A 72,089-nucleotide genomic window follows, 5' to 3' on the forward strand; every position below is an offset into this window, starting at 1 on the left:
CGCCTTCTTTAATGCTACAGTGTATTCTGCCCTAAAATGGAAGACTGCAGTATCTGCAAAAACGCAAAACTGAGAAAAATGGTAGATAATCCCTTGCCTTAATGCTGGTTTTGCAGATACTGGAAATGGGACCCCCTGAATACTCGTGGAAAGCATCGTAGAATCATTCTGAAACTGCAATAACTTGTGTATCAGTGTTTCACGAGGCCAACAGGTGGCATATCTCAATTTCGAAAATTTTGCAAATACTGCTGTTTACCATTTCAGGGCAGTATTGTTGTCTTAGGTTATAGGTGACTTCTAGAGCAGTTACGCCATCTAACAGCGCTTCAAAAGTGTCACGCTATCCATAGATTTGTGCAAGTTATACATGAACCTTGGATTTGTGCGAATCGAAAAAAAGGTACTCGGCTAGCAAACTGCCCCAAAATAGAATTTCCGTAGAAATTATAAAGAAATAATTACAAGCTGAAAGATTAAAAGAGGAACCGTCAATCATACATTATCCGTGTTGGGTGTTTGGGCACCCCAAAACAATCCAAAAGGGTTGGAATTTCTTAACTGGTAGTTGAGCTATTCCTGTCCGTTCCAGCACTTGTTTGAATTAATGAGGGAGTGAGCAAGAAGACAGTAGAAATTTGACTCTTGTGGGAATTAGACCACATTTTGTACCCTGGGGTGTTCAGAATTAGACCACATTTTATACCCCGGGGTGTTCATTCACCCTGCAGGAGTGCTCAAGGTATGTAAATTTTGTCATTTGTTGGTGTAAAATGACTTGTTTTATCTTTTTGATGAAAGGATAATCATTATTTAAGAGTGTAAAATACTCAAAGTAGGTAGGTGATAAAAGAAAGTATCTTTTTCAGATGGATGATGCTGAAAGAGAGTATTCAGAGATTGTTGAATTTATTTTCAGAAGTGATGGTCTGAAGACAGCATTCATTTATTTTCCTATTTTTTACTCTTTAAAACAGGTCAGAATGGGCTTGAATGAAATCGGACAGTTCATGTGAGAGTTGAAGAATATACTGCAAGAAATATATCAATATATTTGGAAAACCAGTGGTCTGACATAGTATTCTGCACTGGGGTGTCCAAGCACCCCGGAGTATGAACGATCTTATTTTTCCCCGGAGGAGTAACATAGGGTTAAATAGGTAAGATGAAAATTAATTGAAAAAAGCGATGGTTAGCCGCAGAATTAAGTATGAATAAACTGACACTGGAGAGCAGCACTTTCAAGTTACACGGCAGCCAGGAGGGTCCTTAGTTTAGATTCTACAGCCAAACAAACAAAACGCATCTTGAAACACTGCATCATCGTGACATCTCAACAAAATAACTGCTATTTTCGGTGTGAGTACCTCAGACATCATCGAGGATAATATTAGAGCCTGGGTGGCTGGTTTAAATTATGCTGGTCTTATGCCAGCACGATCTTTAGCCGAAGCGTGGTACGGCGTGAAAGGTAGTAAGGGCTTATGGTGGTCCCTCTGGGCTCTCCAATCAAAGGAGACGTTAAGAGCTAATTGAAGGTGGTCAACCAGGATATCTGCAAATGGTGGTCCATCATATAATTACCACTGCTAAGAAAACCACCATTTCGAACATTTTCCTCCAGAGGATAAATGTCGCAGTTTTCTGCTGGTATGCAGACGGAAGTAAGAAATAGGGTGCTGCTGTCTGGCTTCGCAATACCCAGACAGAAGTGAGTAAGTAACAGTGTTGTCTGGCGTCGCCGTATCCAGATAGAAGAACGATATATTCCAACAATGGTATGACGAAAAAGATCCGAAGCACTTGCCTTAGACGATCAAGAGAGCCTTAAAAATAATGCTCAGTTTCCTGGCCGCAAGAAACGTTTTTGTCTATACTCTCTAGGCGTTAGTTTTTAGTACAGCAGAAATGTAATCCCGGAGTCGATGGTATAAAAAAAACATAGGATATTTCGTATCATTAAATACAAAGCTACCAGCAAGGTCTATAGACCTTAGTTACCCAGTACACGGGGAATTATGACTGAGATACTTGGTTCGACGGAGGCAGACTGTTAGAATCCAAACCCCGCTAAATCGCCAACCTTCGACATCAAAGCCGCGAGCTTAATTAATGAAGCTGCAGTTTCAACGGGTAATGGAAGGATGAAAGAAACCGTTTATGAGAAATCACTGAAACTAATTGAAGACTCGAGATGCACGAGATAATTAATGGACATATAAACGTACCAGAGGACAGCAACGAAAAAGTTGCAATTCCTCCGTTCATATCTCTTTCTTCCATCTTACTTTCCTCAATCCTCTCCTAACAATTGCTTCACAGTGCAACTGCGAAGTTTTCTTCCTGTTACAGCTTTAGATCCTTTTTACAGTCAATTTCCGTTTCAGCGCAGAATGACCTCATAGCTCCCAGTGCTTCGCCTCTGGCCTCAATCCTGTACGCTAATCTGATCTGATCTAGCAGCGAAAAGTTTCCAAAATTATGGAGAAATGAAAATCGAATAACTAACGCCTTAGACCTTTCCAACGTCAAGACAGGAACATAAATAGATAAACACCACAGGGAACCCATTACTAACAGAATATCAGTTCTAAGATTTTCTAAAAAAAAAAAAAAAAACTCATTCTCCCACAACTCAACATTGAGTTGTTCCCCGTAGTGGGGTTTTGCTGTCAGTGCACCTCACGCTGTGCACTGTAGGCGTTACTTAACGTTCATTGCAGCGTTCTTTCGGTCCCCAGCTGCTACCCCTTTCATTCCTTTTACTGTACCTCCGTTCTTATTCACTTACTTCCAGCTGGTTATCCAACCTCTCTTAACATTTGTTTCATAGTGCAACTGCGAGGTTTTCCTCCTGTTACACCTTTCAAACCTTTCTACTCCCAATTTCCCTTTCAACGCTGAATGACCTCAAGGTCCCAGCTCTTGGCTTTTGACCTAAATTCTATATTCCATTCCAACATTGAGTTATTCGACTTCTTCTGACTCTTAACTTTGTAAATCAGATAAAGCACACACAAACATTCAATCAATCCTCTCTCTCTCTCTCTTGAAGCATTTCCTCTGAAGATTGAGGGTAATGGAAGGGAACTTGGGCTTCCTTCCCACCTTCTACCTCTCCTTTCCTGCCATCTCCGTAACGTAAAAGAAAATTATCTCCTTTTCAAAGATTTAAATTTCTTCACTCGGGAAAGCCGGGGCATTTTTCAAAATCTGTTTTCGCTTCGTGTCCCACACTTTCAGAAGCACATCAGTAAATGTTTTGAAATTGACAAGAATTTGCGCTCTAAGTTGGCTGAAAATGTAAGCAGAAAAACTTTCAAGAGACAAAGCAACATGTTCGCAAGAAAGACAACTTCCTAAGCTTTTTAAGCAGCCATCAACGATAATGTTATGCAAATTGCGGTTGCTATTCAAGAAAAAACGAGTAAAAAATGCGCCGAAGTTTCTTCGGCGCAATCGACTTTTCTGTACAGCGTATAATGCTCTATGAAACTCAGCCACGGCCCATGAAACTCTCAGCCGGCCGTGGTGGCCTGTGTTGTTGAGGTGCCAGACGCACGGTCATGGCTAACTTCAATTTGAAATAAAATTTTAAAAACCTACTGAGGCTAGAGGGCTGAAATTTGGTATGTTTCGTGATTGGAGGGTGGAAGATCAACATACCAATTTGCAGCCCCCTAGCCTCAGTAGTTTTTAAGATTTGAGGGCTCATTCTCAGCCAAGTCCTTTCGTCGCAATTATTAAATGAAGTTTCTGACCTTGTCACTCCTCTATCAACGTCTAAACAATGTTTTTCTTCAAGACTTAAATCAGTCTTTATTTGCTTCCTCCGTCTAGCTCAAAATCTCTATGTATGACTGAGGTTTCCTCTCCCCTTTTTCTGATTACCTGATATGTTACTGTTTTGTCCCCAAATGTTTTGTAATTCAGTATTTATTTACAAGCACTTTGGGTGTTCATGTTAACCGCCTTTGATTCTTTTCTCTTATCAAAGAAATCCACTGATTATAATGATTATTATATAGACAAATGGCATTTCATATTATACATTTTCAAGGAAACAAAATAAATCAAAGCAAAAATGTACTATTCAAATGGAATCCCAATAACCACAATACTGACAATGTAATTACGCTAATGGCCTTCTTTCTTAACAAGCGGATTGCGCTCAGTGGCTGCATAAAATTCGTATGCCCGAAGTCCATTTCGGAATATACGCGCAGTTCAGGATTCTTTGTTTAGCTCAGTTTTCGAAATCAGTCGTTAGCCGAAGACCTCTCTCACTAATAGGTAGGGCCATTCAACTGTCCGCTGTGTTTCTTGTAATGTATATTTTGTGGTAAATGCTTTTTGGAACAGAATTGAGATACCGAGAGACTTTATACAGGAAAAAGATGCATCTCAAGACATGGAGTGTCGTTTTAAGACAGAGGGTGTTCTAGTTATACAGTATATATATATATATATATATATATATATACTATATACATACATACATATATACACGCATAGACATTTGGAGTTTTATGTAGGATTTCTAGTTCATATGAATATATTATGTTTTCTCTGTTTTCAGAACCAATAGATTACCGTATGTCCGAAACATTTTTATTTATAAGTATGGTGTGTGAAGGAATGAAGAAGATAAATGCTGGGGTAGATCTGTTCCTCGACCAACGTAGACTTCCTCCACGTGAGTATTGTGAGTTCTTTGAAATTGGGCATATTTTTCGAAAGGTCTGATTAGGTAGTGAATGTGGAGGTCAGGTTGCTTTTACTTTGCAGCTTCAAAGTTCTTGTGACAGTAACGATTTTTGTTTACTCTGGTTATTACCGGGAATGAAAATACCTCAGCCACAAATTGACTTAAAGTAATATGAATCTTCAAATTAGAAACAAGGGTGGCGTGGGTGACCAAATGCTGAGCACGGACCCGTGACTACGGGTGTAAGAGGCCAGGCTTGGGCCAGGCGTTTACCTTTCTATTCGTCCAGTCAGCCGAGCCGATGGTTCCAGAGGGATAAACAAGTTTTAGTTGTCAAAATCCGTAAGTGAGAGAGGCGGGTAGTAGGCCTCATGATAAAAGAGAGCCAACATCAAACACCCAGTAAAGAGACGAAGGGAGAGTTCAGCTCACAACAGAAGCTATCTGACATCTGGAATCTTGTCGCCAAAAAACCGCGAGAGAAGCCAAACAAGTCGAAAGGCCTCAAACGCCAGGTATTGTTAGACCTATTTTTGTAGTGTCCTTAAAATACTGGAAAACTGATTACGTGACAATTAAAAGTAACAAGAAAACAATCAAGAGCGTTTGAAAGGTGAACGTTGAGTATAGGTCAGAAACAGTGACGTACAAAGATTGTGAACTAAAGCTTAAGTATAATTCGCTATTATCATTTGTATATGATTTTGACATGTGTCTAAAACGCGAGTCCCTACTCCAGGAACGTTACTTACCGTCCCGAAACTCTGACCGAAGTATCCTCATCCGGCATGAAAAAAGTCACCATTTTGGCTAGGAAAAAAGTCACATTAATTTATAGTGGCCGGTAATAAAGTCACGTGGGGAAAATTTCTTGGTGGTCATTACCTTTATGATATTTACAGTCATTTGTTTATGTTCCTACGGTAATCCCCACCGGGTTTGTACTAAACACGCCGCAAAAGTGGATACATACCGGGTTAAAGCCCTTGGGGGGTCACTATCTAGGAAAGATTATGCGACTAAGGTGGGGCCCATTAACTTACAAAACTACAGTAAGCTTCCCCAGAATAAAATACACATTTGTCTACAAAACACATAATGATTAACAGCGTTTCATTCAATGGTCCTTTTAAGCGTTGTCGTGGATAAGATATAATGGCGAAATTGTGTCGTTTTGCTGATACACAACACAACCCTTGCGTTTTCTAGCAATCTTCCCAAATGTCAAGGAATTCTTAACGAAAAAAGGTATCTGTATGATACTATAGGAAAGCATAAACGTAAGGAAGAAGACTATGGAAAAAAAAAAGCTTATGTTCATGTATGCAGCAAATTCAGAATTGTAATGCAGCTTCAGCTATAATTACTGAAGATCTCAGTGATGCAATAAAACGTATATTTAGCGATACTCCTATTTTCTGTTTTGCGATACCATAATTGGTAAAATGCCCCGTAAAATTTTTAGATCAGGATTGGAAAAATACTGAAAGCTTCTCAGGAGCAATTTGGAAACATTCATACTCGAAGAATAAAGGTTTGCCTTACAAAGAAAAAACGTTTCACCAGAACATCACCTGAAATACTCTTTCTTATATCCTTTTTAGTTTTCTGTAAAAGAAAACTATTGTGCCGGCTTTGTCTGTCCGTCCGCACTTTTTCTGTCCGCCCTCAGATCTTAAAAACTACTTGGACTAGAGGGCTACAAATTGGTATGTTGATCATCCACCTTCCAGTCATCAAACATACCAAATTGCAGCCCTCTAATCTCAGTCATTTTTATTTTATTTAAGGTTAAAGTTAGCCATAATCGCGCTTCTGGCAACTATATAGGATATGCCACCACGGGGCCTTGATTGAAGTTACATGGGCCGCGGCTCATACAGCATTATACCGAGACCAGCGAAAGATAGGTCTATTTTCCGTGGCTTTGATTATACGCTGTAGCGGCTGTGCAGAAAACTCGACATTCTTCACTTATTTTTCAAAATCGTTCGATGTGCGAATACGCAGTTCAAAATAAGTACCCGTATCCACGGTCTAGGCTTATACCTTCACCATTATTCAGGCATCGTCACGTTTGAGATGACAATCCCGATAGTCTGCAGCCTATGAAACTTTTATTTAAAACCGTAAGGTATCTTTTTATTTCCAGAATTAGGGATACCCTTTGGTATACTCTTATAACAGTAGTGGGGTTGGGGGAATCTTGGTCCAGATTGGGGAATATTATCCTGGGACGAAATTCCCGCAGGGGGAAATACATCCTGGGCCATATATCCCCCGGGGGGAATTTCGGACAGGGGTAAATACAGACTGTTACACCGGTAATAAAGTCACAGGGGAAAAATTCACAATATTTCTTGGGAGTCATTATCTTTTTGATATCTACATTCTTTTGTTTATATTTATACTGAAATCCCCAACGGGCTTATACTAAACACGCCGCAAAAGTGGATACATACCGGGTTAAAACCCTTGGGGGCCACTATCTAGGAAACATTATTGTGACTTTGTTCCTCTGAATTTTTTTCTGTGACTTTTTCTCCCTTGACATTTTTACTTGGATTCGTTCAGGTTAGGATGGAAAGCCTGGAATTGAAATAACTGGCAAGGAGACCTGTTCAAGGAGACTGAAAAGCTGAGAAGTTAATTTGGTTAGCTAAAGATGGATCTCTTTCTATTTCTGACGTAGTTCCGCATTAGGTAACAGAATTCTGCAGCTTATTTTAAATGTCAGTCTGACAGGAGAGCCATAATTATGATTTGCAGCAGATGAGTTTTTTTTTTTTTTTCACGGAAAAAGCCAGAACTAACTCGTAGTTGGAAAGAAGGTACAAAAAGGCATTGTATTTTTCAGTATTAATGAAGTTATATTTTTGATCGTCCTAATTTCTCGTTTTCAGATAGATCTTTTCTAGGTTCCCAGTTATATGGTTCAAGTTATTTAGCGGTAGTTTTTTGCGGTCCTGGTCATTTAAGCCGTAACATCCGAAACAACGTAAAACGTTATGTTTATGTTATTTACCGACATTATTTTATGTTCTACGTACATCCCCAAGGGGCTGATACTAAACACACCGTCTATTTTGCACGTAGACGTGCTTACGGCCTAAATGACTCTAGGCCGAAACGACCCGAACTCGTTTTTTGTGCTGTAGCTGTTAGCTGCCTCTAACTAAATATGAACGTATTTTCACAGCACTTACTTCCTTGTGATGTTTGATTGAACAATCTTATAGATTTTTCAAAGGCCTAAAGAACATTTGAAAGTTGCATCCTGTACAGCTGTGCACCAAACAGGGGTACAGCTGTTCTCGGCTGAAAGGCCTTTATCATCTCCTTTTCTTTGTTTTCCATACTTAATCGCTTCAAACAAAGGTGTTATTTGCAATGGGATAGTCGAGTTTTACTGATGGTAGTTCCTTCATTCCGTCAGTCTTTCCTCTTGTCAGTTTATTTATTCAGATAAGTAAAGGCCTCAGTCTTAATGCGGTTCTTCGCGCAAATTCATGCCGTTATTATGTTGAAACTTTTCAGGAGGATGACAAATCTGGCTCCTGTATATTGCTTGTTCATTTACTTCTGGGTTTGAGGATACACAGGCGCCATTGATAGATGGGTCATATAAGCTATCCATTCATGGCACTCTTGGTATTGTTAAGGAATCATAGACAACCGTCTAGACTTCGTTAGCGTGAGTATTGTATCTTACAGGTCTAGCTGGTTGCCATATCCTTCTTAAAATCCTAACAACTTCTTAATTGTACACTGAATCCTGATGCTGTATTTAGCAGATTTTCGGATGTATTTGATTCTAGACCTAGTCTTAGTTATTGCGCTTTTTTAAATGCTGCGCTGAATCTAACAACTTTGATCACACTCGGGGTTTTGGCTGTTGCACCTGTTTTATATTTAGGTTTACCAAAGTAATTCCATAACGTCAACACATGTAACATGCATTATATCACTTGCCAGTTATTTCTTTTCGCGATTAGACGACTGATGATCATTTCTTATACTCAACCCATAGAGGTTGAAGAGGTATGGTTCAAGTTACTGGGCTTGCCTGATTTTTATGTTAAGTCTCAGAGAAAGACCTTTGGTTTGCGGTATAATTATATCAATGTAGTTTCTGTTTCTTATGGTGTCATTGATAGGTCCCTTATCACCTATAAATATATTATTCCAGACTGTACAAATAAAGATTATTCTTCTGGGTCTGTTATCACTTCTTATGTGCTTCGGGACTATTTATGGTCTGCGTTCAGCAGTTGCATGCTAAGCAAGATGAGAAGACAGGGAGCGCTTGCCTCCTTCTTGGACTTTAACACCAGATTTTTACTGGTTAACTGTACTGGGCGGATTTTGGTTGTGTTTAACGCCAGATTTTCACTGGTTAACTGTACAGGGCGGAAGTTGGTTGAAGGATATAGTCACCCCTTCTGTCATTAGCTCTCTGCCGTGTCAAAGATGTCATGAAGTGAAGCATTCGTGATTTGATAGGAGAGGCTTTAAGATTCTTTATGGTGTACAAGTCCTACATATTCAGCAAGATAATTTCTTTATTATTTGATAATTGTAGTTTATGTGGCATTTACTTGGTATTATAGCTTGGGTAATTGTTGTTAACTATTTTTGTACCAAGGTCTGTAATATGTGCCAGTTAGTTAGGTCTGTGTTTAAATGACTACGGTTACTTTTGCGTTTCATAATGTGTGTGTGTCAGTTGCTATAGCGTAATTGACTAACAATACCCAGCTCTGAATGTTATGTGTGCTTCAAGCTGCGTGTATTTTTCAAAAAGGTTTTAGTCATTTCCTAACAAGCAAAAACAATTGTAAAAATAAAGGCCTTGATACTCCGAGTTTAAATATATTCTACCACCAAAGAGAAAAGCTGTTATCTGAAGAGTTCGTGTGTTGGCCAATCGCTAAGTGTATATTGCCAGCGTAAAATGTCTTCGACTTGCCACTGGGTGGAGTCTATAAATCATTACGAAATAATGTTATCAACATCCTCGCCGAGAGGGAGAGAGAGAGTCTAAGTGACCGATGAATTCGACAAGCAGCCTTGAAAAGATGATAATGAAGAAGCAATAAAGTCTGCAAACACAGTTAACGTGCAAGGGCCAACTACATTAGTATGCAAAGAACGCGACCAGCAGGTGGTTGTTAAACGAAGCGTCGACTTGACGTTTTTAACGAAAGTCGCTAACGGAATTGTTCGCTTTCTGGTTCCCTCTCGCTTCGAGGGAGACGACGAGTTGTGTGCACACGCCACGGGGACATTAAGCAGAAGACTTGACTTTGGCTTTTTAATGCCACTAAAATATTTTAAGAAAGAAATTCCTTTACCTTTTTTTTCCACTGAAGGAAATATAGGGATCAGAGTAGGTTCGTTGAACAGATATGATAGATACACAAGTAACTTGCAGCTTTGCAGCGCGTGAAAGTTTTCTTAGTGGGAATGAATGATAGACTTTTTACTTGTTTGGACGAATACAAACTGCAAAGGAAGGAGCATTTTTAATATAAAAGCCATCAGTTTATTTTAATGTACCCATTCGCAAACCTGTAAGTAGAATCATGTCACCCGTACTCTTAATACACATATTAGTCCATGACAGATTGAAAAAGAAATGGCGCATTGCAAAAATTTCAGCGCGTGCGTTCATGTACGTAATGTCGTCAGATGGTTAATTCCAATACACGAAGGTTCGTTAACTCTGTTAATGTGCGCTGTGTAGTTGACATAGACAGGGCACATTATTGCTGATTGAACTCAAATGTTCTCGGAATTAGAGAGGCGTGGAACACTGTTAATGAAATGTCAGTGCCATTTGTTTTTTGGCGGATTTTTTTCCTTCGGTTGTTTGTTGTGAAATCTCTGGACTCGTGTTCACACTGGAGGTGACTTACTTATCGGAATGGAGTGGAAATTGGAAAGGAAATTGATAGTAGGGTAAGTTTGAAAGGTGTAACAAGAGGAAAACCTCCCAGTTGCACTGTGAAGTAAGTGTTAGGAGAGGGTGGATAGCAATATGGAAGAAAGATATGAGTGGAGGTACAGTAACAGGAATGAAAGAGGTTGCAGCTAGGGTACGAAGGGACGCTGCAAAGAACGTTTAGTAATGCCTACAAGGGGTGCACTGACGGCACTGCCTCCCTACGGAGGATTTGGCGTTCGACCTTCAAGTTCGCATGCGGCGAACTTGTTGCTGGTGGGTTAAGTTCGAGGGTCCAAACCAGTCATTCCTCTCCAGGCACACCTTACCAATATTTACAGGATGCCTTCAGGGCAAGGGTCCGTGCTGACCATAAGGCCTGCTTAATCCTAACTCAACAAACCGTCTGTTTGCAAACTTTACGTCTTCGCTTGAGAATGAAAGGAATTGTCACTGGTTGGAAAAAAAAATCGATAATTGAGGAATAATTTGAAAGAAGGCTGTTCACCATCGCCTTCGTTTTCCTGTCTTGTAACGTTGCTTATGAATGCATTCTACCGTTGTATTTTTTCATTCTCTCTCTCTCTCTCTCTCTCTCTCTCTCTCTCTCTCTCTCTCTCTCTCTCTCGTTATATATTCGTCTCGCTTTATCGACTGTTTTCTTATACGTTCTGTTGCATGGAAGCTTGATTATAGCATGAATGTACCTTTAGACTAATCACATTTCACAAAGTAAAAAATAATCTTTAGTATAATACTAATGTTTTGCAAAGGATGCAAAACTTACATGCACATCTTTGCCCTCTTCATGTTCTTGCTTGCTTGGAAATGAGAACTTTTTTTTTTTTTTATCAAGCTCTAGTTGCCGAAGTGTAGTAACGGTTATGGGTAACTGTGAATAATCACAGCCATTTGCTCGTTGAGTGTGACCAGGCAGCCATCCGACATGAATTTCCTCCCACCCTATGAGACACAAAGTTCAGAATTCATTACAGAATTAATGTACGAAGCAAACGCATCTACGATTACTAAAAAATATAATATATATACATATGTATATTTATATATATATAAATATACATTTTCATATATACTGTAATATATAGGCCTATATATGTGTGCAACGTATGTATGTATATATATATATATATATATATATATATATATATATATATATATATATATATATATATATATATATATATATATATATATATATATATATATATATATATATATATATATATATATATATATATATATATATATATAATTTCCTTAATTGTCCTGGCTGAGTAATGCTTAACCCAAAGGAAAGCACAGAAAATAAAAGAGAGAGCAAGTGATACCTCAGGGGGAGCCAGGCGGTACAATATTCTACAGCTCTGCACCAAACCCAGGGGAACATTTCACCGAATTTCCCTGAAGTATTTCGGTAAATCGCGGAGAAGACCAACTTATCTAAATTGCCACAGAGAGAAAACTCGGCCAAAAGTAATATGAGGTATTTACGTCATGCAGAATAGAAATATATAGAATTTAGGCCATAGGCCAAGCACTGGGACCTATGAGGCCATTCAGCGCTGAAATAGAAATAGTAATAAGGTTTGAAAGGTGTAACAGGAGGAAAACCTCACAGTTGCAACCGCTCTCATTCTTTTTACTGTACCTCCATTCTTATTATCTTTCTTCCATCTTGCTAGGCCTATCCACCCTCTCCTAACAATTATTTCATAGTGCAACTGCGAGGGTTTCCCTCCTGGTACACCTTTCAAACCTTTTACTGTCAGTTCCCGTTTCGGTGCTGAATGGCCTCGTAGGTCCCAGTGCTTGGCCTCTGGCCTGAATTCTATATTCAATTCAATTCAACAACGCGCACTTACATCTGAACATATTTATCCTGTGCGATGTCTGCTACGCTAGAAGAAGGTTAATCACTCTAAATTTCATCAAGCAAGTACAAGGAAGGGAATTGTTTATGACCAACTTAATTTTCATGATTTTATAATGGTGCATAAATGTACAGTTCTTGCTTTGTAATGATGTTTATACATACGGTATTCAGAGATGCATACATATTATATATTCTGACTTTGGTGGGGTTTTAGCTTCAATAACATTGCAGGGAACGAATCCCGAGGGTATTGCTGGTTACATGTGTGCGTGTATGTTAGCTATCCCCCAGAAAATGTAAACAGCCGAGCATAAATGCAGGATCTTTCCTAGATAGTGACCCCCAAGGGTTTTCGGGGTCGTTATCTAGGACTAATATTTCTTGGGGGTCATTATCTTTAAAGATATTCACAGTCTTTCGTTTAAGTTTTGACGGTCATCCCCAACGAGCTCGTACTAAACACGCCGCAAAGGTGGATACATACCGGGTTAAAACCCTTGGGGGTCACTATCCAGGAAAGATCCGTGAATTCGATATCAAACTATATTTGCAACTCAACAATTGTGAGTGCGAAAAAAGTCACGTTCGTACGAGTGACAAAAATGTGTGGGCGCCTGTCTGTCCCGCTCCGTATGCGGCAGTCCTCAAGTTAAGGTCAAACATTTTGAGAGCAACTGATATTAATATCTTTTACGATAGACTTCAAACCTCATAAGTATTTTGGACCTTGATATGCATCATCTATGGGTGACTGGGATTCGACGTTTTATGTTGTGGATTGAAGGTCCAGGTCATACTCAAAGGTCCCAGGTCAAATAGGAATTGGCCGCCGATGGGACCAGTGCGTTTCACAAACAAATCTTGTTTCTAATAACCTTTTTAGTGAGTGCCATATTAGTCGTTCAGTAAGACTATGACAAGCATAAAAGGAACGTATCCGCAGTCTGTTTTCTTACCGGTCTCATAGATATTTCTCCAAAGGGAGTTCGTTTATTACCTACGGCCTTCAAAACGCAATGTTAATTCTAATAAAAGATTACACATTACCAGTACTGAGAGCTGTGAAATCAAATGTTTCCATCGACAACGAGCTAAAAATGCAACGACGCATTTCATTATTTTCTGCTGTGGCTGTTTAGCGGGACAGTTTATTATATGTTAGTACCATTAAGCTCATCGATTTAGTCCCGTAGGGTGGTAGTGCCGTCAGTGCGCCTCAAGGGGTGCACTGTAGGCATCACTAAAGGTTTTTTTGCAGCGTTCCTTCGGCCCCTAGCTGCAACCCCTTTCACTCCTTTTACTGTACCTCCATTCATATTATCTTTCTTCCATCTTGCTATCCACTCTCTCCTAACAATTATTTCATAGTGCAACTGCTTTGAGGTTTTCCTCCCGTTACACCTTGCGAACCTACCTACTCACAATATCCTTTCCAGCGCTGAATGACCTCACAGGTCCCAGTGATTGGTCTTTGGCCTCAACTGTATATTCCATTCCATTCCCATCGATTTAGAAATCTCTCTCTCGAATTCTTATGGTTTCATCACGTGGTATGCAGCTTCTTATCTCAACTGTTATTGCTTATTGTGTTACCAGATCATCTTGTTGAAAGCTCTGCCTGCATTTTCAAATACCCCTTTTTTTATCATGTACGTATATTTTTTGATGGTGGGTAAAATTGCTTCACCATTTGTAAACAGCTTGTTGTTCAAGAACGTCGGAATAACTTTTCTGTACATCATTCCTGTAGGAGTTATTTCTGAAAATGATTTCTCTTTCTGTTCAGTTTTGAGATTCATGAAACCAGTTTCCCGAAACGCGTTACCCCTGCTGTGATGATTTGCTGCTGTAAGAGAATACGCTCCAAATTAACTCCTGTATGCTTTTGTTCTAAACTCTGGAGCCGGGGTTCCCAACCTTTTTGTTCTTCTGTACCTCTTGGGCATTTTTATAGATTCCTGTGTACCCCTAAAAATTGAGGATGAAAAAGAAAAACAATGAAATTGATATTGTGATATAATTTTAGTATGAAATCTGTTTGTGTAGAGTAAAGCTTTGCTTACTAAAATAAGGAAATAAAAAAAAAGACTGCAATCTCAATGCAGATTACATCATGTACTGCACATTCTCTCCTATCCAATGTACCCCCTGAAGAGTACAAATGTACCACTGGGGGTACATGTACCCCAGGCTGGGAACCTCTGCTCTAGAGCAACAACAGCCTTTGAAACTGCCCTTACTATAGTGTTGAAAACCCTTCCTCTGCGCTGAATGAAGCGTTCTACTTCCCCGCCACTGCACCTCACGTGGGGTGCACTGTAGGTATTACTTAAGGTTCTTTGCAGCGTCCCTTCGGCCCCTAGCTGCAACCCCTTCCATTCCTTTTACTGTAGCTCCATTTATATTCTTTCCTCCGTCTTACTTTCCATCCTCTCATAACAATTATTTCATAGTGCAACTGCGAGGTTTTCCTCCTGTTACGGCTTTGTAACCATTTATTCTCAATTTTCCTTTCAGCGCTGAATGACTCAGAGGTCCCAGCGCTTGGCCTTCGGGGCTAAATTGTGTATTTTCTCGAAGTGTTTTACTTCGCCTTTTGAAGGCAGGATCATAGGTTATGGATATTAAGCTTTATTTGGCTAATTCAGATAATAAGAACGATGTACAGCTTTCCATCATGGGGACAGGTGACTCCGAATCTGCACCGAGGACATGCGAGTATGAAGCCACTACTTATCAGAGAGTATTGTGTTTCTTATTAAGAAGCATTATCCTACACCCCATGCGTGATTGAACTGAACCTGATAATACTCTACCACAAATTTCTGCTTTCTGTATTTTTCTACTTTTCTTTTTACGTATGTTTATTACTGTTCTTCACTTGGCTGTTTCTTATTCCACTCGAACCAAAATCTATACCCCGTAGGGGGGGTGGGGTTAGTGCCATCCGTGCACCTCATGCGGTGCACTGTAGGCTTTACTTAAGGTTTCTTTGCAGCGTGCCTTTGGCCCCTAGCTGAAACCCCTTTCATTCCTTTTACTGTACCTCCTTTCATATTCTCTTTCTTCCATCTTATTTTTCACCCTCTCCTAACAATTGATTCACACTGCAACTGCTTTGAGGTTTTCCTCCTGTTACACCTTTCAAACCTCTTACTATCAATTTCCGTTTCAGTGCTGAATGACCTCTTAGGTTCCAGTGCTTGGCCTTTGGCCAGAAATCTACGTACAGTTCAATTCAAAATCTTCTGTAGGTCATGGAGGAGGACTCTGCCTTGACACGTACGTAACTTAGCAAATTTGAGATGTTGCTTCAAATAACAGGTTGTAATTATAGATAGTTTACAATACAACACTGTTAGCGGCTGCATAATTTATTTCTTAACCTCAAAGAGGAAACTGTTCTTTAAAAGTAGAATATATATATATATTATACACATTATATATATATATTATATATATATATATATATATATATATATATATATATATATATATATATTATATATATATATATACTGTATATATATATTTGACAGTTTTGTCACCTGGGTGGGGGTTGGGAAGGGATTCTAATAGTCCGTAGATAAATATAAGAATGCACCTTGATATCTAAAAAAAAAAATTAGTTTATAATTACCTCAATTTTCCAAATCTAACTGGCATAAAAAAACAAAGATGCTGAATAAAAAAACTGTTTTTAACTCGAGAAAAAAAAACTATTTTTAACTGGAGGGCATCCCGTGTCTAGTGGGCTAATGTGAAACGCAAGCACCCGTTTGATTGTTATGCAGTATAGAAAATTTAATTATCTTGCTATTTCGTAAATTAATTCACCCGTGTTTTACAACAAAATAGCATTTCTCGCATGAATTCATTTCAGTACAGTTTTGCATTATTGTGAGTAGCGCTAGCTTTTCCTGCGCTACGTCCTGTCCATTAGTTTGTTAATGGTATTGCAATGATTTTTACCCCGTGCAGTATTCTGTGCCATAGGCAGCATACTTTACGTATGTCAGTAGCGTTTAATAACATTTAGACTGGTATCGTATTGATGGGTTTATCGGTGCTCAGTTTATTTCAAGTTGTATCTTATGAATCAGGTGATGGGTTGTGTTCGTATAGGTACTGGCGATGAAATATTTTCTGGTATAATATCTGAAGTCAAGATTTCCGAGTGTGACATACAAGTGCGTAGTTTCTATATACGTCTTGTGTTTATGCTGAGAGGGTTCATGAAATTGCTGAGTGCTGTAATTCAAGGGGCGCTCTATTAAATTCCAGTTAAAACTAAACTTCTTGGACAGTTTTTCCACTTCAATCCACTCGAACCATGGTGGCAGATCTACTCTCTAAGGTTAAAAGGATCTCATAAACAGGTATAACTGGGCACTATTTCATCCAAGTTACTTACAATTGAAGTCATAAGCAATTATGACATAGGTAGATGAAACTCCGCCACTCAAGTCTTTCACCTATTATCCCGCCTCCCTTTAAATATTTCCTATCCATTAGTATCCAAGCAGGCCTGAGCCTTTCGACTCTTTTGGCGCCCACAGGAGCCCAGCTGACAATATCATCACATAGTACTCTTGTATGTGTACAACAGTGAATGGCGTGTTGCCTGTGGGTATTTGATGCTCTGCTAATGGGCCCTTCTGTATGAAGTGGCTGGTTTTTTGGATGTTTTTGTAATGGGGGTTTACTGACAATTCTGCAGATAAATTATGAATGTGGAAGTGACTACTGCTTCCATAGGGGATATGACACACACACATGTATATATATAAATAAAGATAAAATCACGAAGAAATGGAAACACTGGAGTGCTGCGAGGCCTTTTGACGCTAGGTTCTTTACTTAGCAGAGTAAAGGACTTGGCGTCGAAAGGCCTCCCAGCACTCCAGTGTTTCCGTTTCCTTCGTGGATTTTATCTTTATTTATATATTCATCACGTTCCATATTTTCGTGATTCAGTTATACATGTATACATATATATACATATATATATATATATATATATATATATATATATATATATATATATATTAACTTTTATCACATACACAATTGTTCTGTGCATTAGTAGAATTACTAAAAGGACCTCATTCAAACTGGATGGTATCTAATACCATCCAGTTTGAATGAGGTCCTTTAGTAATATATATATATATATATATATATATATATATATATATATATATATATATATATATATATATATATATAATTGTGTATAGGCGCATGTACAGTTTATATGTAGATATGAAATTTACTTGTTTCGTTCGCCAGATTTATGGAAATACATCTGCGAAACAAGAAACTCATACCTTCTCAGTTTCCCCTTAATTTGGTAATGGATTTCCACAGATATCTTCGAATATCCTTATGAGGTATGAAAGCAAAAATTTCATTCTATCGGTAGGGTTTGAACCAGGTCGGGAAGGCTATTCATGTTCTTCACACATTCGCTACAACAGTGGATAGAATTTCACAAGCTCATATGCACATGTGTTTCCCTAAGTCAGTTAAATGTACTAGAACAAAAAATAGCTTCTTCCTCTGGCTTTAGCAGTGTTAGAATTCCTCTTTGCTTTCTCAAAACATTGAAAAGTGTAAACCATGTCAAGAACAGTTACAAGAGCAATGGCAATTTAGTGGAAATTTAGTGGCCACGAGGAAAGTGAAACAACGAAGTACAGGTTCTTTTCCCTTTTGAGGTGTACTTTAAGACATTCTCAAGCAAACTGCACAAAATGGAACAAAATACTACAAAGAAGACTAGTTACGAACAACTCAAAATGAAGTATATAACCATTTTAATTCATACAAGGGCCTTCACATTGAAATATCTCTTTAGGTGAGAAACAGCTGTTTAGGATTTTAACTAAAGTACTTGATAAACCAAGACGGGCAAATGAAATCATTTTTTTTACTCTAAATTTTATCCTGATATCTTGTGCACAGTAGGGTAAAGAGTAGGCGACAGGCTGGGATCGAGCCACGAACTATGCAAATGCGATATTGTAGCTCACCCACCTTAAGTGCTGTGTGCAAAAAGTTAAATTTGCTAATAAAATTTGAAGAGAGTCATGTTCGTCGTACTCATAATACTGTAGACCCCCTTGTGGATGGAACGTCTATTTAGATTTCATTCGTATCGCAGCTATTGATTCTGACAAGAAATCACTGGCTCAAGTCGGGCTCAATCCTAAAATAATTCGTGCACATTGAAGAAGCCTTGACCTAACCTATTCTGCCGTGCATGACTAATTCAGGCGTGCTAACGATTGGGATCTGGGAATTTGATTAAATTCGCCACGAACTTCTTATTTTAGCTCGATGCTTAAATGTATATAAGAAAGCCACTATTTAAGCGAACACGCCAGTCAGCAGAAAACTGGTGAGAACAGTTCAGAGAAACAGCTAAAATAGTAGTTGTGGAATTCTTCGAGGTGGCTCTAACAAACACTTCGTCAGACTGTCTAAGCTTGATGCTTAAATGTAATAAGAAAGCCACTATTTAAGCGAACACGCCATTGAGCAGAAAACCGATGAGAACAGTTCAGAGAAACAGCTATAATAGTAGTTGTGGAATTCTTCGAGGTGGTTCCAGCAAACACCTCGTCCTGGTTCCTGGTTCCTAAGCGCTCGCTCCACAAACACAGTTGCGGGCACACAGCACGATTATCATGAGGTGCGAAGCTTTATTCCCTTGAGTGCAATTTTATTTTGACTTTACACTATATATAGCATTTAACAGTTTGTCGTCGTCGTCGCAGTCTTCGTCGTCTCCTCCTCGGTTGTCCGCTGGCTGCCGTCTGCTGGCTGGCCGCTGGCTGGCTGACGTCTGGTCCGCTGAGTTTGTTCGCTGGCTCACCACCTCCAACAAACAACACACACTCAACAACACAGAGACTCAGAGACCTGGTTGTGTTTTTCTCGAAGGGAAAAGGAGGAGCGGGGGAGAAGGCGAATGATGATTCCGAGATAATAGCACGTCCAGGAGAAGGGAAAACAGGCGCTCATGGTTGCGAGGGAAGCAGGGAGTCCCCGCTGAGGAAGGTAAGAGAAGAGGTTCCTCTTGCTGCTGCTGCTGCTGTGCGCCAGCCTGAATAAATAACTATAAAACCGTAACGGGGAAAAAAACATTTTTCTCCTCCTCCTCCTCCTCCTCCGTATTTCGAGGTCAATTAAACTCCTCCTCAGTATGTCGAGGTCGTTTAAACTCCTCCTCAGTATTTCGAGGTCAATTAAACTACTACTCCGTATTTCGAGGTCAATTAAACTCCCCCTCCTCCGTATTTCGAGGTCAATTTAAACGCCTCCTCCGTATTTCGGGGTCAATTTAAACTCTTCCTCCGTATTTCGAGGTCAATTGAACTCCTCCTCCGTATTTTGAGGTCATTTAAAACATACGGATATGTTCGGCCTCGATTCCTTTCGCGATTATTTTGCGGAGATCTTCAGTCTCGTCTGCCTGTCAGGCGGGCCTCCTCTCGGGATTTTGGGACGAGGTCTTCACAGTCTCGTCTGTCAGGCGGTCCTCCTCTCGGGATTTTGGGACGGGTGTTAGTCGAGGTTCCGGGGGGGTTGTGTCTGTAGAAGGTTAGCCTGGGCTTCTTTTTTTATTTTTACTTTTTTTTTAGCCTTCATATTGGCTATCCAGACCCACCTCTGGAAACAGTTTGGAATTCCAGGGTTTTAGACTGTTCCATGATTATTCCTAGGCAGACTTAGCCTTATATTATCTATATTAATATCCAGATCCACCTCTGGAAGCAGTAGCCTATGAAATATCATGTTTTTAGACTTTAACATTAACTATTCCTATTCCATGATTATTCCCAGGCAGACTTAACCTCATATTATAGCCTATATTAGTATCCAGACCCACCTCTGGAAGCAGTTTGGAATTCCAGGGTTTTAGACTTTTCCATGATTATTCCTAGGCAGGCTTAGCCTTATTATATATTATCCAGACCCACCTCTGGAAGCAGTAGCCTATGAAATTCCAGGTTTTAGACTTTTCCATGATTATTCCTAGGCAGGCTTAGCCTTATTATATATTATCCAGACCCACCTCTTTAAGCAGTAGCCTGTGAAATTCCAGGGTTTTAGACTTTTCCATGATTAGCTTATTCCTAGGCAGACTTAGCCTTATTATATATTATCCAGACCCGCCCCTGGAAGCAGTTTGGAATTCCAGGGTTCTAGACTTCCATGATTATTCCTGGGCAGGCGTAGCCTTAGCCTATTATATATTGTATTAGGCTAGGCTAAGTGTGGTCTACCCACCTAAGGTCAGACTAGGCTATGATGGAGAGCTGTTAATCAGCTCAGTGGTCTGGTAAAACTAAGGTATACTTAGACCTTATTAAGCTTGGTCCATGTCGAAAGATTGAATTACTGGGCCATAGAGGTTAACAAGTTAATCTTATATAAAAATCCTGAGGTAAGACTTGAAACTACTAGCCTACCGCGCCCTTCTAGCTGTGGCAACTTCCACTTTATTTGCAAAATGGGCGCTGTTTAGTATCCGCCCCTTGGGAAGGGACGTAAATCATAAGACAATGACAGTAAGTACCATAAACATGAACAGAAGAGAGAAGCATGATTAAAAAATATGCCAAAGTTTCTTCAGCACAATCGAGTTTTCTATACAGCATATAATCAATCAAGGCCACCGAAAATAACACTATCTTTCAGTGGTCTCGTTATAATGCTGTATCAGCTGTGACCCATGAAACTTTAACTGCGGCCCGGTGGTGGCCTGTCCTATATCATTCCCAGAAGCACAATTATGGCCAACTTTAACCTTAAATAAAATAAAAACTGCTGAGGCTAGAGGGCTGCAATTTGGTATATTTGATGATTGGAGAAGGGATGATCAACATACAGATTTGCAGCCTTTACCATCAGTAGTTTTTAAGATCTGAGGGCAGACAGAAAAAGTGCAGACAGAAAAAAATGCGGAAGGACGGACAGACAGCTGGCATAATACTTCTCTCTTCAGAAAACAAAAACTGGGACAAAAGGCAGTAAATATTCTGGTCGGCAACTGGGAGAACCCGGCCACGGTAATAGTTTCAAGTTTGACCGGTATGTGAAGCTTAATCTAGATTTATCCCGTGTTGGGTGGTGTCTTAAGGTAAATGAAAAGGAGACACCAGCACGAAGATATTTGTTAGTATAATTTTTTTAATACACCTTATAGGAATGGAAGTATATAATACAGTATAGGTGAGATAATTTGAGAAATTAACAGAGATAATGAGAAATTTACTGTCTTTGGTTTATGTTTTTACAGACACATCCTCAAGGGGCAAGTACTAAACACGTTGAAAAGTGCGCGGTTCACCGTGTTTACTACCGAGTTCGAGATGATTAGGCCGTATTATTTTCAGCCGTGAACCTGTTAGGCTGTCACAACTTTAGGCCATAAGAAATGGCTGAGGCTCCTTGGGACGCTGTGTTTAGTAATAGCCCCTCGGGGATCAAAGTATTATATACACCCTTTTCGGCCATTTGCCAGTTTGGGTGTTACTCTCAATGACTCATATCGAAATGACTGGTGTAGACTTAGGTACCAGTTTCCGGATAAAAGCAAAAAATATAAACAAAAGACAGTTAAATTTGTTATATCTGTAAACTTCTCTAATTATCTCCTCTGTGTACTGCATTATATACACAATTCTATTCTTTAGTTAAGGAAGTATACAGTAAACCCCCTGTATTCGCGGTCTCGTGATTCACGGACTCACCTATTCGTGGATTTGTTTGTGGAACGTATATACACATTATTCGCAGAAAATTCGCCCATTCGCGTTATTTTTCACCGAGAAATATTCACTAATTACTGTATTTTCATCTCATTTTCATGACTAAATGCACTTTTTGTGATAAAACTATTAAAATACTCAGGTATAAGCATTTTTAAAGGTTTTTGTGCTTGAACTATCAAAATAGGCAGTTCTAAGTGTTTGTAGAGTGGTTTTAAGTATTCGCGGATACGGGGTTTTTAGTGTATTAATAGCCAATATCTTTATGTGGCTGTCTCCTTTACATTAATCTTAAATTTCCTGGATAACTGTCATTTAAGCATGCCATAGGTGCATCACGTGTTTTTTCCAGTTAAGACACTATGATGGCCCAGGTTCAAATTGTAAAATTGTAGGATATTGGCAGTTGTTAATCCTGATGAGTAACCAGGAAGAAGTCACATGATACTAAAATACCATAAATTGTTATAGTACCATAATAATGAGTGACATTTTAACCAAAAATACATTTTGAGTACCCGGTTATCGGCAGCATCGGTTATCGTCGATCCAGTTTTACGGCGCTTGTCTAGTGATGATGATAACCGGATTTTCGACACCCATTCCCGGTTATCATTGCTGATAAACGGTTATCGGCGCTGATCGCCAGTTATCGGCGCCGATAACCAGGAATCAGTGTTATTATCGCCGATTTTCGGTTATCGTCGATTTTCAGTCATCGCCACGCTGTCGGGAACGGAATCCCGCCAATAACCGGGGACTGCCTGTATGTGCAATGCCAGGGCATTAGACCTATGAAAGTTGTCAGTACTTTATGTACCTCATGTATTACTAATGGACAGTAGATGTAAATGCCTTCAATTTTTTACCTTGTATTCTTTTATCTAAGGTATTGAATGAAATATGGATTTTTGGAGAGCACTCTTGTCTTGTGAGTTAAAAAGTTATATATGGTGTAATGGTTATGATATGGTAGTTTAATTTCTCTCCCGCACTGAGTTCGGTATGATCATTGGTTGTAAGTTTTGCATTTGTCCGTATGGAGTGTGAAGAGCATTTGAATAATAACTTGCATATTAATTGAGAAGTATAAGTAGTCACCATATTTTTGAGCATACACATTTTCTTAACAGAGTTCCCCGTAACGTTATATGAGCCTGTCTTACATAATAGCTAGGCTCATGTAATTTTATATAAAAAACATGTCAATTTTTCCAGTTCCTTTCTCAGTGAATTATGATTTCCATACGTTAGCATCATACTGCTATTACATCTAATGACTGACGTATAACCTTCATGGCATTTAAAAAACATTAGAAATTTGCACCTTATATATGAACTTTAGTTTATCATAAGTATGATTTCTGAAGATGGTAAATGAATAGCGTGGGTTAGGTTAGGATGCATCCCTGTATATGCATCACCCATATTACAGTCTAGGTCAGGTTTGGTGGAGAGTACAAGAGATGAAGCCAGTCACCCTCCCCAACAATTTACGGTGCTGTAGGTCAGGTTCAGTAGGATCCGTGGATGAAGCTCCTCCCACCTCCCAGTACCCAGACAAAACCTGGCATCCTAGCTCAGGCTAGAAGGTTAGGTTATCCTCTGCCAGGGAGGACGTGTCATACTGAGATAGAGGCTAGATAGGGTGCATCCCTCGATTTTGCTGTACAGCACTGTAATTTATGGTACTCTTGGCACCCCTCCTCCCACCGGGGTAGGGCCTGCTGCCTTCAGTTAGGCTAGGTCAGAAAATACCTGTTTGCTTCACTCGATAATTGCTTTAGGTTAGATAATTGCACCCCCCTCCCCCAAGTAGGACCCATTGCCATAGGTTGGAATAGGATGCATTCCTATATTTTCCTTCCTTCCACCTTCCCTGACCCCTGGCCAGGTAAAATCAGTGTCCTACTTTAGTTAAAGTTAACAAGGATCTGTAAGATTTAAACATATCTTAAGGGGCTTTTCACCCAAGTGACTTGCTTGTCACATTGCAGACCATTCACCACTGACTGTCTATTTCTATTGGCTGGTGACCCTCTTTGTAGTCCTAAGAATTGAAGTTCTTGGTAAACATTGGTATGAATGTAAACTATAAGCACCAGTGTCTGGTATTGATAAGAGTGGCACAAGTTGCATTTTGTTTTAGATTATCTTAAATCAGCTTGTTGTATTGTTTCAACAAGAATTTTTGTAATATTTGGTAATGCACTGCAAGGTTACTGAAATTCACTCAAATTGGTTATGAATTACAGATTTCAAAATAAAATGGGTTAAGCATTTATTTTGTATATCAGCTGAATATTTAATACAGTATATTGAGAAGACTGTGGAAGGTGTTCTGTTGCAACATTGTTTTTCCTGAAGAATGTCAAGCTAAGCCTTCCAATTACTTTTTGTGAAATGTACTGGCATTTGAAAGCATTAACTTGAAAGTTATTCAAGGAGAGGTAAATGATTTTGTAGTTTTAAGCATTGTTTGTGAAAGTTTTTGATACATGTTTTAAGGGTATGGTGTTTCATATTTCTCTGGTAAATTTTATCATTTTCCAGGTGTCAGCGAGGGAGGTCAGGTGTGGCGGGCAAAGGGGACCAATGGGGAAGTGCTTGTCTTGTCTCAAGGTCTCTCCACCCGCCCACCATCCTACTATACCACAATATCCCCCACTACAGCATGTTACACCGCGGACTGAGTATGAAAGAACCAGAGGTTTGTTGGAAAATTCCTTTTTTATTTTCATTCCACATTGTTACTTGATTATGAGTATTATTTTTTCCAACACAGATACAGACCTTTGGTCTTTACATAGGACTTAGCTTGCATCCATGCAAGCCGGAACGGCCCTTTAACTTTCAGACAAGGTCATTAACTACTGATGATGGGGGGAGAACCCCACCTACTCGTTGGTTTGCACTCCACTATGCTTTCAGCTAGCGTCGTGTGAAGACATCTCTGCATTTCTTTGCCTGACTGCTGTTTGCTTTCTTTTGTTTAGTTTTTTCTTGATATAGTTTTATGTGATTGCTGGTTTTGTTATATGTGTATACAAACCCCTCACTTTAGTACAGCCTCCCAGAGGATGTTGTGCACTGGGAACTTCAAAAATTCAGGCAAAGATGCCATGCATTACTACCCTAATGCAGTTCAACTTGTATTTTAATATTTTACTTTCATTTTTATTTATTTATTAATTTGTTGGATTATCTGTTTTTCTAATAACTGATCTCCTCTGTCTGTATTTCCCATTACCTTCCGTTACCTCTTTTTAGTTAACACCATATTTTTTGGAAGCTTAAATTTCAAGTTGGTGGCCCCTGTGGGCATGTTCCATATGAATAGGGTTCATCTTCTGAATAATAATTTAAAGATTAAGCTTATTGCAGTCATTCTCCTTAAGGCTGTTGTCAAGGGAATGCTATTTTATCTTTGTTTGCCTTATTGCAGAGAATTATGTAAAGACCAAGTTTTTCCAAGAACTTTAAGAATTCCAATTTTAACTTCTTTGGTGGTGATGAAGAGGAAGCTCTTCTCTGTCGTGTTATGGTGGTGATGAAGAGGAAGCTCTTCTCTGTCCTATTAGGGCAATTGAAATTTAGTTAGAATAAGCCTGAAGAGGCAAAGTTAACCTTTTGTGGTTTTAGGAAATGTAGAACGTCTTTGTCAAAGAACACGATGTTCTTTGTGACGTATTTGATCTGGCTAGTGCATGAGAAACTAGTTTCACACCTTTTACCTTTATTGAAGGTAAAGATTCTTAATGTAAGAGCAGTTACGACTTCATTTAGTTTTATGACAAATTTGTTGCTTGAGGATATGGTTAATGCAGGTCAGTGGAAGTGCTACTCAGTTATTGCTTAACTACCCTAAGTAGATAGAATTGCATCTGAAGATGGTAAAGCCCTTATTCCATTACTAGTAGTGAATAGTCCTTTCCTGAATTGAAAGAAGAGTAATCTTTTAGGCTTTGTGTTTTAAATCCCAGGTTTGATTTTTTGGGGAGCGTGAAGGTACATAGATTGTATAGAAGCATTCCTTACATCATCAAGGTATTTAATTTCAGTTGACTGTCATTTCTGGGTTTTTGGGCTGAGGCTCATGGGTCCCTCTACACTAATATGTTCCATTCTGGGTAAATTGAAGCAGTTTTCTCCGGAGGGCTGCTTTTTGCTGCATATTTACGAGGGCTGTGCTCGCTGAATGGTTTCCAACTTCTGGCCGTATTAAGATCCAGAGAGTACTCTAGATCAGGAATGTTTGGGTGACATGCAAGTAACCTTTAGCTCTATTGTCTGAGTGGATTTTGTATAGCTGCACTACCCACTATCCTCTTCTCAATGTGGGAATCGGCTATCTTTAACAGTAGGTCAGGTTCATCCTTAATTTAAATTTTCATAATAAAATTTATTATTTGGATACATACTGGTAAAGTAGATCCTGCCCAACGAGCCCACTACTTGTAGGCTGTTAAGGAGTATTCTGACGAGCTAAAACATTTGAAACACACCTGGTGGAGAATCGGTCAGCCGTTCAATCTTCTTTTGTTTGAATGGTCGTCTGTCAGCGTGGAGATATAAGCTGTCTTTAACAGTAGGTAAGTATCCAGATAAATTTTATGAAGATTTTATTTTTTCAATGGCATAGCACTACGCTTATTAGTACTAGCACTAGAAACGTACTTTGACGCCTTGCCATTAATTATTCAAGGCACAAATTCAATGCAAATAAAACACTGCAAATAACATCTACGTTAGCACATGTTGGGATATGCAGCAAAGAAGTAGCTTCTCCATGCAGTTGAATGCTGCAGCTAAAATATCTTACTCCAAAATTTTTTATATTTTTTCATTTTTTAATGGTTTTACAGTCAACTCCCCTTATTCGCGGGGGTAAGGGACCATAAGTCCACAACCACCTGGGAATACTGAAACTCTGTGATACCTTGTTACAGTACCCCCTCCCCCGTCTAAAAATGCTTATACATATCTATTTCAATACAGTATCTCAAACACCAAATACCTGTATACCTTAAACTAAAATGCTTATAACTTCCTATTTTAATAGGTCAGGCACCAAATATACCTTAAACTATTATCTTAAAACATTTTAATATCATATCAAGGTCATCTTACAACATTACCCTTAAAATTATATGGCTTACAGCTACTTGTGAAAACTAATCAAGTTACCCCTAAGAGAGAGAGAGAGAGAGAGAAATAAATGCATATGCATATTAAAGATATTTAATACACAGGCACAGTGTACACAAAGTAAATAAAGATTAATCCACAAAGCCTAGGTTATAGAATAACACAATCAGTAAACAAAACTAAAATCAATCATAAAAAAGATGAAAAACTCCTTCATAAAAGCATCGAAATAGCCTGAACTGGATTCAGCAACTGCAAAGATAGTACTTTACATGATTGGCTACATCCACCCCTTCCAGCCAATAGCTTTTTGCTCAGGTGCTACCCTTGGTCAATATGTCAAGAGGATTAACAGTTAGGCCTACAGCCCTCCCCCTAAGTGGGAAACTTCGTAGCAGTAAAAGATTTGGAAAAGCAAGAATTGTGCTAAAATCTTACCTAATTCTCTGTTATTTCCGTAATGAACTGATATTTTGCTGTGTTCACATTAATATTAATATTTGGAAATTAGTAAATCATTTTTTACCATAAAAAATGTATTTAGTCACAAAAATAAAATGAAAATGTACAGTAATTAGTGAATGTTGCTGTATGAAAAAATCCACGAATTAGTGATTTTCTGTGATATATTTGGAAATACGTTCCACGAAAAAACCTGCGAACGACTGAAGCCGTGAATGCTGAACCGTCATCTAGCAGGTGGACTGTATTGTGTACATATATTGCTGTACATATATATTGTTCTGTATATCATGACAATTGTTTTTGTGATTTGTCACTAATGTTGATTTTTGTTTTCATGTGTTATGACAACAGCTGGAACTATGTACATACAGCTACACAGTGTAGGTGAACACCATGTAAAAAGATAGGATTTTTATATTTTTAAGCTCGTAAATGATTTTATATTGTACATATCTTTACTGTGTATTATTTTATATATTTTAACGTGCTTTTATTTGATATGGCAGTTTTTTTTTATGTTGGTGGTGTTTTAACATTTGTTACTGGCCACATGAAGATGCACTGCTGTAACATTGAAAATGTCTCAACTCGAAACAACACAAATGGAGGTATTACTCTGTGTGAATATCATAAGTAGAAGTCTCGTGAGGGCTCTTGAACCAGGGAACCTCTTTCTCCGTAGTTGGATTTTAAATGTCTCTCTATACTCTTTCTCGGATTCATAATACAGTAATCTAATTACATCAGTCTTTTTCAAATTTTATCATCTTTTTCCCATCGTACAGTTCAACCACTCCAACCCGATGTTAACCACTCCAACTTGATGTTCACTGCCTTGATTACTGAGAAGGGGTATTATTGCTGGGATTACAGAGTTCATTTTTGAAGCTAATTGTGGGAGCTGTGCTGTGGTAGTCTTGTCAACAACCAATTATTAATGTTTGGATATGAGAGGTATTATAACAGTAGTATGGTTGATATCTCAGAAGCAGCAATCTTTTAGGACTGACTTAGATTCCAGGTGTGGGTTAGTTTCTGGGGATAGGACTTGGGCCATTGTGTCCTGCTTTTCCATCAAGATAATTAGATTGAAGTGTGTTGGAGTTCATGTAATGCTCTCTCCTCTCTCACATCAAGCACTTACCGATTTTCAGTTGAATCACAGATTTAGATTTTCAGAGTTTTCTTTTTTTCCGTACGTTTATGAATAATCCCCCAAAGATTTTTAAGCAACCTTGGAGCTTTAGATGATCCCTTGACTCTGTCAGTTACTCGTGGCACTAAAGTTAGTACAGACTCCTACCTCCAAAGTAACTATATCTTGATAAGACTTAATTCAGACTTTAGACTTCTACCAGAATATGAAAAGGAAGCAGAAGACAAAAGACCCAACCTTGACCCCCTATTTACTCCCACTTTGGAATCCAAAATTGGTCAAGGTTCCCAGTGATTGAAACAAAAGAATATCTCTTCAGAGACTAGAAAATTATCTACTGACGAGATGTCCATCCAGAAAGATGTTATTTAGACAAAAGGAGTTTAAGTTTATTTTTAACAATTTACTGAGCTCTGTGCTCAAGAAAAGGATCTTATTTTATCCTCATTTTTAAAGAATGTGATTGTTCTTCATAGTCATTATTGTATGCAATTTAGATGTGAAAAAAATACGAACCTTTTTCATATACTGGAAGCACCCTCAGTCTGGGTCTTTTTTGTTTGGGGTCTTCACTGCATCGCACGGATTTTCAAAAGCACAGCTTATAACAGTTGTCTTACTGTGAGTAATGGAAACACACATGAATACATTGGTGAAAAATTAATACTTAGCTTCATGGCCTTACCATTTTGAAAAGGTTACGCATTTTGTAATATAGAACGATTTGTGTAGAAGTGTTTTGGTTAGTGATGCTGAATTTTTCATAACCAGTCAGGCGCTTGGTGTTGGTTTTAGGTACTGTATAATATTACTGTTGTAAATGTCCTAATCTCTGTAAGTGGTATTCCGTACATTGCACCTTTGCTCTACACAATAAAAGTTACTAAAGGTTCTTTACATTAGTCCTTTGGCCCCTAACTGCATTCTCTCTGCCTGTTAATTTTATCTGTTTCCTTTGATCTCTTTCAGTGTTGCTGTTCAAGCAACAAATCCATTGGATCCTTGAAAATGTGAATTGGTGGTCTAGTTGAAGTAATTTTAGAGTAAGAAATCAAGAAAGTCTCATTGTTGTGAGTAACACTGCAAAACAGTTTTCTGTTTAAAAAGTTAATTGCCATTTGTCATTACAGAGGTAAGTGAAAGTGGTAGCAGCCTGAGTGGTGTGGAGGGGTACACACCTGTACAGCCGCCGGATACCCAGAGTAATGGAAGTGGCAAAAATTCAGTGATTGTAAATGCATCAGAAAAACGTTCTTTCTATTCGCGAATTCCACCGCTTGTCAAGTCAGCCAGCAATGAAGTGAGAAGACTCTCGTCAAAAGATTATTCTGAAAATAAAATTGGTGTTCTCTTTGACCAATATAAAGATGTGCAAGGTGATGTTATTCTGTCAGAGGGAATTGAAAAATTGTGTGTGGATTTAGATGTGAAACCAGAGGAATTTAAAGTTTTAGTTTTAGCCTGGAAATTTGGAGCTGAAACCATGTGCAGATTCAGTCGTAGAGAGTTTGTTAATGGGTGTAAGGCACTTAGAGTGGATTCTGTGAAAGGCATCCAGTCTAAGTTTTCAGAGATGTTGCTGGAGGTTCAAGATCCTGAAAAATTTAAAGACTTGTATAGATTTACCTTTAAATTCGGCCTAGATGCCGAGTCAGGCCAACGAATACTACCAGCTGATATGGCAGTGTTACTTTGGAAACTTGTGTTCAGTCAGCAGGAACCTGCAATTTTGAAAAGGTGGTTGACATTTCTTGAACTGCACCCTAATATAAGGGGTATCCCAAGAGACACTTGGAACATGTTCCTGAACTTCACAGAAGCTGTGGGGGATGATTTAAGTTCTTACGATGATACAGAAGCGTGGCCTAGCCTTTTTGATGATTTTGTCGAATATGAAAATGATCAGTTAAACCAAAATGTTAAGAAAGATCTGAGGGAGGAAAGTGATTAATGTTATTTTATTATTAAGAATGTTTTTGGATGTGTTATGACATTAAGGTAAGACTACTATGGATCTTATTGAAATAAAAAGCAACTTTACTGGATACTGGATAAGATGGGCAAATTTTCTCACTATAAGGTAACTTTAAGTATATAGGGAGCTTACATTAATTGTGATTCATTAATAAATATAACTGAATTCTTATGTTGGATTTTATTTTACTTTTGCAAGAGGAGAGGAGAGGTCTGGTAATATTTAGGTAAATAGGAATGTCGAGTATTCTGTTTCAAAAGTTGGATTTCTTCGAGTAATTACAGCAACTTCCATTTGTAACTTCATTGATGCCTTTGAATTTCATAGCATTTTATGTTTGAAGAATATATTATGTGAAATTTGGTGAGTGCGCAGTGCAGTGTTTTTATTCATTTTATGGTGGTCAGGTACTTTAAATTGTAAAATTTTCTGCATCTTAGATTTCTTTTTTTTTTGTTATGGTCTCTGTTGTTTGTCAAGCAATGACAGACCAGTTTGGTGTTGCAAGTGACATTGGTAATACAGTTCTACTTCTAAGAGAACTGTACCAAAATTTTATATACTGTGGTTGTTACCTAGGCATCAATGAAGTCTTGCTAAAAGTTTGAGTTCATTTTTATATTTTTTTTAATCAGCATATTTCTTAATTCAGGCAACTGGTAGTTATAAATGAATTGTTTTTTCCTAGAGTGGAGTTGTTTGGAATTTCAATTTGAGACAGATCAGATTTGCTTTTCAAAAGTCTGTGCATCCAATTTTGCGTAGTAGTTACCTAGTGTTTTTTTTTTATTTTTTTTTATTCACAGGGAGACTTTGGGTTAGCCTTATAGATGTGTTCATGAAGCCTCACATCTAATGTTGCCTTATAATATTTAGAAGGAAAATTTGTCAAATAATTTTACTTGAGAATATCTTCGTGATCATTTGTTTCTCTATCATCTAATGGAAGTAGAAACCTCATTTTATTTTTTTCATATGATCTTTCTTTATATGGAAAAGGTAAACGATTATTGTAATGGGAGGAAGGACACTCAAAAATAAATGTGAATCCTTGGAAATAGGTTGATTATCATATGCATGCGCTTCTTGCTCATGATACCATGTCTCGTTTTTAAGGTATATTTTTGGGTAACTTCTGCTGGATTTTTTTTTTTTTTTAAGGGTTAACACAGTCTCATAAAATTATGAAAACGGTAGGAATGATGGCTTGGCACCCATTATGTTCTGGTATATTTTAATTCATTTTGAAAGGAAATGTATGTCACAATTGCTGTTGCATATACAGTGAGGGTGCTAGCATGCAAACATAATTCTATTCAGGAATTGTAAAAGAGCTCAATTTTAAATGGTAGCTTTTAAAAATTCATAGTTTGTAACATTGCACGTTATAAAAAAATGTGCAAATGTGTCAACATTTAATGATTGATAAGGCAAGTGTTCAGATTCTGTACCATATGCTCTGATGTCAAATTTTGAGGAGGAGCTTTGGCAGAGGGCTAACAGGGAAGAGGAAAGGGACCAAAAAGAAGTGGTAGCAGCAAAAATCACTGAATGAAGAGAAATACGAACTTGATCATGGAAACGTCACACTGCGACTGGTAGAAATTGTGACATCTGAAAATGGTGAGAACCTTTGCAAAAGACAAAGTGGAGAAGCTTCAGGACTGTTAGGAATAACAAACGATATTCTAAAAGTAGCCAGAAAATTAGTTTTGTTCATAACAAACTCATTCGTTTTACTTTAGCCTATTCCTATTTTTGCATCCTAACAAAACGTTAATACTCTTTACCAAAGATACTTCTGTTTTCACAAGAGAACTGAGAGCAATAAATTCAACACTTGGATTAATAAAAATATTCTACCATAGGAACGTTATTTTCAGTGACTTGAGAAGTATTACTGAAGCCCTTCAGAATTATTTGCCAGAGAATTCTTTTAGATAACAAATTAAGTTTATATTCCACAAGTTATATAAGCTGGAATAAATGCTGAAATATGTTGGGGTCTCTGCCTATCCCGTAAAGGGAAATGTGGACGTAGAAGAAAGCAACCAAAGCTACAATTACAATGACCAAATCAAATGTAACTGTCCTAGTTGGGTATTATTTAACATCTGTAAAACCCATCACATTTAATATTGGAGAATTTGTAATCACTGCAAATTAAAACAGATCAAACCCATGCCTGAAGTATGTTATTCTTCACATCTAAAATAATGCCACAATGAGGTACAGTTAATTATATTTGGCATTCGAATTAGTCACTCATTTGACCCACAGATACTCGATTAATAGCCAACGTGACCCAGTCCCTATACACATCTTGTGTGAATGTCCAAACTTTAACCAAATAATATTAATGATAATGATAATTAAGATAATTGCTCAAAGACCAAGACTCATTGTTTAGAAGAGAAAGCTCTGAACTCCAGAAAGGTCAGCTAATAAAAAACTGGCATTTTCAGTCACACATAGAAAACTGTTTCACATTGAGCATGTCTGAGCAACAGTTAACTGCTTCCCAGTTGTCAATGTTTGTATTTTCTTTCATTCTTAGTCAAATTTTCGTTCTGTAATTTTATTTTGTATTTTCATGGTGTGAAATTTATGCAGTAAGTGTGGTAAGTTTTATTTTGCTATTGTGTTGGGATAAGACCTATAGCTCTCTGATTTTTTTTCAGAGTTCTCTGGCAGTTAATAGCTTCTTCATTTTGAAGTGTTTCAGTTTGGTTTGGTAAGTACCTGTCAGCTACTTCGTGTCAGGTCTTCCTTTCTTCAGTTTGGGTGAAGGTAAGATGTTATATTTTTTAAGAGCTAACTTTTCTATGTATATTTCAATTACAGTATGTAGCAATAGCTGTGTTTAAGCCCGTTTGAACTTTTATTTAGTTCTCGTTTGGAGGTATTGTAACTAATTTCAGTTATGTCAATATTTGGCTAATTTATGATTTTTTTTATTAACCATTCAGTTTTGCAAGCAACACTACCACAGTTAATTTTTCTTTATTTTCTGTGCTTCTTGTTGGCAATATCAACTGCAGCTCTATTAGTACTTGTGGTGTTAACCAACCACAAGATTATTTTTCTACCAGCTTTGATTGTTCAGTATGCTGATGCTGCAGCACTTGTGGGTGTAAGTGTAGTAAAGTCTCTCCTTATGAGAAATGAAGCTGCCCTTTGTCTCAGTCATGACAGGGAGGGATTAGTGAATGGTGTAGTTGGTGGGGTATGAGGCTGAACCACAGTAAAATGAAAACTATCGATTAGGAGATCTCGTATAGATTTTCCACCCCATCCTCCCCTTCAGGTGGATGGGACTCCTGTTAAATGGGTATGAAGCTTTTAACTATTCTTGTGTAACTTTTGACTCACATCTTACCTTTAGAAACATCTAATGAAACTGTCAGCAATTGCTGCAAAAACAGTTAGGTGTTATACTTAAGGCCTCATATTTACAATGAATAAAATCATTGCAACCTGTTTTTAGGTCATTTGTCCTTCCTTTACTGGAATACTGTTCTCTGGTGTGGATGCCTGCTTTTGCCAGAGATTTACTTGTATCTCTTTTAGGTCGAGTGGTTCGTGGTGGTAGGTTTCCGTTTGCTAATGTTGGCAGTTATGGCATGGACCATCAACAGGTGGTCTCTCTTATTTGTTAATTTTTCATAAGTTGTATTTTAACCGAGATCTTCCACATTCACAATTGATCCCTGACTACCCATTTCTAGCCAAGAGCAACCGGATTTGCTGAACAGCAGCACCAACATGCAATAAATGTGCCTCGCTGTCAAACTTCTCAGTTCCAGAGGTCCTTTATTCCTCACACCATTGGACTGTGGAACAGTCTCCCTGAGGATGTGCAACTGGTACTTCAAAGGTTCAAGTGAAGATGCAGTGCATTTCTACCTTTGTTCACTGGTAAAATATGGACAGAAGATGTGTGACAGGAGTATATATTATATAAGGCATATGTAGGTGTGGCAAGACAATGCTGGTGGTAAGCAGATGACCGTTGACCTGGTAAGCATTGAGTGTGGTGGGCATATTCTCTGGAACACTTGCTTGAGAAGAGGCCTGAGGGTTAACTTGTCGGTGAATCTGATTTCTAATGTCGTCCTGATAGGTTCATATTGTTTGCTTGATTGATGATAGCAGATTCCAGCATTCTCCTTATGTACGGACAGCTACTTTTGAAAACCAGCTTGACCCCACTCCAATTTATGGCATGGCCTTTATGCCTAATATGTAGGAAAATCCCCGAACTCTCTGAAGCATATTGTACTGATCTTCTGTGCTCTGTTAATCTTTGCGAGATGCATCTACCTGTCTCTCCTACATAAATCTCATTACATTTGCTGCACGTTATCTTGTAAACTCCAGCATCTACTCCTTTTTATTTAAGTATATGTTAATGAGTGAACTCCCAATGGATTTAAGATAATGGAAAATGAGTGGATTATTAGACCTGAGGTGTTCCGTAGCTTTTTGTGTGTTGTTGTTGTATGGAAGCTTTATTTTCTTTATTTTGTTGTTGAAAAATTTTTTTCTGTTATTAGCGGGACCTCTTTAGTATATTCTATTCACTTTATTAATAGCCATCTCGATAATGTACGGTGGGTAGAGCAGTTGCATTAGATGCTGACTGATCATATCAAATTTGTTTTCTAAGTACCCATTTGAACATATCCTATGCCCTCTGAAATAGGTTGCAGCCAGCCATGATCTTGACGGAGACATCATGGTAGCTTAGGAAATTAATATAAGAAATAGTGAAAGTGGGCTTCCTATATACAGTATACTGTGAAGGCATATCTATTGTTCTCTTACGATTAATACATCTAAGAGAGACAGTTTTCTGTCTTTTCCCATTCTGCTTTAAATTTTATGGTTGGAACAAAAAATTCATTGAAATCTCCCCATTTGCAATTGATTTTCTTGTCCAGCTACTTTTCACCTTCATCTGAGTCCTTATTGAACAGCCTTTGTGTGGTATAACTCGCCAGAAGTCCTAGGCGCACTTTTATACCATTGCTCTTACTCCTGCAACAGTTAGCCACTGAAACTCGTAGCTGATTTTATGAAAACTAAGATTCTTGCAGAACTGTTACAAATCACCATCAGGTTCTCTTCACTTATCTGGAAGGTTGCCACCCTTTGCTTGTTTACAAATATTACTTTGGGCATTGCTCTTGAGAACTACTAGAATGCGTGTCACCTCGGGGGTCTCGTTCTCATTGTACACATCAGCTTCCAGGATGTGGAATTCCCTTCTTCCTACCAACTGTACTTTCACATTTCCCAAGCAATTTAACCATAGGCAAAGGAGGTGGGATTTATTTGGGGGGCAACACCAAATTTGCCTGAAACGTCCAGAGTTTTTTCAAATTGCCATATATCTGTGTAATAAACACCAAACAGCTTGTATGGAAAGGATTGGAGTGACATACTGGCTGGGTGTCGTCTAGTTTATTGGTGGTTCCTTACTGGATGAATGTACAGAATCTTCGAAGTTGTTATTGTCTGGTGTGAGTCCCAAAGTAGTTTCTACACACACACACACACACAGCAAAACAGAGATTGTGTTTCGGACATCTGTGCTTGTCTGCGATTGTGAGAGACATAATAAACGTACAATGATAAAACATATATCAATGGAAAGGCCAGGAAATTCCACATGTGGACATTTGCATGAGATTCGAGACATTAATACAGAAGATTCGGTGGAACATTGAGTACATGATCGGAATGCGTGCATGGCAGTGCAAGTAGTGGTGAACTGGTGATTGTACATGAGTCGAGACAACAATGGTTAGAGAGAGATAGACAGGAATATTGTGTGGTAGAGGTTGCGTTCCTTCGAGCAATGGCAGCTGACGCACGGGAGGCAGAGAGCGGGATACCTTGTCGCCTTGTTTTGTCCGTAAGACCGCCAAGCTGTTAAATTATGTACAGCAGGTACGAATTTAAAGAAGTTTAGTAAAACTATGTAGCTACTATTCTAGTCTTCATTCAGTGTACGTGCATATATCTTATGTGTTTTTGTAATCGAATGGGGATATTATAAAGTAGATGATAAATAGATAATCAATTCATTATTTATTACCTGGTTAACCTACAAATACAAGTGTATCATCATTTTTACTCCTATTCTTGTTATTTTTTTAAATTATAGAATTTTTTTCTTCCTCCGAATGCCCGAATTTTAGCGGATTCCCGAATCCAGGGGGGGCCCGTTGTCCCCCCTGCTCCTCCGCCTCTTACGCCTATGAATTTAACCTAACTTGTTTGCTGACAGGTTCCTCATTACCACAAAAGAAGTCCATTATAACATTTTTCTTGTATCAGGAGAGCTTGCTTTGAGCAGCCATGTCTTTCTGTCTCTCTGCCTTTCAGAATTACATTTACGTAGAAACATTTCCATGACGAAAGCTGAGGGTTCCCCGAAATTATGAGCGCAAAGTCGTTATAGATAAGCGATGCAGATGTGGCTCCATGTAATTTTTCCATATGTATAATTCATAATTTAGTCTAAACTAAAATTTGTTTTTCCTAGTGTTCAGATTTCTTGATTAGATTTCAGACTCGTGTCACTATTAAATGATTCTGAAAACCGGTATGAATAAAATTATGTTTAAGACAGAAATTTCGTAGTATGCTGTCGCCAGCCAGATCGTTAGCTTATTTTCCTTTTCGTCTTTTTTTTTATTGCAAGGCAGTAAGATGAGGCTTCTCTGTGCCGTAAATGGTGTACTGGAGTCTTATTCTAACACGTCTCTCAGATTCATGCCCTAGGCTTAAGCTGATCGTTTGAATAATTATATGATTCCTTTAGCTTTATAATGTTCATTTTTCGGTTGTATTACATGATTAAAGGTTTATATTTCGCTGTCTGAAGTAATATACTCTCCATAGTCTTTGCAACACAATATATTTTTAAAAGGAGAGATAGCTAAGCAGTTCATGACATCGTCTCATTAACTAATGACTTTGCAACCGCGAGAGACTGCATGTGTGTGGCTGTTCGCATTATAACGAATTCACCTTTACGCAAGGCCGGGATATGAACTCTGATCTTCTGAAGAAAGGAACAGATGTTTTGATCAGGATGATAGAGCAACTGTTGGTTATCCGTGAGCTCATTACATCAGTGGTATTTAATCGATATGCAAATGACGTTCAAATTCACACACACACGTGTGTGTATGTGTGTGTGTGTGTTTGCCTGTGTATTCCTCTGTGTTGTGTTCATCACAAGTGCCTTCCTGAGTACATATTTTCTTAGTGTGTGCGAATTTCTTCTTTGGTGATTGGCAGGTTTCGAATTTTTCATATGTAATTGACCTTCACATTTCACAAGACCAAGAGAATATTACGCCGGCTTTCGTATTTCACACACAAAAATCACTTAAAACTCCAACACTCACTCTATGAATATGAGCAAGTTTGGACGTGGAATTCTTTGCCCGTAGACTAGTTGTTATCAACAATAAATTCATAATTAGATCGGAAATTCCTTTAGTTTTCAGATGGAATGTAGTCATAAGGAAAAGCTGATACTAGAGAGGTTCCTTTTTGTTTTGTGTAGCTGTCCTTTTGCCTTTCAAATATTGTGCCAGTCATATTAGATGCCAATGCTACGTATTATTCACATGAGGCTGCTTGAATAGAATGCATAATGGCAAATGTTTGTCCTTTATAAAGTGGGAAAAACCCAAATAGGCCTACATTAATGACGAAGGTTGAAGTTAGAATCTAGAGTGAAACTGGAAACTAGATAATTAACACCTTTTTCTGAGCTATGTTTATACATATACATTATACTGTATATGTGTGCTAAGCGAATCCCACAGGAAAATGACAGGCAGAAGTTCAGTACCAAGCGCTTTCACGTTTATTAACGTATCGTCTGTGCCCAGACGATGCCTGTCATTTTCCTGTGGGATTCGTTTATACACTGAAGTCACGTGCGTCTACTGTGACTTTTGAGCATATGTTGTGTTGTTGTGTATATATATACATATATATATACTATATATATGTGTATATATATATATATATATATATATATATATATATATATATATATATATATATAGTATGTGTATTTGTAAGTTAAACAACCTCTTAATTTCTCGAGTCCTTCACACTTTTGTGGGTGCACTTGTCACTAAGTAGCCTTGAATACTTATATAAATATAAGAAATTATATATACACACACACACACACACATATATATATATATATATATATATATATATATATATATATATATATATATATATATATATATATATATATATATATATATACTAATATTGTATGAAGCATTTAATGTTGTGATTTTTCTTCAGAGGGTTTAAAGTATAAATTTGGCAGTGAAGGTTCTGTTATTTTTTCTTAGAAGTCACCGATTGGTTGGGCAAAATCTAGTGTACCTTTGACATAAACAAGAAACAGGAAAAGGAAGGACGATTAAAGCAAGGAAGATTAGAATGCTAAGAAAAAATTTCCAAAGTTTGGTAATAAATCGAAAGTAAGTTACTGAACTATGCAATTCTTGTGTTACAGATTTCACTTGAGTAAAAGTGAGAAGAGTGGTTGACATATGTTAAAAAGACTGCTTGATAGGAGGAAGTAATCCCCTAATTTTCCTGTATGTTGGATGTGTGTAGGTGTGTGTATGATTCAGCATATTTACATGAATATAACCTTCCAGTAATTCTGTATTACTTCAACTCGTTGGGCAATTCTGTAGTCGGGTAATAATCTTGTTTGTCGTAAAAATCTAATGAAGACAAGAGCAGAGATAGTCTTCAGCCTTTGTCATCATGACTTTTCACCTTTATTCATGATTACTTGAAAAACCATAAAATCAAAACGGGTTAGTCGTGCATCATATGGGTTGACTTTATCCTTTAGACCCAAGTGTAATGATCCACATGTGTTGACTATGAAGGATTCAGTTTGTAGTGGGAGTTTATGTGTATGTTTTATGTGTGTACGTTGGAGGGGCAGAGGGACCGAGCACCGCGTTGCCTATATTAACTCGTCTGATCTCTTGGCTCAGTCATAACTTACCGAGGAGAGCATCATCAGTGCGCAAGCCACAGCGATGAAGACCTTAGCCTTTCTTCTAGTTTGCGGTGTTCTGGAAATCGCGGCAAAATCCGCACCAAGATATTATTGTCCTCCTCTCCCATGTGGACAGTCAAACATGTACATAGAGTATTATTCCCAGTACTATTTTTCCTCTCCAGGATATCCGAACCCTTACCCCGAAGGCACAGAGTGTTTATGGCAACTGTATTCTCCATTTTCCACGGCCCTCCGACTTCAGTGCTACTTTGACACCACGCCATCTACCGATTGCCTTCAGGATACTTTCTTTTTCTCACCGTCAGGTGATTGCTGGATGTATGATGGAAAAAAATACTGTGGCTTTGGATACTTGGATGTCACAACACAGTACAATTTTCTGTCTGTACGATTTTATTCTCAGGCTACAAATCACTCTCATCTAGGATTTAGCTGTGCTGTATTTGCTGTTAATCCAACTGGTGTAACTGAACTGTTGACGCCCGATCCTAATCCACCAACAGAGTCTGCCACTGGGACAAGTCCTTTGGTAACCTCAGAAATTAGTTCTCCTGTAACTCATTCAGAAGCAAGTTCTCCTGCAACTCCATTTGTTTCGAATCCTGATATAATTTCAAGTACAAGTTCTCTAACTTCCCACGGCACAAGTCCTGCTGCATCATCTGAGAAAACTCCTGTAACATCCGTCGAAACAACCTCTGAGGCAAGTACTTTTACGTTCTCCGAGTCAAGTCGTCCTGCAACCTCGCCTGAGATGAGCTCTCCACTAACCTCAGCAGCAGCAAGTACAGCTACCGCCCCGGCGACAAATGCACCCACGGCTAGTCCAAATAACTCAAGCTGTGAGTGTGGCATCAAGGGCAGCTCTAGGATAGTTGGTGGGAGTGAAGCTGAGGTTCTTGAATGGCCTTGGCAGGTTGGAATTTATCTTTCTAATGGTGGGTCTACTTTCTGTGGCGGTTCTTTGATCAGTGATCAATGGGTAGTTACAGCTTCACATTGTGTAGCTGGAAGGCGTGCCAATCAGCTGTATGTTACTTTGGGTGATCATGACACAACTGTAACGGAGGCCACTGAACTACAGTTCAATATTGATGAAATTATTATGCATGAAAAGTATGACTCGCATACTGTTGATAATGATATTGCCTTGCTTCACCTACAAACACTAGGAGGGAGCTTTGCTGATAGAGGAATCTTTCCCATTTGCTTGCCAGCCAATTACATCTCCGAAGATTTCATTGGAGAGACTGCCACAGTGACTGGCTGGGGAACTCTCCAGTATCAGGGAGAGGAAAGTAATGTCTTAATGGAGGTTGATGTACCCGTTGTTGAATGCCAGAACTACTCTATTATAGCAAATGATGTGACAAATAACATGATCTGTGCCTATGAACAAGGAAGAGATGCCTGTCAGGGTGATTCTGGAGGACCTCTCCAGATACAGTTGGAGGGGAAATACTATCTGATAGGGATCGTTTCCTTTGGGCATGGCTGTGGAGACTTGAACTCTCCTGGTGTTTATACTAAAGTTACTAATTACATTGACTGGATTGAGAGTAACACAGGAGAAAACTTTTGTTATTGAAAGAGATTGTTGTTTTAAATGATGTAAAATGAAATATCACCATAATTTAACAAGGGTCGTGTTTCTGGTAACAGATAAGGGTAATTTGTATTATTTTATTTATCTCATATTTGATGCTCAAAGACCTAATTAAGCTGAGGTCATTTTGTATTTAGACAGATTAATCAGTTTTCCATGCTTATGTCACTAGAAATTGCTTGAATGTTGAAGTAAAAATTCACCCACTTTAAACATAAAAGAAATATCATGATTGAGAATTAACTTTTCGGTAATGAATAAATCATACATCAATGCTAGGAGTGTCTAGTTTTATTTCTATCCGCAAAAATATTGGTATCCCGAAGGGAGATGTGTGATCGTTATAGCTATCTTCCTTAAAATTAGGCGGCTGAAATATAGTGGTGTAGAAAACTGTTGACAGATAAGACATAGAAAAATGAATTTACTGTTTGAGAGTCAATGGAATGGTACGTCTGCGGTCTCTTTTACAAGTGCAGGAGGAGATCGAAATAAGGGCTACTCAAGGAGCATACGTCTGTGCCAGCGCAAGACTAAGTCTAAAACATCTACTTGCGCAGAGAGAGAAACATTCGAAACACTAAAACACACACACACACACGTATATATGTAATATATATAGCATATATAGTATGTATGTGTGTGTGTTTCGAATGTTTATGCATTTCAAAATATATGAGCAATGGGGTTTCAAATGTTAAAGTTCAGACGTAAGAGAGATACAGGACGGGACAAAGAATATCTTAACAAAATAAAGGATGAATGGGTTATATGCTCTCTCGTGCCTTTGAGTACTCTGGATTCATTTCTCAACGAGATACGTCAGACTTAAGAATGACTTGCCTTTTTATGAATTCAGAAAGAAAGTGCGTGGGAAAACTAGCAAAGCACCTTTTCTAAATATGAAATTTCGGTTGGAATTATGATTTTCATTTAAACGGATTTACGAGCTGATTCGTTGGAAATTTGACCAGAGGAAACGCATAACCACAAACGTTACTGAATCGTAAATCCGCCATTAGCGACATTTTTACGACCCGGCTTAATCAAAACTTGAATCTCTGGCTGAGTGCAAAGGTCATGTTGGCATTCGTAATGAGGTTAATGGGAAAAGGATTAGCATAAAGTTCTTTTCGCATAGTTTCTACGTAAATACGGCACAGACCTGTAATGGCAATTGCAAAAGGATTAGCATGAAGCTTTTTCGCACAATTTCTTCGTAAATGCGTCACAGACTTATGATTCCTGAAATTTATCTATTGGCAGATTTGGCTCTATTTATTTATGAGGAGGCATTCATTTGAAACATGATTATCATAAATTCTTATCGTACATTCACAAATGTATTAACTCGGAGCTCTGTCACGTGTATATGTGTAGTTGCGTACGTTCGTTAAACGATGGCTCACAGCTAGACGGTAACACATGCAATTATAGTCAATAACCCCAGAACCTCAGTAAAAAGATAGATTTAAAAATGGGATCCGTTAAGCTGAACACATATTCACTACAAAGAATGTTCGTAACATTGCAACCAATGTCCCATTCATAGCATCGTAATGAAGTGCGATATAAAACTACTATACTCTTCGAGGGTTCTTATCTAATTTGGATAATAACTGATTTGATTAATCATAATTACCGGTATTCTTTTAGGCCCGGAATTTGTTTTTAGACAGTTCATTTATTTTAATTGGATTTTTGTATTGTAATTCTACATATGGCTGACTCCAACTCAGTTCCCCATTTTAATCTCAGGAACACCTTTCCCACACCACATCTAACGAGTCAGTGCCAGGCTACCTTACTCTAAAAGCCGTGCGCAGAGGTAAGTGAATCAAAGAAAATTCGTTTGGTTTCATGAGAGTTTGATGGGTCATTCAGTTAAAAGATGGTTCATACTTCTCACCACAGTAGGTTACATGTACGTTACAATAATGGAGACAGAACTATTATACATGTATTTAAGCAAAATCACTCGGATCACTACGTTCGTCACCAGTTGAGGATGGACTTCCAGACCAAGGTCTATAGCCTAGACCTTGTTCCAGACAATCTGATTGCATTTAGGGCATGAAAAAATAAGAGAAAGAGAATTCAACATTGTTCATAAAATTTAACAGCAATCAAAATTTAAAAGTTGAAATAGGCATATTTTCTATGAAAACTAAAAATATGAAATGTAACTACGTAAAGATATTAGCACTCGCAAATAAAAGCGTATTAACTCATTATCAAATATAAAAGCTCCAAATCTGGAAATTAAGTATACCCAACACAATAAAATTTCATTAATTACAGTTCTGTAAGTGATGGTGAAAGATACATGATTACTGAATAATAATATATAAAAGGTAATGAGGTTCTATTTCTTTACAGAGGTGTAGGCTACCTAGCATAAACATGTGAAGTGTTGACAAGCTTACTCGAGAGCCAACGTGCGGTTTTTAACTAGATTCATAATACAGTAGATGGGCACTAAAGGTGTGCAATGTGCATGATCGAACTAACGTGTATTCCATTACAGGAACTCATTCCGTCCTTAACCTTTAATGTTGACTGAACTCATACTGCGCTTAACAAATGATTGTATATTTTAGCTTGATGATGGCGTAGCAAATCATTAGTGAGAATAAAGAAAATATGATGCTTAAAAGTAAATATTAAAGAAATCTAAATGTTCCGCAGATCGTAATACATTTCAAAAAGGGTATAACAATGGAACAAACTGCATTTTTTCCAAAAAAGGGAAGAGAACGAAGAGAACCCTTTTAATTTTCGATTACCTTTTCTTAAACAGCATAGATTATCTGATAAGATGTACCATTGCCTCATTGTGGACATGTTCTTTCGTAAGAAAAATCTGGATTTATCACATGAAATTTCTAAAGATGTGGTTCTTTCGTAAGAAAAATCTGGATTTGCCGCACGAAATTTCTTAAGATGTGGTTCTTTCGTAAGAAAAATCTGGATTTGTCACATGAAATTTCTAAAGATGTGGTTCTTTCGTAAGAAAAATCTGGATTTGTCGCACGAAATTTCTTAAGATGTGGTTCTTTCATAAGAAAAATCTGGATTTGTCGCATGAAATTTCTTAAGATGTGGTTCTTTCGTAAGAAAAATCTGGATTTGTCACACGAAATTTCTTAAGATGTGGTTCTTTCGTAAGAAAAATCTGGATTTGTCACACGAAATTTCTTAAGATGTGGTTCTTTCGTGAGAAAAATCTGGATTTGTCACATGAAATTTCTAAAGATGTGGTTCTTTCGTAAGAAAAATATGGATTTGTCACCTGAAATTTGTTAAGACGTTGTCAAATCTAGGTGTATTAGTGATCTGTGGAAAGCTCCCCCACCTCCCCAGTTGTATTTTTTGTTCGCAGTTGTTTGTTTACATCGGAGTTTGACCGTCAGGTGCAGCAGGTACCTGAAGATTACAATCGTGGTTGAAAAGAACCGTCGTCATTACTTCCAGTCGTATTTTAAAATTTTGTCAGCGTAAATGATCTAGTTGTCATAAATGAATCTTGACAATCCAAGAAAAGCAGGAGGTATAAGTTATTTTGGATGAAAGAACAGCGTATTTTGCAGAGCAGCTCAGGCAGACCCGCCTGGTGACTTCAACGAGTCGATCGTGTCCGTCGTATGTCAAGAGGACGAGATTCCGGTTGCTGTGAATAAAGTTTCCTTGGATAGTTTCAAAGCTTTGGACGAGAACTGATTCTGCTGGAGCCTCTAAATCAGCTGTGTAGCGTAAGCTCCAAAGCTCTATCTAGCCCGGTGTTAAACTAAGCTAACATTTATCTGCGTCATTTCCTTAGGAGAGAATTGGTAGTTTAGACAGATCGGCGTTATTTTTCATGATATTTAATTTGGCTAGATGAAGTTAATGCAAAATTACTGACTATGAATTGACTACTTTATGATGTATTGACAAACAGTGTGCAAGTTTATAGAGTCTGGTTAGAATTTCGAATAAATCAGAGGAAACCTGCTGTAGGCTAGATTCATTGTGGAATATAGACAGAGCCTGGATTTGAAAATAAAGACTACCCTGTCAAATAGTAGACTTGGTAAAGGACCTTGTAAGTTAGCTCAGTTTAACCCTACATAGCCTAGTTTTAAAGTTTTAGAAAATGAAGACTGCCCAGCCTTGTCTGGCCTAACCAGTTATTAATAAGGCCACAATAAGCATGCCTTCTAAGTTATGTGAACCTTTTTTCGTAAACTTTAGGTGAAAAGACACGACTGCTAGGCTTCACAACAGGCTGTTTTGGTTTTGAAAATGAGTTGAACATTAAATTGTTAAGGAGTGTTGGATTTGTTCTCTGTAGGAGGAACAGATTATTTCTCGGAGGTACCCAGGTTTAGAGTTAACAAAAATAGAAAAATCAGTTGAAGATTGAGTATGAAAACAGATTAAGGTTGGGATGAGAAGAAAGAAATATACTGTAGGCCAAGTTGAATCACTGACAAAAGCATGATAGGGAGAATTGTGGTCAGAGAAGGTCCCTGATAAAGAAGAGGGAATAGAGAAGGAGAGAAAGTAGAACACTGGTGAACTTTACTTGAAATTCGTAAGGGAGCAAATGTTTTACCAATAATGATAACAATTTCTCTGTGATTAGATAAAACGCTAGACATAGGCTAAGCTTAAAGTGATAGCAAGGAAAGCCATCTGCTGAAACTTTGTACAATAGTCGTACGGTATTGCCATAGAAGTATTGAAAGAGTGTTGAAAATAAATGAATAAACATCTAAAAGATTGGAAAGAAGTTCCACTTGTTAGCATTCTTTTGGCGAACATGTGGAAGCCTGATTCAAGGTGTCTATTAAAGTGAATAAAATACTCCAGGCTAGAGTCAGTTACTTGAGCAGATGTACAAGTTGAAGTATCAAGATGGGTACAAGTAATGGGGGCCGCCACCAGCTTTCCTCAGAATGAGTTGTATGAGTGCATGTTCTTGGAAGTAGCCTAAGGCCAAGTGTTACAGTCGATAATTAGGGAAAAAGATTGTAACTCTAGCCAGTTTCTCCATGCTGGAATACTGCCTAAACCAGATTCTTTGCTGGTCTGAACAGACGAGTGGATGTCTTCCACTCTGTGCCCTTTTTTATTTTTCCCATGATAACTTGACAAGAATTTTTTTTTTTTTTTTGTTAGCGACCTGCAGTCAAATTAAGATCATGGTTTTTCTTCTGTGCATTATTTTTAGAATTGGGATACAGTGTATTACACATCATGGAATGTGTAATTTTGTGAGTATTTGTACCTTATGGGTTGCCCGAAGCGTGTTACTTTTTAGAATAAGGTAGCAAATTGTATAATCTTAAACATTTCTTCTTGAAATGTTTAAGATTATACAATCTGGTAACTTGAGAGCTGACATGTTATGGCATTATGAAATATTGTGTTACCTAAACATAACGGTCAGCAAATAAAGGAATACATTATTATATTGAAGTTCATTGTGTTTTACGTGACAACTTGTATTATCAATTTTTTTCAAATTTTTAGTGCAGAGACCAGTTGGGCTCACTGCTTAACATCTGCATCTAGAAGATGAAAGAAGAAACAATAAGGGTTGAGTCTTTTCCAAAACAGCCATATTATGAGAGGTAGGCTATAGATTGATAGAGAGGGGGAAAAGACTGGATGAGAGAAAAGAAAATATAGGAATACTCAAATTTATGAAGTATGCTGTTAATAAGTCAAGATGAAAGCTAGAGATTATTTTGAGCATTATAATTTTTGAGCCTTCAGTATGAAATATGCCTTAAATAACCTTGTATCAGACTCTCTTGAATGCCTAACAACTATCAAGAACAACAACCAAAAAAGTCTTTTGGACTTTACCAAATGTTGGCGGTGTAAGAAAAAAAAGACCCCCATTATATCTTGTCTTGTGGAAGGCGTGCTGATTAAGCAAAAGAAGAGAGTTGAATTCAAGTTTATTGAGATGATTCAAGTTTGGTAGTTTCAAATATTCAGCGCTGATAAAATGTAGGGCAAGGGAAAAGTAGTTTGAATGATGAAGCAAACATTTTTTTGGATGTCTTTAATGAGTGGATGTTTCCGCAGGAAGGTCAAGTGTAGGAAAAACAATTTGTTAAAGAAAAAAAGTCAGAGGGAAGGAGCATCTGTAGATTTTGTATGGGTTGTAGAGAAGGATCATTTGTAATGGAATTGATGAGAAATGAAAATGGAAGTAAGGGACCTTTTTCGCTTTATGAAGGTACTTCAGACTCATTGGGACGGGAGAGAGGAGGTAATGATTCTTTGTGTGGTTGACCAAAGGTTGGGAAATGGAAAAGTTTTATTACTGGACATGACAACTTCAACAACTGAGATTCTGACCCTCCTAAACTCACATCAAGGACACCAAATCAGCATTTTCCCTTGGAAAATTAAGGATTAAGTTTTCCTGGAGCTCTCAGGTTGCCATAGCTTGTATGAAGGGAATATGTAAACAAAATGAAGGTAGAAGTTATAGAAGCATGAGGGGGTTATAAAACTCAAGATAGAATGGTATTTTGTAGGGTTAGTTGAAAATTGCCTCAGTATAAATAATGAACGCCTAAAGAAAATTAGTTGGTTGAGACCCATTAACCATGTTTTGGATTTAGAAAAATTTGATGGAGGCTTTGATGGTATATCCATATCTTGGTCAGGCTTTCCTGTATTGCTCTGTCTGGCGTATGGTATTTTGTGGAAGATGTAATTTATACATGAGTAATGAGAATGATATAAATAATAGTATTGTAGTTTACAATAGCCAAACAGACCTAATGTGTAGCCTAATTTTAATGAAATAAGTGACACTTCACAGTAAATTTTTTTTTCAGTCTCAGCATGGGTACAAGAGTTGGAGGAGGGATTCACTTCTCAGATAAATCTTTGGTAGGGGTGTCACGTCTTTTAGAGGACCTACAGCATCTGTTGGAAGACAAAGACTCTGCTGACATCATATTTGTCATTGGTCGTGAAGAAACCCACATAGCTGCACATAAACTTATACTAAAGGCTAGGCAAGTGATTCCCTGTGTATTTTTTTTTCTTGAAATGCCATTGCAGCCAAGAAATACAAGTGTTCTTATGAAAATGCAGGCTATTACTTAACTAGATCTCTTTTATTTTGGGTGTTTTGAAGGAGCATTATTAGGCATTGTTTTGATTGACAACTTATGTTAATCAATTTTACTATGTTCTGCAATTAACAATACTCTTTGTTTTATCAGGTGGTCCATGTATATTACTGCAATCATTCATTTTCTTTTTATGCTTATCTCTTCCCCCAGACACCTTGAATACTTCTCCCATTACAATATATGGGTGGTATATTGAGTTCATTTCACATTTTGAAGCTGTTGTGAATTATGGTGAAATCATAATGCATTGATCTACAGTGGCACTCTGAGACATCATTCAGATTTAAAGATACACATAGATCAGTTTGCTTGGAGCCTTGACTAGATTAGAATTTGAGACAAATGTTTGGCAGTGAGGACTTATTTTTGTTTCACATCAGAAGGAAATCTGTTTTGATGCCCAGAGATCTGGTCTTGTTTGGGGATGAAAATGAAAACTTTGGCAGTTTTCCTTTGTCTCTGTCAAGTAAAATGAAAGTAAAACCTGATTCTATCAGGGGAAGACTGCTTGTCACCTAGAATTGGTTAACAACTGAGTTATCCACAGTTGTTAGGGAGACTAGATTTTCTTCACAGGTATACAAAGTGATCCTGATGCTTAGTAGTCTTGCTCTTGGGTGTCCCAGATGTCAAAAAAGGTGCTGTCAGTGTCTTAGAAGTCCATGGAAGAAACTTCAAAAGAGAAATTGTTCCACCTTTCATGGTCCTAGATATTGGTCAGGATTTGCTGTAAGTAGAGAAGGTTCAGGACAACAACCACGGAACTGGTCATATTATTTGGAATTTACATCAGTTTTTTTTTTTTCCAACAAAGAGCAGGTGGTAGTATAGTACTGAATTATGTCTCAAAATCAGTCACCAGATTCCTTAACCTGTTAAAAGCGTCTGCATGACATATCTCGATCACTTTGCATCTATATCACCGCCTTCAAAGGGAATGCGCGTGCTCTGCCTCTTTCAAGCTCAGAAATGTGCTTCACTCTTATACAAGTTGTAGGAATATCAATTTTCCCAAACCTTTTGATCCCTTATAAGTATTGAAAGGTTTGTTTCTCATTGGGACAGAAAATATGGATATTTTGTGTACTGTATTTCATAAATGCATCTCAGTGTACTAGGCCATATCTCTGCTGTTCCCCAGACCAAGATGTCGGTTGCTGACTAGGTCCAGGTAAAACTTCTGTCATCTGTATTAGAAGCTTTGTATTCAGTTATTCCATCATTTTTGTAAGTTATGCATAAATTGATTAATAGTTTTGGATTATGGATTGTAGATTTAACCTAAATTTTTTACATATATCATGTGTTATGTCATTTGACTTGTGAATTAAATAACTGTTTAGCTGTTGTGAAACTCATTTCTGCTTCACTGTTTACAGGGGGTATTATGGCACAGGTAAAATGAGAATGTATGTCAAACAACAGATGTTTTTTCTAGAACTTTTGCTCCACAAACTTATATACTGATTAGTTGTTTGTATGTAAAGTGCCCTAAGCATTGCATTAACTTTTTATTGAAAGCTTTTTCTATTTTATTTTTATGTCAGATGTAAAAGCTTTGTTGAGGCATCAGGAGGTGAAATATGTGTCATACCAGGCAGTACTGTCACCCCAGGGAGTCCCCATACAACTATTCGTCTTCCACAATACCAGCCAAATATATTTAGACAAGTTATAAGTTACATCTATACAGGCAAAGTATGACTTAATTTTTATCCTTGGATTTTCATGTATCTAATTTTGTATGTGTCAATTTAAATGGCAGTAATCAGCAGTTGCTTTGTGACTAGTACTAATACATTCTTTCTAATTTTTTTTTCAGTTTGTAATATTTATCAGGGCCAATTTTTCTCTCATATTTATAGATATTTTTGGGTTTGTTGTGTTAATTTATTTCAGTTGAAGTGATATGATCATAAGGATTACAGTACATTTAAAAGTGCTAAATACTTTTATAGAAGTCATTGGGGATGTTGTATCAATTTGCTAAAAGTTTTAGTCATTCATCCTTTTATTTTTCAAGGATTCCCAAAATTTTTTGTGGCAAATCACATACCTTGTATGAAAACAGCAGTCATGTTATTGTTAGCTGTAAATTTATTTTTTCATTGGGTGAATCCTGTATGGTATAATACGAAGCTCAGTACATGTACTTTATTGTAGCATGTTCAAAACTAGAAAATGACACATTGAAGTTAGCCAAAAGCATTATGCTGATGTTATTGGAATCTCAGTTGCCAAAAGTATGACATTAGAATCTTTAAGTGTAGTAAGTTTGCTGTTTGCACTATATTTAGATGTACAAGGGTGCTGAAAAAATGATAGCATTAATTTTATTTAAATAATTGCTGTGTGGATGTTATTTCATTAATTTTATTTAAATAATTGCTATGTAAACATCATTTTCTTAAATATTTAATACATTGCTTTGATGTGACTTTAATTTTAAATTTGGCGTGAACGGATAAATTGAGGAAAAAAGCTAGAAAGTCATGTAGTTCAAAAATAAATTTTCTCTGACCATGCATTGGAGTGAAAAACTAATTTTTATTGACATTAATATTGATTGGCAAAAATGGGCCAACTTTGTATGGGTCTTTATTCGTGCCAGAGACTTCAAGTAGCCCAGGATGTACACAGAATTACCATTAAATAGATTTTCCTTATTATTCGTAAGTAGGTCATCAGCGAATCCAAAGATAAAACCATATCTGAATCCCCCATCTTTGTTGTTAGTGTTGAAACATTTAGATTCATAAAAATGCATGTAGAGGTTAGCTTACATGGACTATAATTTGTACCCATAGGATTCCTATTTTTGTTTATTTTACACATCTATACAGTTGATGTTGCTAATGATAACGTTTTTATGATAATTATTTCAATGTTTAAAGTGAATTGTTTCACATTGAACCCGCTTCTAGTAAAAGCCCACAAGTATAACTCACAAATTGCCCCAGGTACTTCAGTCCTCACAAAGAAAATGACAGTAGACAGGAAGGTGTGTGCATACATGTCTGTACCGTGGGGTCCCCCGGTGCTTATCGGTCAGTTAATCCCTTTTCATGCGTCTGCTGTTGAATACACTACTCATGATTTTATCATTTTCATTTCTCCTAGTGTATTTTTACATTTTTGAAGGCATTTTGATGTAGCTTTGCAAGGTAGAGTGATTTCAGTACTAGTGATTGCAAATTCCTTAAAGAATTTATATATATACTGCTTTTTTTTTCAGAGGCAGAATGAATGCTTTTTTCTGTTTGGTTAACTTTTTTATTTCATGGATTAGATAGCTTAATATTTAGGTTTTTTTTCTGTGTTTGGGATTCCTGGTGGTAGGAGTGTTACTAGTTAAAGGTAACCCAGTTGATGCTTGATGTTACCTTGTTAGTTCCTACTCAGTTTTTTGCTAATTTAGGTTCATTATGCTAAGGTTATTTGGCTAGTTAGTAATTTTTGCATTTTTTCTGTTGAGTGTTATTCAGGTCTGTACTTTTCAGCATTTTACGTGTCTTGTCTTTGTTTGAAATTTTGTTTGATTTCACTTAGTTTACTGATTACAGACACTCTACACTTTATGACATACCTGTTCAGTGACTGCTTGGATTTACAACTAGCTCTCCTACCAGTTGGTATAGTAGAGAACTGTGCATGTAAAACTGCAGGTTCTGTATGCAAATGTGTGAATGTCTGGCTATGGTTATTTATTTCAAGTTTTGATAAGTTTAATATCCTTAACAAAGTGTGATTAATATAATTGTGTTTTTCAGTAAACAGATTTCATTTTATATTTACTAAAGGCTCAATTCTATATTCTATGTTGTGTATAACATAATTTGAAGACTTTCTCACTTGACAATGGAGTTCCACAGTAGTGCTCATAATAGCACCATCTTTGCACTAGCAGTAAATGACATCAGTAGTCAACTGCCATTTGGAATAGAAATAATATTTACATGGTTGATTTGGCAGTATGCCAAGCAGTGTCAAACATAGACATGCTGAATGTATCATCAGTTATGCCATAGTGTCAATAGACACATGGACCTCATCAGTAGGTTTCCAACTCTCCATATAAAATATCACAGCAGTTATGTTCTCTGCAAATGAAAAGTTGATGAAACAGACATAAGTATTAGACTTCGTCATATACCCATAAGTGAAACAGCAAAGTTCTTAAGCATAATCTTCAACATACACCTAAACTGGAATGACCATATAGCCTATAGTATAGCGAGAAGCAAAATGAATTAAATTCAGTAAAGAAATTATCTCATTCAAATTGAGGATCTGGCAGACCAACCTTCGCTTTGCTGTGGATGTTAGATATGCAGTTCATCCTTAGATATTACATACTTCAAAAATTTTAGATGTACTGTAATTTATAATAAATGGCTCAGAATATGTAGTAGAACTTTTTGATATTTCCTAAACTTGTATCCAATTTGAAGTTGGTTATAAAATCTAAACCTTATCAGTAATAAAGACAAACCTTAGGTCCAGCCCTGCAATGGGTAAATAAATTACCTCAGTAGTCTGGTTAAACTGCTTGATAACGATACCAGTTGAAATGTTCTTGGAGATAAGTTAGTCGAGGCACAATATGGATCAGGACTTTTATGCGTTAGTTTGCTTTCAGAATATTCTTAGCTCATGAGAAGGAAAATCTTTGTACGCCTGGCTTTTGAGTTGTTGATGATATGCATTATTTTTGTAGTTGGATATTCTCAAAGTATAAATAAAAGATTTTGTTTATAAAAGAATTTCTCTGTAATTCTTACAATGTTTCATCAGGTTGTGATGAGTGATAATGATGTTTTTGAAGTCTATGGTGTTGGTCATGACTTGGGCCTTGAAGAACTTTGTCAGCATTGCGAAGATCACATTGCCACTACTATGACTCCTCATAATGCATGTACATTTCTCATGGCAGCCCTCAAAATGGAACAGCGAACTGGAGGTTGTATGATATGTGTTATATAGTCCACTATTATTTTTTTGTTGTGTATAGTTGGCTGTTCATTTGCTTTAGAATTGTAAATAACTTGTGTCTTAATTTGAGTGCATTTTGTGTTTAGGTAGTAAAGGTAGTCGTGCATTTGTTGATCGCTGTGTGGCTTATATTGGAGAAAATGCCCTTGAGTGTATGCAGACAACATCGTTCTTGAATCTATCAAGAGAAGCCTTAATAAGACTTATCTCATCGGACAACGTAAGCTAATCTTAAGAAAAATTTTTATTTGATATTATAATATGATGCATATAATACTGGGGTAATTTTTTAATTTTACGTTAAGATCAAGGGTTTCTTAGCTTCGAAAAATACAGATATATTAAAAATTTGTCATATTTCCTGTGCAACTTTTCAGATATGTTTTTTTTTTTTTTTTCATCTTATATAGTGTTTGAGGATTTTTGAATAGGATAGATATTGGTAAGGTATTCTGTAATCATTCAGTCTGTATATCATTTGTAACAGTTAGCTTTAGAAGAGGAAGATGTATGGAGAGGGGTTCTTAGTTGGGCCAAGTATGGTGCTGGTGTTACACAGCCTACTGCTCACTGGACTGAAGAGGAGAGACTACGTGTTTGTCAGCAATTACCAGGTGTCATCAATCATGTGCGGCTCTTACTTATTGGTATGTTGATTTGATAAGTTGATGGAAAATATTTTGAAGGTTGGGTGACGTTAGTTATGAACTCCAAAAATAACTTATATCCCAAGTGTATTTCATTATTTTATGCACAGTCATCTATGTCAACCACAAAAATATGCAGTCATGAATATACAAGAATACAAACCATTGTCTCTTGTTTTGGAGCATTCCCAGCACCATCTAGGAATGGTTGTTAAAGCTATATAACAAGAGCAATTAATTGGAGGTAGTCAGGTGAGGGATTGTTGCTGCTCACATAGTTTCAGGAAACCCAGGACTTTGGCTACCATCCTATGCAGACATCGCTGCGCTGTCTCAGAATTACATTGTTGAAGCTTTTTTACTTATTTCTTCTGTTAATGATTCTTGGACTAATTATCGATTATGAGAGTGACTAAGGATGCTGTTAAAGGAAGGAGTAAGATTTTAAGTGAACAGCATAGCTCTGCTGGGGGAGTTGGTGTCTGTGGATGCTTTATATTGTCCTGTGCTGTGGGTCCTCAACTATTTTGTTCCTATTTTGGGGGATGTTTGCAGTGTTAATTTGTCCTGCGATGAATATGGTTACTAGTCTCCTTTGCAAAAGTTGGGAAGAAGACGAGGAAGGCTAAAATGCAACCACACACGTCATCCGGAAGGAAACACCAGTAATAGAAGTAAATGATGGAAAGTTGCTGATCCCCAGTCATTTTGCTTATGTATTTAAGAAATTTCATGACCAACAAGAACAATACAATATACCTCTCTTCAAGAGAGAATTTGAATCTGCTTTAGAGGCCAAAGAATCCTCTTGTAGTCCAGATGAAATCCATGCGCAGGGATTCTGCATGCTGCAGATAACTTGAAAATAATAAATTTGAGTATCATAAATCAAATATATATTGAAAATACATTCCAACAACAAATCTTGGAACTCTGTAAATGTGATATTTAGTTAAAACCAAGAAAAGACAAACTGTTGATGACTAGCACCCGATTGATCGCTTTAGCCCTCACCTTATGTAAAATTACGAAGAATTTGGTAAAAGTTCATCTATGTGGTATCTACAGTGCAACAATTATCTTCTAGCTCAGTACAGTTTCAGAAATATGCACTCTATCACAGATGTGGTAGTCTGCATGTAAACATCTCTTTTTGAGATGCATTTACACCTAAGCAACATCATATTAGTACATTTTTCATTTTAGAAAAAGAACTTGATACTTCATGGGGCAAGGTACTCTGCAGGTCCTTTGTGAATGTGATATGAGAGAAATACCCCTTTTGTTGAAGCTTTTTGAAAGCTTTGAGAATTTACTAGCAGGGGCTACATTACTGAATATGAAATTTCAAGAACAGGGAATTTCACAAAGTAGCATATTTTTTGTACTGGCCGGTAAAAGTGTTGTAAAAGTAAATCCAAGGCTTATTTGTTGGAAGGTGTATCCATATTATTTGCTGCCTCAAGGATGATAGTTGTGAAGGAGCAACTTCAGCTAGTAAAACAATGAAATGGGGAGAAATGAAGTTGTAGGTTATTTGCAACAAAAAACTGTTTCATATAAATAAGTACTGTATCAAAAATATATGACACAGGCATTTGTATAGTAAAATGGCCATCAGTAGTTTAGGAGGAAAATCATGTACTTGCAACCTTTGCACTGCCATCTCAGTAGAGATTGTCAGGACTCGCAACATAGAAAATATTAAATGTAGAAGATAATGATTATGGTATGTTTTGCAATGAATGTGAAAAATATTGAAAAGTATTGTTAATAATATTTACAAGAAAATAAACATAAGAGGGTTCTGGAACAAAATCCTCTATGGCAGTCAAATTACAGATGAATAGCTTTAACAGTCAAGACATTTTGGAACTATTCTATTCTGAGTTTCTTCTTCTGTCTGGGAGAACATTTTGACTAATGAAATGATTGTAAATTATTATTAGTTTATAAACAAACTGATGTATTAAGAGATTTGACATGGGGTATGCCTGACCTAATTATTGAATTTCAGTCCTGTATGTAGTTTGTAGTTTACAGTGCACTGGTTTCATTTCCAACTTATACATCTGAACATTTGAAAGGGATTAAAATACTCTAATACAAAAGTTTTCTATATAAATGTCATAGAAGGCAAGTGGTTCTCCACATTTATTTTCTCCTCATAAAATTTCAGATAGTCAAGTATTTGCCGAAGAAGTGGAACCTACTGGGGCAGTACCAATGGAACTATCATTGGAACGCTACCGCTATGCTGCTTTACCAAACAAATTTAAGGATAACTCTACCAATGAAGATAAAAGATTACAACCAAGGGTTTCGTTAAAGTTATTTGCAGGCTCACAGTTGCTTGTCAATGTAAGTATAGCAGATTTATAATTATTTTCATTTCAGTCTGCGCAATAACGTATCAGAACATTTGAATGATTTATTTATGTCTTGTGCTAACTTTCATGTCTAAAAAAATATGATTGAGCTCCCATGTGAGGAATCTTTAAGTCACCAGCTGTTTTTTTCCTTAAAGATTAATTAGTGGCTGCCATACAGAGAAGTTTCATGCACTCAGCTTTGCTGTTTTCTTTTGTGAAGAATTTTTTCTGATTTATTTTGCACTTCAAGGGCCCTCAGTATTCATTTATTGAAACAAATGCATGGGATATGCCAAGTGGATTGTGTGAATGGTTGCTTGATCCTGGCATTCCTAGACAGTAGACTAAACTTCTTTTATATCCAGCAAATAAAGTTAAGCGAGTACTATGTGAAATGGATGGTGTCTTGGAATAGCATTTCAGGGAATGGATGGTTTTGGGAATGTGTCTAGGTTAGAAAACGACAGACAGGCAAATAGATAGGAGCTATAAGGTTGATATTCAATCAGAGGATGTGATGAAAAAAAGGTGACAGAAATATTAAATAAAAAATATGAAAAATAGGCAAGGTATTTTTGGATGCCACATTTTCCAGTGCTAATTTTATGAAATTTTTATATATTCGTAATGCACTTGCATACTGATAATTCTTAAATCACTTTTGTATATAGCACTTGCAATTCATCTTTTAAATGAAACTAAGGTATACTTAACTTAACTTACCTTTTAATTGATATGGTTTCGTATACTTAATTAATTATCCATTGGCTGAAAAGATTAAGATTGGTATGTTTGAGTCACATTCCCTTGATGAGGTTCAAAGTTGAATGACTGTGCGAGATATTTTTTGCAGGAAAAGATGTCATTGCAGCGTGTTCTTAACAACTGGTATGGTGTAAATAAACAAATGTGGAGGCTTGTTTATCGTGCATCTACTCATGGTTATTCAGCAGATGCATTTCATCGACATTGTGATGGTGTTGCTCCAACGTACACTATTGTTATGGTAAGATAATGGGATTTTTTTTTATATGTCAAGGTACTCTAGATTTAATTTCATATACTACCATTGCTTATATATTTGAGGAGGTCTTTGTGTTATATAATTTCAGTACCACAAGGGGTCACTGAACCTTCACCATTCTTGTACTGTACTTGGTTGCAAAACCGCTTATATATTTTATTACTTATATAATCAGCACATTGTAACCATAACATTACCAGATCTTAAATTTGGAACCAAGTTATTTTGAAGTTAAGTTTTTTAATAGTAACATTTTGAACTAAGTTGTTTTTAAATTTAATTCTTGAACAGTAACATGTCCTATAAATCATTGTACTTTGTTACATCATTATAAAATGCTGTCAGTTATGCATCATATTCTGTTTGTATCATGGCACTTGTCATTGTAGGGCCAACATGGAGAAATCTGTGGTGGATTCAGTGATGTTCCTTGGGGCAAAACTACCATGAAAGGACGCTATGTTGCTTCTGACAAGGCTTTTCTATTTACACTTGTCAACAGTCAGGATTGTCCTCCGACCAAATTCCCAGTTGTCAAGAAAATGTTTGCTATTTGTTATCACCCAGAGTAAGTGCTGCAGAGAAATCGGTATGCTACCCTGTTTTGTTAATACTACACTGTTTGATGATATAGATTATAAACTATAGCTTCCATTTTGTGCTGTTGATTCAGATAGTACTTGTTAACATCTCCAGATGTAACTTGGTTTGATTTTCATTGCTGCATTTATACACATAGCATGGGCAGTTACACCTTGTTGGAGGTGGTTGAATGGGTCTTATAATGCGTAAAGGGCTTGGTAAGAGAAATGTGAGAAATTCCCTTGTTGCTTCATCTCACCTGCAGAACAGTCACTATTATACCTGGTCTTGTTGGGGATACCAGTGCACTGTACCTAAATTAACAGCTGAAACGTCTGTCTCCATACTCCCATCACTGAAAATTTACTTTTAATCCCTTACACAGTTTTAAACAGTTGTCAGTTATTGTTGTTGATGTGTTTTCCATTAGATGACCAAGCTTGTTTGGTTTTCTGTGGAATAGTTTCCAAGACTTAATTTTGTTTTTAATCTCCTCAAGCGACATGACTGATGATCCAAAAAGCAATGTAGTGCAGCAGTATGTTAGTAATACATTTATTTACTCCCCGGAATGTGAAATGAAATTGTTGCAATCTTAACAGTTATCTGTTGTAGACCAGCAACTTTAGTCAATAAGGCATGAAGTTTTAACTCAGCAAAATTAATACTTCATTGATTAAGTGATCTCCCAGCTTTTTTTCTTGCTCTGGGATTTGCTTGGCACAGGTAATGCTTGCCTGACGATTCTAAAAATTTGTTGATGAAATGTTGTGTTACCAGAATTTGTTACAGTACAGTATATGTGGTACTTCATCAAGTTCATTTGCAATATTTGCAGCAGAACTTTCTAATATTTTAACTTCCCTTGAGGAGGTTGTTAGTTGTAAAGATTAAGGTTGTGATGTTAGCAAGTGATTCTAGCAGTATCTGGATGACATAGCATCTGTTATCCCATTACACCTGTTAGTACTAGAGATCCTTGAGGTGCTGCTTTTATTAAAACAAAAAGTTGTTGAATACTGTGCATGTAAGTTTTATGGGAAGTGAAAAGGCAGATTAATTTGCAATGGCGGTAACTTTATTTTTTTTTTCTAATATCCAAAAAGCAAGGTACCTCCTTGCTCTGGCTCCTTACCAAAAATTAAAAAACCTTAAGTTCCGTTAGGCATTACCACCTGACCCTGGAAATAAAGTAATTCACCCCTGGTCCTAAATATCAGAAGAATGTCTTAAAGAAAACTTATGGAGAGTAAAAGTCAGCCACTCTTTATTAATGCATGACTTCCACATGAGCGGTGATAACCATTCTGCTCTGATTTCCCTGTTTTCTATACTGTTAAACCTCTTATTGAGTGTTTGAGTTTAGGAAAACTAAAAAAATTGTTTTAATAGTCAAAGATGAAGATTTTAAATTGAGCATAATCTTAAGAAGAGATTTGAATGAAAATAATCTCTTGATTTGTTGAGGATTCAGGCTTCCTCGACAAATCTGCCTTATATTCTAAAATTTTTTCAAGTTTTATATATTCATTTTCAGTTTTTACTCCAATCTGTTAACTTCAACAATGTCCAAATAAGTTTTTATATGTTAATATTTCAAGTTTAAGAAAATTGAATGATGTTTAAATTTATTTGATTTTTGTTTTAACACTTCTTTTAAATTTTCAAATTGGAAATTAACACAGCATCATAACCCATAGTTGCAATTTAAAGAGGATTGTCAGTCAGTCAGTTATCAGAAACATTGTTCTCAGGTATCGGAACATGCTGCTGGGTTGCTTGCAAACAGGTTTATCTGGTTATAAATACTGTAGTGGAATTTTAAGACCTTTTTTGATATGTTGCAAAAGCTACTCTTATCACAAAACCTTATGTTCTGGCATGTTATCTGATTTTTGTAGAAGTGACCATACTGTTAGTATGTTTTCTGGTATATTGATCAAATAGAAGCTTATTTTAAATTAACATAACTGTTTTTACTAGGTCCCAAACTTATTGCTTTTTTATTATTACCTAACAGCTGTGGGCCAATATTTGGGGCGGGTGCAGATCTCTTTATTGCTGGGAACTGCAATCAAAATTTGGAGAGTTATTCTAATCTTCCACACTCTTATGATGGGGAAAATGCATCATGTAATACCTTGATGAGTGACTACAACTTCACTGTGTTGGACTATGAAGTCTTTACCCCGTATGGAAAGTGAGGTAAGGTTCTGAAACATTTTTATTATCTGTACAACTCTAAATATGATTGTTAAGAGCATTCCCAAGAGGCCAAGGCTTGGGATATTGAAAGCAGTGCATGTACGCCACTTGATTTTCACATCTAATCATGTAGGGAAAATCTGGTTTACTATATTCATGATGATGAACATGCCACAAGCCTGTGTTGTTGAAGTCTACTTTTTAGAGATGTGTTATGGATGTTTTATCCTATACCATGAGACTTTTTTTATTACCCTGTCTTGTTTTGTAAGGAATACTTTAAATTTCTACATGAATTTTTGTCACCGTTTTTTTTTCAGTTGATGATCTTTGGAGGATGTATGTTAAATCACTTTCCCAAACCCAGTAATAAATGAATTACACTAAAAAAACAGAAAATGTTGTGATGTTGGTGTATCAGTTTGTGTCAAAGAATGTAGCATATTGTGGAATGTATTTATCTTCCTTGTACAGCAAATGAAGACAAGGGCTTTTTTAATTGAAACATTGTCTGTGTGATGCATGAATTTTTTTTTTAACTAATTTTGACTTATTTCTCTCACTACAGGGAATCACTTAAGGAGTTGAAAGGTAATATGTAACTAGTCCTGAAATTCAGTATCGGCCAGGACTTCAATTGTTTAGTCATAAATTAGAACCATGGATTTCCATCTTTGGGACTTCCATCAAATAACTCTCATAGGAGACACTACTTCAACTTGTGGATTACCTTTGCTTGATGAAGAGTGGTAGTAAGGCTAGTTATGAGGAAGTGTGCAATTCATGGAAATTCCACTTTTGTAAGGTGTGCTACAATTATCCAGACTGGGACTTGAGTCTGAATTAGGTGAGCTTTTTAAACTGACTGGGAAGTACTAGTGTCTTCAAAGTTTGCCAGAGTGTAAGATAAGTTTTTTTATTTTTGCAAGAAAAAATTCTAATACTGCATAATGTTCAGTATTGTGTTTTTAAGAGAGTGGAAACTTACTATTCAAGGTATTAAGTGCACAGTCTAGATGATGAGTTTTAGGTAGTATTAGTCCACTGAGCACTGATGCAATGATGATGCAAAATAATTAACAATAAAAATTAAGTAAATGTTGATAATTAAAGATTTCAGTCCTTTGCTGCTTGCTTTGTTTCTGTTTATGCAGATATATTGGCATTTGCATTATTGTGCATGTATGGTACAGAACTTCATTTGCCAACAAGTTTTCTGGATATTGCCTGCAAGTTAATAATTCTCTTTTTCATGTAAATGAATTTTGTGTACTAGTACAGTATTTCAGAAATATTTTTCACGGGCATACTCTGTGTACATGCAGAAACTGTTATGTTTTTCCTTAAAAATATTTTTGCAATGAATATTAATGCATTTTTTTTACTACTATTTTTTTCACTATCCATGTAACAGGGTTTCACATTATTTATGCATAATACTTATAAGCTGGCAAACACAGTACACAGCACAACGTACTTGTAGCTTGGGTATTGTACAGTAGAAGCTGAAAGCTTGATGTAGTTGCCATATTGTTGGTGTTTATGAAGCAAAAGTACATAAGATTCTGTTTAGCATATCAGTTTTAAGTAGGACTTAGTTTCAGATACTGTATTCTCATGATACAGTCGACCCCCGGTATTCGCGGGGAATAGGGAACACAACCTTCCACGGATAGCAAAAATCCGCGAATACATGAGACCCCCCCCCTCTAAAAATGTTGATAACTGCCTATTTTAATAGTTCAAACACCAAAGACCCCCTCTAAAAATGCTTACAGCTGCCTATTTTAATAGTTCAAACACCAAATACATAAAAAATGTATATTCATGTAAATAATATGAAAATACAATACAAAACTTGAATATTGCTCTACGAAAAAATCTGTGAATAGGCAAATTTTCTGCAAATAATTTGGAGATGCGTTCCACAGAAAAGTCTGCAAATAGGTGACGCCGTGATAGCTGAACCCTGAATAAGCGGGGGTCGACTGTAGTTTCGTTGTACATGTACTAAAATGTAGATTTTAGTCAGTAGAATATCTGTTATATATTTCTATTTCTCTAGGATCTCCAAATTTTTGTATTGACTAGTTTTAAATTATGTTTTACTAAGATAGCAGTTGTACTTGTAAAATTTCTGTACTGGCATTTACCCTCAAAGGCCGAGTACTTAAATCCTTCAAAAATAAGTTGATTTGAAGGGTTCTGTAAGTGTAAGATACTTTAAGTAGGTTATTAGTCATGATGTTCCTTGTACTTGTATAACCATATCAGTAACATCTTTTTTGTACCTTGGGTTTTAAGATTTCATTTTTGTCAGTATCTGCAACTGGTGGGAAGTATTTGGCAATCACAAGTTTGGAAATTTGCAAGTAATTGTACTTTGTATCGAGTTAATTTTGATTAAGGCAATTCTTGATTTCTTGGTATTTTTGCTCTGAGATTTTATGTGTAGGTATTTTCCCTCATGAGATTTTATGCGTAGGCATTTTTTCCTCCGAGATTTTTATGTAACTACCTTTTTTTTTTTTTAGTGGTTATTGTACCTTGTACATGAAATGACTAACTTGTGTGAAGTGAAGGATTTTTTAATTGTAACTTGTCTTAACTTTTCAAGTTCAACTGACAGTCATAAGAGGGGATTGCAGGAAATGGATGAATAGTAAAAGATAGAGCAGTGACCCAAGGAATGCTGCACAGAATCTTGAATACTATCCACAGGGCTCACATTCCGGAAGCAACACCCTATTCATATTGAAGTAACTTTTTCTCCTCTTTAATTAAGACATAACCCACTTGGCAAATGGTCAATTTTATGAATACAGGGTAGCCTGAATCTACTATATAGTATTGCTCAGAAAGAGTATTTTGGTTGGTTTGAATGGTTTGTTGTGGTGAGCATGCAATAGAAGTTTGGTAACCAAAGTATCAAATGCCAGGATATAATATTGTCATTTACACTTTGGTTTCATGATATCATTAAACGTGCTCTGAAGTACCAAAGTATCAAATGCCAGGATATAATATTGTCATTTACACTTTGGTACTTCAGAGCACGTTTAATGATATCATGAGATGTCTCATGCTATCTGATATATTTGTATTGTTGAAATGTCTGCAAATCTGATATGTTTTATTGTTGAAATGTCTGCATATTAACTCTTATCAAGAAAATGTGTACTTGCCTAAATTTTGTCATTGCTCTTGTGAAAAGAGGGTATTATTTCACACCATGTGATGCTTAGAAGATCCAATAAATATTTAATTTTGTTGTAAAGGAAAGGCAGGATGAATGCATACAGTATTTATAAAATGCAATATATGTAAAAAAAAATCTAAGACAGTGGTGCACGACTAAGAAAGTAGAAGTAAACGTGAACGTCAGCATCAGCAACTGTAACGAAGATTGTCATAATTTCACAGTCAAGGGAATTATAGATCTTTGGTGCTGTGCAGTAAGACACTGGGGCGCTACACCAGTATGTGTATGATAGCATGTAGAGGCAGCAAGGTGAGTGATATACAGCAACTAGGTATACTAATTTACTAATCAAAACATATCTGGGCATGTCACTAACAATTGTAGATGGAAAGTAAAATTTAAATGGAGAACAAGAAGGGCATACAACTGGAAGAAGGTGTGTTTTCTCATATACAAGGAAATAGTCTTCACACCTGAAAAAGACTATTTCCTGGTATATATACCAAAGAAGACAAATATGATACATATGGCTTGAAAGCTGAAATTTTTTTACATTTGTACACAGTTGCATTTTTATGCACAGATGATTGCGTCTGGTGAGAATACTGTACTTAATAAACATTGCTTCTACAGCATGTCCCTGTTCTTTCTGGTAGCCACGTGACAGAGATTGGCCCTCGTGGTTAGCCTTCGTTTGATGTTTCTGGTGGCGTTTGCCTGGAGGGTCCCAGCAGCAGGGGGCCTACAGTACTCCCATCCCCCCTAGAGGAGGCTTAGCTGTGTCCCAACTTCTGGCAAGTATGCTGGGCATATCCTGTCGATCGATACCCAGGTTGTTCTTCCGTCCACTGACATTTGGTAGGCTCTGTCTCTTCGCTGCAAGATTTTGTGGGGGCCCAAGTAGGCAGGTGATGGGGGTGTTGTCAATCGGCATCTACTCTGATGAATGTGTGGCTCGCCTGACCAAGTTCTTCTGGGACGTACAGTATACTGTACTTTTCTGGCTGTGGCGTATGTCATTTTCGCTGGCATTATTTGTGATAATGCTCTATGGATGTTGAAATGGGTGGTTGGGTCTCGAAAAATGTGTGCTGGAATTGCCAAGGACTGTCTGTAAAGTGCTTCTGCCGATGACATGTTGAATGCTGCATGTGGGGGAGGTTCTTCGGGTCTTAGACCCAGTGTCTAAGATCCATGCTAATTCTATTTTCCAATCTCCCATCTTAGCATTTGGCTGTCAAGTGCTGCTTTCAAAGATTGGTGGAGAACCTCTATCATGCCGTTTGTTTCTGGGTTATATGCTGTCGTGTGTTGTTTTTTGTCCCAAGACTGGCGGTGACAGTGTGCGATAAGGTTGATGTGAACTAGTGCTGATATTGTACTCTGGAACTCGGTGTCTGCTAACCCAACTTATTAAGGCTCTCTCAATTTTTCGCCATCTGTTGCTCGATAGGTGTTAACCTCGGGTCATCTGGTGTTCCCATCAATTATTGTGAAGAGGTATCTGTGCCCCTTGGAGGGTGGGTAGGGGGTCTACAATGTCGACATGGCTGTGGGCCAGTCATCTTTGTTGTCTGGAACTCTAACCCTGTTTCTGTGGCCTCGTTACTTTTGTTGGTAGGCAGGTGAAGCGTTCTCTTGCTCACTTTTTAATGAATGCCTTCACCCCACCAGATATACCTCTCCAACAGGATTCGGGCAGTGGACCAGCCTGTTGGGTGGGATAGGTTGAAAGCTGTCTTTCTCAACCCCAGTGGTAAGTATGGGCAAGGGCATGTGGTACTTGCCTCACTGACGATGGTCTTCTCTGTCATTGACGGCTAGGTCACTCCATGTCAAGGTGGGGTTCTCCTGACAAAGTCACTGCAGGTTCCATCTTTTTGCACCAATGCTATTTCGGGATATGATATCCCAATCTGGACGGTGTTGGAGTTTCGGGAAAGGGCATCCGCTACGCTGTTAGAGGAGCCCTGTACGTATCTGATGGTGCAGGAGTGTTCATCAGCTATCCACAATAGGTGATGCTGCTGTCTTGCCGACCATGGGCTGGAGGTTTTTGGCATATTCCTGCCCATTCCATGTCCTTGAAAGCTTGTTTGGTGTAGGCGTGCTTATCTGGGGCCAAGCATCTGAAGCGGGCGTGAACTGGGGGACCATCAGTGATTATGTGATGCTGGACATGGTGCTGGATGAGGATTTGGTCAAGGATTTGCAGGTGCTCCTCCCAACTCCTCGCCACCCTACAAAAAGCCAGTCTTGTCATCAACTTAAAGAAGTGCCAATTCTGGGTGGCTGAAATTGCATGTCTCAGTCACCGAGTAGGAAACGGTAGAATGGTGCCGAGGGATGCCAAAATCCGTGTCATTCCAGGTTTGGTCAGGTCATCCTTGATTACCTCCAGAAACTCGTGTAGGAGGCAACGTATCTCTGATGCTGGAGTCAGAGTGAGTGAGGGCTATGGTGGCGGGTCTTGAGGGAAGTTTAAGGGTTAAGCTTCATGCCTCAAAGCCTACTCCACTCTTGAATATGTGCCAGATCTCTATGCAGGAATTTGCAGCCACAAACCTAAGGCATGAAAAGGAAGAGCAGCATTATTAGAATATGCAATCGATTTGTTCTCCAGACATTTGCGCATATCACTGGTATATAAATAATAAATAGCAAAGGTCCCAAGAACACTACTTTGAGGAACACCTGAAATGACATTACTAAAGTTTCCTTACTGACTATCAACACAAACCTCCTCCACACAGGCCTTACCTGAAAATATTAGGATAGTTAACAATGAAATTTTTGCCCACTGTCTCAATTATGTCATTCAAGAGTTGAATCCATTTGTATTTATGCTTGCTGTGCCTTCCCTTCTGAATAGCTATTCAGGATTTTATGAAAGTGGTGTATACCACTTGCAAGCAGATCTTCTCTGAATTCCTTTTCTCCCTTCTGCAGGGTCTGTGTAGATGGTACTAGGTATTCTTTACAATACTCCTGTTAGGGCCATGTTGCAGTGCTTTCTGCATCCTAATTTACATCAGCTCTATGTGGTCCATTCCCATATAACTGTCCAACCTCTTCATCTTACCTGGTTCCAGTTTTCACTATCCATTTAGAACCTGGAACTATTCCTTGGAGACTAAAGAAATATACCTATTTGGTCTTCTTAGATTATTTTGCTGTAATACTAAGGTAATGGCCCATGGTATTTCAGTACATTGCTATAGCCTCTTTTAAACTTGGGACAAATATAAAAAATACTGTCAGGAAAGGGCCCTTCCACAGTTTTCCATGAAAGAAAATGAAAGCTTTCCAGTAGTAAATAAAATGATTTCTTCTTACTTTAACAGAATGAGTATGTTGTTGCTTTTAAAAGGAACAACATGCACTAGTAACTGGAAAGCAGTCACTAGAGGCAAAAGTGGAAGTTCTTATTTATGCAGAGCTTATGGATAATGGCTATACGCATACTAAATATCTTCCAACGTTGATCTTAATCAGAATTATTGTGGAGATACAGGTAGCTGCCACTTCAAACATGAATTCAAGTTATATTTTTTATAAGAGAAAGGTCTTGGGAAGATGCTGACAAAAGACATTTGAATAATATTCCAACACTACTAGTGATGATGATGATGCCAAGCTAATGTTGTCTTCATAGATCTTAGAAAGGTTTTTGAACAAGGCTAAACAACTCAAAGCAGCATTAGTTGAGGGATTACAGTAAAATATTTCCTGGCTATCAAAAGTAGTTTTTTTGGGAGTTCAGCCTTAAACTCGACAGACTAGACCTTACATTGATCCACTGCAGATCCCCATTAAAGCTAGTAACAACTCACTTCCCTTTTATCATAGTGGAGTGACAGGCATGTCTCTATTAAATTATAATGGTAATGTGATTATGTATACAGTAAACACCCTGTATTCGCTGTCTCACGATTCGCGGATTTCACTGTGGAACATATACTGTATGTACATTATTTGCTGAAAATTTGTCCATTCACGGTATTTTTCACTGAGAAATATTCACTAATTACTGTATTTTCATCTCATTTTCATGACTAAATACACTTTTTGTGATAAAACTTAAAATACTTAGGTAGTGCTCGAGTTACGATAATTCGATTTTGCAGTGGGGTAAGCAATTAATACCGATACGACAATATTTATAAAATATCTTTAAATTTCGTGTGGGTGCAGGCAGCAGCATATAGTCAGGCAGAAAGAAACCAAATTACAACAGACCAATTTCTTTTCCTCCATTCCTTTATTCCACCTTTAGTTAAAAAAGTAAAATAGAATGATAAAAGTATTGTTAATAACGTTATACTCTTGTATAAATGCGTACAGCCATAAACAACCGACCGAGAAACAGGTGTTTTGTTTATCACCGAATGGGATAACAACAGCAGTTTTGCTTGTATTTCAACCATCGTACGGTAATAGACAATTACCATGGTTATAGTACAAAAGAAGTTAAGTAGAATAGGACTGATATATTTTTACATTATACCTTATTCGGTATGGATAAAAGACTGGCAAGGAAATATACTGTACTGCTAAATTTAAGCTGCAAGTTGTTGCTGAAGCTGAGAAAACAATGTTCAAGCTGCTAATGACTATAAATTATTGTGCATCGGCAACATGGATGAAACTTGACCTTAATTAGAAAGTATTTTAATCAAAACTACTGGGCATGAAAGAACACATTACAAAACTGCTATTTTTACGCCAATAAACGATAAATACGCAAAGCTTGTGTTATGATGAAATCATTTCAAGTGAAAATAGCAAACGGAATCTTGATTTTTTTTTTTTACACAAAAATGGCCAACGTCATCAATTAATGAAAAAAATAGCTAAATTAATTTCACAACGAGACAAATACATATTTAAGTTATATTTTGACTTAAAAACACTTTATTTATTTGGGGCAAGGTTATTTTTCGTTATACAATCTAGAGATTCATTTACACTAACTAGAAGCAAGAAAAGCGCTCTGAACTGAATTAAATAAAGCAAAATAAACTTAGTGTAATCGATTTCCAAACCAAAACATTGATCGCAGTTTATAATACAAAAGCAATATATACACAATATTACTGGATACAGTGAGCTGAGGCATAACATTTTAAAAGATCCATGGAAATGATGCATATTCGTTATGTTGATGTTTGTATAAAATGATATGTGAATATAGAGTACAGTATAATGTAGGCTAGGCTACCGTATATGTATATGATATACCATAGCGTAGGCTAAGCTAATTCTTGTTTGTTATTCAATTTCTCTTTGTATTGAATTATCATAAGTCACTCTGCATGAACCTCCAGAATTAGCTGAAGTTTATAATTACTATAACGTGTATGTATAGAGTATACTGTACTTTATAGTGTAGGGTTGACTACCATATATGTATACATGGTACCAGAGTAGGCTAGGCTATATTCAAGATACGTTTTTTCCAACAAACGATGGCTTTTGGAACCTAACCCCCATCGTAAGTAGGATAACCTGTATAAGCATTTTTAGTTTTTTTTGTGTTGAAGTATCAAAATAGGCAGTTCTAAGTGTTTTTAGAAGGTTTCTAATCATTCACGGGTTTTAGCTATTCGTGGGAGGGTGTGGTATGCCTCCGCCGCGAATACTGGGGCTTTACTGTATAGAATGATTTTTTACAGAGGTTGATTTTGATGGATACATTTTGATGACTTGTGAAGGTGTTGCAATTGTGCAGAAACACTAAAGGATTTGTGGTGTATTATAGAAATGACAGCAATGTTTATAATTATAGAAACAGATCTGGTATAAAACATCATGTGAAAATAGAGTGAAAAGATCGAGAAAGTGAATGTGTGTGAAACCACCATTTTCCTTATGCTCTGTAATGCCTTTTAACATATTTTATCCTTGCTCATACTGTTTGCAAGATTGAAGTGCATCGTATAGGTTTTTCTTTTAAAAGTAAAACCCAAGGTAAAGTTACTGATTCAAACAGTTTAGGTTTTTAGTTTCATGTTAGAAATAACATGAGAGTTTCATTGTCAATATTGTGTTAAATGTGAATGTAGCAGAAGTGTTTTTTGTTTTCAATAGTAGATATGAAAAGTTTTGTATCTTTTGTATCATTTTTTATTGTTGAATATTGGAAGCTTCTCATTTAGTTGATTTTTTGGATAAGTAGGAATTGTAGTGAATTTTTATTTTTCACTGCAGTGTTTAGTTCAACTGTTAAGGTGCATGTGTTACTTGGTTGCATACACTCTCTCTCCCCCCCCCCCATGATGTGTGTGTGTATTGACTTTCGTGATACTCATTGTAGATCTCAATAAGACACCTACTGTACTAATAACTTGAATATTTTTAATAATAAAAGTGTTAATATACTTTACCTGGTTTTTTTTTAAGTAATCTATTAATTTTTCATTATTCTATCTTGTTTAATGAGCTAGTGAAGTAGCGTGCTTTGCACTTTTCATTTTAGCTGAAAATGATCCTGCACTTTTCATTTTAGCTGAAAATGATCCTGCACTTTATGAGAAGTAAGGCAAGTAGTGGTTCAGCATTTTATGTACTGTATACAGTATCCATATATAAAGCCATGGATAAATCAGTTACAGAAACCGCTGATTTTTTTCATATATAATCGGTTATTCACTGGTGCCTTTTGATCCCCTACAAATACATCATTTTCAGTGGCATTTGGAAGGCTACTCCTAACCCCCAGTCGAGACCATTTTACCATACAGCCATGCAAGTTCCGCAAAGTGATATACCAACCAAGAGTGTGAATGATGCAGAAATAGCCATGGGACACATGAAAGGCATAATACTTTCATTCATTGTCATTAAAAAGTGAAATTGATATTCTCTTACCCTTTCCTTCCAAAGAGGTCATTTCTCACTCTTATGGCGTATGGTCTCTCCCTCTCCTCCTCAGGGTCAGCGTAGGGGAGTGTTGGATTGCTTGTAGGTTTTACTCCATCTGAAAAAAAAAAAATCAGGTTTGATAGGGGATAATAAAATCAATCAGAGTTACAAATCCAGTGTTATTGGTGCAATTAATTGTTCAGTCCATCAAGAAGTTTGGTTTGGTTTCTCTGTTTTTTAGTATGATTTTGCGGAAAAATTTTGGGCAAAGGTGATCTGCTTGACTAGCAAATTTTTAAGAAGATCCCAGTATATCTTTTTTTGGCAAGGAGACCACTTGCGGGCTGGATTGCAGACCCTTGGTAAAAGATTGGGATCGACCTTGTTAATGTTAAGTTTGAGGTATTCATAAATTATTGGAAAATGAGCGTTCGATGGTATGCACTTGAAACAAGGGTTAAATAGGGTAATATTATTTGATGAACTCTACAGCTACAAAAGTAGTTGTATTAGGTACCTTTTTCTTTTTTCAATACTGGAATTTCTTTTCAGTTATTCGAGTGCGAGATGTTGAATATTGATTTCTTGACCTCAAATACAGTGTCATTCCCTGGGTCCCAAGAGATATAAAAAAAAGCTTGCAACATTTGATGGCAAGGAACTGGATACCTATGATAGAATTTTAGTCTCCAGATGCATTTTTTGCTGATTTAAACAAGATTTCCTAATGTTTCTTATTAGATAATTACTAGAGGTAGGTCAGTAATGAATTACAGATGATTGATATCCATAATGAGTTGGAGTGAATTCATCTTGATGAAAATACAAATTAGTGAGGATGAACAGTAATACCAGGTAACACAATACACAAGCATTTATATATATAAAAAAGGATAGATTTACTTGTTAGCTTTTTGTGAATTACAGCACGTACACCATGATTTTACAAATTAGTAAATTAGATTACAGTATTAAGTATGCATGTATTGAGTTTGTATTTTAAATAAGAAATATGACCAGAAAATTTGGACATTCAGTATATGAGCAAAAACTTCACTTCTGAGGTGTTTCCACTTATTTCTCGAGAGTTTCAGTACATTTTTGGGACATTATTAAAATTAATAGAATGAGTTACATTATACAGTTTCCAAAATGGATACGAAAGTATCATTTGGTTGATACTTGTCGTCATTTGTTTTGTAGTTTTAATAGCACGTATGGGCTGTTAGTACAGGTTAATTGAAAACCCCATTCATCATTGTGGCGGGCAACTATTAT

At 37.1% G+C, this 72,089-nt stretch overlaps 3 protein-coding genes and 1 long non-coding RNA gene across 7 annotated transcripts; 3 read left to right on the top strand and 1 right to left on the bottom strand.

The window, feature by feature from the left end:
- Positions 1 to 4,247: 4,247 nt before the first annotated feature.
- SCCRO3 (defective in cullin neddylation 1 domain containing SCCRO3) lies at positions 4,248 to 32,130 on the top strand. Of its 3 annotated transcripts, XM_067118743.1 has the most exons (5): positions 4,271 to 4,293; positions 4,580 to 4,696; positions 4,897 to 5,223; positions 24,882 to 25,038; positions 30,228 to 32,130. In XM_067118743.1, the coding sequence occupies exons 3-5, from the start codon at positions 5,080 to 5,082 to the stop codon at positions 31,046 to 31,048; spliced, it is 1,122 nt and encodes a 373-aa protein (XP_066974844.1). In that variant the 5' UTR covers positions 4,271 to 4,293; positions 4,580 to 4,696; positions 4,897 to 5,079; the 3' UTR covers positions 31,049 to 32,130. The 3 variants fall into 3 exon arrangements, with proteins under 3 accessions (XP_066974846.1, XP_066974844.1, XP_066974845.1); XM_067118745.1 differs by lacking the exon at positions 4,897 to 5,223 and having other exon boundaries at positions 4,248 to 4,293; XM_067118744.1 differs by lacking the exons at positions 4,271 to 4,293; positions 4,580 to 4,696; positions 4,897 to 5,223 and adding an exon at positions 19,203 to 19,611.
- A 7,940-nt stretch (positions 32,131 to 40,070) lies between these two features.
- Positions 40,071 to 42,056, top strand: LOC136847247 (proclotting enzyme-like). Its single transcript, XM_067118746.1, has one exon. It carries the CDS (start codon positions 40,186 to 40,188, stop codon positions 41,755 to 41,757), a length of 1,572 nt encoding a protein of 523 aa, XP_066974847.1. The 5' UTR covers positions 40,071 to 40,185; the 3' UTR covers positions 41,758 to 42,056.
- A 3,092-nt stretch (positions 42,057 to 45,148) lies between these two features.
- LOC136847248 (BTB/POZ domain-containing protein 9) lies at positions 45,149 to 64,027 on the top strand. 2 transcript variants are annotated; one of them, XM_067118748.1, is made up of 11 exons: positions 45,149 to 45,197; positions 48,621 to 48,803; positions 50,471 to 50,621; positions 53,718 to 53,883; positions 54,002 to 54,135; positions 54,403 to 54,562; positions 56,742 to 56,923; positions 57,788 to 57,940; positions 58,348 to 58,526; positions 60,561 to 60,745; positions 61,314 to 64,027. In XM_067118748.1, the coding sequence occupies exons 2-10, from the start codon at positions 48,628 to 48,630 to the stop codon at positions 60,742 to 60,744; spliced, it is 1,485 nt and encodes a 494-aa protein (XP_066974849.1). In that variant the 5' UTR covers positions 45,149 to 45,197; positions 48,621 to 48,627; the 3' UTR covers position 60,745; positions 61,314 to 64,027. The 2 variants fall into 2 exon arrangements, with proteins under 2 accessions (XP_066974849.1, XP_066974848.1); XM_067118747.1 differs by having other exon boundaries at positions 45,150 to 45,527.
- A 2,363-nt stretch (positions 64,028 to 66,390) lies between these two features.
- LOC136847249 (uncharacterized) lies at positions 66,391 to 70,929 on the bottom strand. Its single transcript, XR_010855675.1, has 2 exons — positions 70,818 to 70,929; positions 66,391 to 66,512 (listed from the first exon to the last, which is right to left on the bottom strand). It is a non-coding gene; the product is annotated as an uncharacterized lncRNA (long non-coding RNA).
- Between the last annotated feature and the right edge of the window lie 1,160 nt (positions 70,930 to 72,089).

This window comes from Macrobrachium rosenbergii, chromosome 16, assembly GCF_040412425.1.
Source record: "Macrobrachium rosenbergii isolate ZJJX-2024 chromosome 16, ASM4041242v1, whole genome shotgun sequence".
NCBI classification, from domain to species: Eukaryota; Metazoa; Arthropoda; class Malacostraca; order Decapoda; family Palaemonidae; genus Macrobrachium; species Macrobrachium rosenbergii.

What these genes read in the sequence shown, in the direction of transcription:
- SCCRO3 (XM_067118743.1), top strand. Translation starts at nt 5,080, where the DNA reads ATGATAAAAGAGAGCCAACATCAAACACCCAGTAAAGAGACGAAGGGA. An exon ending in CGAAAGGCCTCAAACGCCAG is followed by an intron (nt 5,224 to 24,881) that starts GTATTGTTAGAC and finishes ATCATTTTCCAG; the next exon opens with GTGTCAGCGAGGGAGGTCAG. An exon ending in TGAGTATGAAAGAACCAGAG is followed by an intron (nt 25,039 to 30,227) that starts GTTTGTTGGAAA and finishes TTGTCATTACAG; the next exon opens with AGGTAAGTGAAAGTGGTAGC.
- LOC136847248 (XM_067118748.1), top strand. Translation starts at nt 48,628, where the DNA reads ATGGGTACAAGAGTTGGAGGAGGGATTCACTTCTCAGATAAATCTTTG. An exon ending in AAACTTATACTAAAGGCTAG is followed by an intron (nt 48,804 to 50,470) that starts GCAAGTGATTCC and finishes TTTTTATGTCAG; the next exon opens with ATGTAAAAGCTTTGTTGAGG. An exon ending in GTTACATCTATACAGGCAAA is followed by an intron (nt 50,622 to 53,717) that starts GTATGACTTAAT and finishes ATGTTTCATCAG; the next exon opens with GTTGTGATGAGTGATAATGA.
- LOC136847247 (XM_067118746.1), top strand. Translation starts at nt 40,186, where the DNA reads ATGAAGACCTTAGCCTTTCTTCTAGTTTGCGGTGTTCTGGAAATCGCG.